The sequence below is a fragment of the Neolamprologus multifasciatus genome, chromosome 22 (genome assembly GCF_963576455.1).
Source record: "Neolamprologus multifasciatus chromosome 22, fNeoMul1.2, whole genome shotgun sequence".
Taxonomy (NCBI): domain Eukaryota; kingdom Metazoa; phylum Chordata; class Actinopteri; order Cichliformes; family Cichlidae; genus Neolamprologus; species Neolamprologus multifasciatus.
This window is the reverse complement of record NC_140459.1, coordinates 3,171,844-3,242,113: the sequence shown is the minus strand read 5'-3', so window position 1 is coordinate 3,242,113 and position 70,270 is coordinate 3,171,844. Positions and strand designations below refer to the sequence as shown.

The 70,270-nt window shown below is 42.4% G+C and overlaps 1 long non-coding RNA gene and 2 pseudogenes across 2 annotated transcripts; 2 read left to right on the top strand and 1 right to left on the bottom strand.

Annotated features, from left to right (window-relative positions):
• Window positions 1-18,604: 18,604 nt before the first annotated feature.
• On the top strand, window positions 18,605-20,099 carry LOC146492595 (Ig kappa-b4 chain C region pseudogene; annotated as a pseudogene). The gene is made up of 2 exons (XR_014872082.1): window positions 18,605-18,725; window positions 19,619-20,099. The product of XR_014872082.1 is annotated as an Ig kappa-b4 chain C region pseudogene (transcript).
• Window positions 20,100-28,580: 8,481 nt separating this feature from the next.
• On the bottom strand, window positions 28,581-53,483 carry LOC146492594 (uncharacterized). The gene is made up of 2 exons (XR_014872031.1): window positions 53,223-53,483; window positions 28,581-30,527 (listed from the first exon to the last, which is right to left on the bottom strand). It is a non-coding gene; the product is annotated as an uncharacterized LOC146492594 (long non-coding RNA).
• Window positions 53,484-59,141: 5,658 nt separating this feature from the next.
• Window positions 59,142-59,575, top strand: LOC146492593 (Ig kappa-b4 chain C region pseudogene; annotated as a pseudogene).
• Window positions 59,576-70,270: the final 10,695 nt, after the last annotated feature.

Genomic DNA, 70,270 nt, shown 5'->3' with positions numbered 1-70,270 from the left:
TTTTCCGAGGCTAAAACAATTAGCACTGAGTCTGCTGCACTTTATACGAGATGTTCTTTAAAGGTTTATGTCACATTACTGTGGTATTGATGTATAATGTATGGTTTTGTGCGAAGTTATTATGTTAGCACATGTTCACTTTTCTCATGGTGCTAATTATAGTTCTGCACAGTAAGTATTAGCAACGTGAAACTAAGTGCCTTCACCTGCACTTTACTTAGCTGAAACTTGATAAGTCTCAAGCCAATGTGTATTTTTAATGCACTGCTGAGCTATTTTGTATTATTTTAAATGTGTGTTTCCTATGCACTTTTTCCCTTTGAAATTAGAATAATTTGTTGTACAACATAGAATATTTTGAAAGAAATTTAGAAACACTACAAGCAACCAGTAGTAATAATAAGTTACAGACATGATAGCTTAAATGTTGAACTACTGTGTTCTGGCCTGGTCCCCAGGTCAGGTTTTTTCCCTTTGCTTATTTGGATTGGATTGGTTTTGAGGACTTGAGAAGAATCGAGGATCCCTTTTCCAGTACTGGATGGCGAGCCCAGCCCAAAGAGCCGGATGAACTGGTAGATTGTAACCCAACTGGTTACAAACACACTGAGTGACTAGTGAACATTGAAAGACTGAAATTGACTTTAAAAAAGACACAAAAGACAATATATCCTTGGGTCGACCATTTGTGGGGTTTATTTTATTTTGCTTTCAAAAAGCGCGCTCTACTTTTGTTAAATGTGCACAACTTTAATAATTGCTAATAAGTGCAATTGTGTTTTCTCCACCTACTGTGTACAAGTCCTCTGTTGTCATACACCCTTGGCTCCTAAGAATCTAGAACCTGTCTGATCTGGTCCATATTTCCCTTCTGTCCTCGTACTGTGGTTAAAGGTAACTATACTGCCTGTACTACAGGCAAAGAAGGCAAGAAGTAGCACTAACAGGTCTTACATGCCCATTACTAGTATTGCACCACCAGTGTTACATAAGTAAAAAAGTGGCGAGCCAGCCAGGAGCCTAGAGTGTTGTGTGACAACATTGGAATCCTGTTTGACCTTTGATCAGATGCTCACATACTGCGAAAATGGATTTTGTCGAGAAGTATGCCGTTAAAGTACCAAATACCATTATTGTTAGCGGTGTTACAGATAGAGAGAAAGACAAAGAGGTATTTGAGTTTCTGGAGCAGCATGGTACTATTCGTAGAGTACTCGCTGTCGATGATGACTCTTCTGCATTCCACAAAAGTCATATTGTAGAGTTCGAGTCCGGTGCAGCCGTTGAAATATTAGCACCTAAGCTGCCTTACCTCCTTACAGTCCACTGACAATCCAGATGTCAGTTACCGCATTCGAGCCTTAACTGACGTCTATACTAAGACCGTAGGGGGCAGTGTTACTGAGGCTTACATTAGCAACCTGAAGGGTTTAGCCAAGTTAAGTGGGAAGGATTTCAAAGAAGTGTTGCGGGAGGCCCTGTCCACAATAGGGAAGAACATCTGAAACATCTGAGATAAACCCCGAAAATGATACTGCTGATCAGACTTGCCCTGTGGTAGGATCCACACAACTTGGAATCTCACCTTCAGTCTCAACTGAACTGCCTCACCCTCCTGAACCCATTCAGGGCGCATTCCAACGCCCCATGAGACCAAACTTGACACCTCAAATATTGAACCCAACTGACCTCAACCCACCAGAGGTTCAGAAAGTAGTAGTCGAGCATGTTGTCAAGAGTGTTGAAAAGACATCACATGCTCACTCTACATTAAGACTCAGAGCTTTCTCTGGCAAGATCCCCAGACCTTACAGCGAAGCTGACTATGAAACATGGCGTCCTCATGTTGACTTGTTGATGGAAGATGCTTCATTGTCCAAGTTGGAAAAAACTCATAAGATTCTTGAAAGTCTCCTTGCTCCCGCTTCTGATGTCATCCGCCCTCTTGGGCCAGAAGCCACTCCTGCAGACTATCTTAAACTTCGGGATTCAGCTTTTGGCACCGTCGAAGATGGGGAGGAACTGTTTGTACACTTCATGAACACCCTCCAAGATCACGGTGAAAAGCCTTCTGCTTATCTGCTTTGTTTGCAGGTGGCAGTCAGTCACACCGTACGCAGAGGTGGGCTTGAACCACATGAAGTAAATAAGCAGCTTCTTAAACAGTTTTACAGAGGCTGCTGGGATGATAACTTGCTAACGGAGTTGCAATTGGAGCTAAAGCATAAGGAGCCACCCACTTATGCGGAGCTATTGCTTCTCCTGCGTACTGCAGAAAACCGACAAGAAGTTAAAAGCACGGAAATGAAGAAACACTTTAGCGCCACAAAACCAAAAGCAGTGTCTCATGAACAGACGGTCACTGAAACAAATGCAGATGTCCGTCAAGCAGAGTCAGATAGTCTAGAAGAGCTGAAAAAACAAGTTGCCGATCTAAAAATCCAATTAGCTGCCATCGTGAAGCCAAAGAAACAAGCAACACTGAAGACAGTTCGAACAAGGAAACCTGAAATAAAAAACCTGACCATGCCAAACCTGAAAACTCACCTCCACCCAGCCGCCCCAGTACTAGGCCCAAGCCCTGGTATTGCTTCTGCTGTGGGGAAGATGGACATATAGTAGCCACTTGTGAATCAGAGCCCAATCCTGCCCTTGTAGTTGCAAAACGAAAGGAACTAAGAGTGAGAAGGCAGATATGGGACAGGCAGAATGACCAGCTTTCTTTAAACTAAATTCTGCCTCCGTTGCGGGACAAATGGAGGCTGATGCTTTGTTAACCCGTCCCACCCAGGTTAAACAAAAAGGTTCACCTAAAAAGCATGCCAGCCTCAAGTCACACACAAGAACAGATTCCTTCGACTTTCCTAAAGGTCTAATTGGTACAAAGAGTACTGCACAAGTGAAAGTTAATGGTCACACAGTGTTTTGTTTGCTAGATACTGGTTCCCAGGTGACTACAGTCCCCGAGTCCTACTATCGTCAGCATTTGTCCTCTTATGAGATTAAGCCATTGTTTGAACTTTTAGAAGTTGAGGGTGCCAACGGTCAGTCTGTGCCTTACTTAGGCTACATTGAACTGCATGTCACTTTCCCAAAAGACTTCCTTGGCATTGAAGCTGAAGTGCCGACACTTGCCTTAGTTGTCCCCGATGTGCGCACAGCTTCTCAGTCCTTAGTGCTAATTGGGACAAACACATTAGATGTACTTTATGGGCTGTACTCTGACACATGCCAGGAACTGCAGCTGAACCTGCCATATGGCTATAGGGCAGTTCTAAAAGTTCTTGAGTCACGACACAAACAGTCCAAAGACAGTAGTCTTGGTTTAGTGACGATGCACAACAAAGAGCCACAGTTGATTCTAGCAGGCCAAACTGTTGTTCTAGATGGTGCTGTAGCTGTGTCAGCCGGTAACGGTGAAAAGTCTGTCTTGTTAGAGTATCCACGAATGTCAGCCTTACCTGGTGACATCCTTGTGAAACCTTGTCTCATAGACCTACCTGAACGAGCACCTTACCTTGTTCCAGTTATACTTACCAATGAATCCGAACATGATGTAACAATCCCTCTAAATTGTGTCATCGGAGAAGTCAGTGCATATCAAAGAGTTCTATCTCACGAACACTCAGTGAGAACTCCAAGATCCCGAACTGAGCCAAAGTCAAATGTAACATATAACTTTGACTCTTCCCCTATTAGCGCTGAATGGAAGGAGCGCATAACCGAAAAGCTAAGCCAAATGCCCGAAGTGTTTGCACAGAATGATCTTGACTTTGGAAAGACTGATCAAGTGAAACACACAATCAGATTGTCAGATGAAACACCGTTCAAGCATAGAGCGCGTCCCATACATCCGAACGACCTGGAGGCAGTCCATAAGCACCTCAAAGAACTGCAAGAAGCTGGCGTGATCAGGGAATCTACCTCCCCTTTCTCTTCACCCATTGTAGTCGTGCGGAAGAAAAATGGTGAAGTCCGCCTCTGTATCGACTACAGAAAGCTTAACGCGTAGACTATAAAAGATGCTTACGCTCTCCCCAATTTGGAGGAAACGTTTTCCACCTTGATCGGGTCGCAATGGTTCTCTGTCCTGGATTTAAAATCTGGGTACTACCAAATTGAGATGGAGGAGCTGGACAAACCAAAGACAGCGTTCGTATGTCCCATCGGCTTTTGGGAATTTAATAGAATGCCCCAAGGCATTACAAACGCCCCCAGCACATTCGAGCGGCTCATGGAGAAATGTATGGGCGACATGAACCTGCGCGAAGTGATCGTGTTTCTTGATGACATCATTGTATTCTCCAAGACACTTGAAGAACATGAGGCTCGCTTAATGAAAGTTCTTGATCGCCTGAAAGAATATGGGCTCAAACTCTCACCCAAATAATGCAAATTTTTCCAAACTTCTGTCAGATATCTTGGGCATATTGTGTCCAGCAAGGGAGTGGAGACTGACCCTGAAAAGGTGGAAGCCTTAAGTACCTGGCCTGTGCCCCGTGATTTTAAACAGCTCCGGTCATTTTTAAGCTTTTCAGGGTACTACAGGCGGTTCATTAAGAACTATTCGAGTATCGTTAAGCCCCTCACTGACTTAACATCAGGCTACCCTCCTTTGCGCAAAAGCACAAAGCCTAAAGCTAAGTTTGTCCAGTACCATGACCACAAGACACCTTTCGCCGAGCGATGGACTCACTCTTGTGACCTTGCTTTCAAAACCATCATTGAAAAGCTCAGTACTGCGCCTGTATTGGGTTTTGCTGACCCTAAACTGCCATATATGCTCCATACGGACGCCAGCACTACAGGGCTTGGCGCCGCGCTCTATCAAGAGCAGAATGGCCAGACCAGGGTGATAGCTTATGCAAGCCGTGGGTTGTCTAGGAGTGAATCTCGTTATCTGCCCATAAGTTAGAGTTCTTAGCCTTGAAGTGGGCAGTAACGGAAAAGTTTGCAGATTACTTATATGGAAATCAGTTTACTGTCGTAACAGACAATAATCCTCTGACGTACATATTAACTACATTAACTACTGCTAAGATGGATGCCATGAGTTACAGATGGCTAGCTGCCCTGTCAACGTTTAGCTTTAAACTCCAGTACAGAGCAGGCAAGCTTAACTCAGATGCAGATGGCCTTTCTAGACGGCCACATGGCGAGTTGCTTAACGACGCAGTGTCCAAAAAGAGCTCGACCGCATACAGCAGTTCACACAGACTCACCTGTCCCTACCTGACAGCAGTTTAAGTCCTGAAGTAGTGTCTGCTATTTGTGAGAAACACCTTGTATGCAGCTCTCAAAATGACACCATCCCTTTGGTTCACTCTCTAGCCATTTCTGCAGCTGCCATTCCAGGTGACTTTGTCAATGAAAATGACTGTGGTGATCTTCCTGTTATACCCCATATGTCCCCTGAACAGATCACAAATGAACAAAGAACAGATTCTTGTCTGAGGGAAGTTATTGCACAAATTGAAACTGGAGAAAAGGTCCCCCACCAACTGTGCGAGCTGAACTTCCTGACATCAACCTTCTACTCCGAGAGTTCAATCGATTGGAGATGCACAATAACATCCTGTACCGAACGCGCCAAGATGGAGGAGATGTTACTTACCAGCTTGTCTTACCTGAACAGCTCCGTGACTCAGTCTTCCAAAGCCTCCACTGTGACATGGGCCACTTAGGCCCTGAACGTACCTTAGATCTTGCCCGAACAAGGTTCTATTGGCCTCGCATGGCAGCATATATGGAACATAAGATCAAAACATGCAACCGCTGTGTAAGACGTAAAACTCCTCCAGAAAAAGCAGCTCCACTTGTGAATATCAAATCCACCAGACCCCTCGAATTAGTCTGCATGGACTTCCTGTCCATTCAGCCTGATCGAAGTAATGTAAAGGATGTGCTTGTATTAACCGATCATTTCACGAAATATTCATTAGCCATCCCTACCAGCAATCAGAAAGCTCAGACCGTTGCAAAAGCCCTTTGGGACAACTTCAGAGTCCACTACGGGATACCCGAACGATTGCATAGCGATCAAGGTCCCGACTTTGAGTCCCACATTATCCAAGAGCTTTGCAAGATCATGGGCATTCGCAAAATCCGGACAACACCCTATCACCCCAGAGGGAACCCGGTAGAACGTTTCAATAGAACGTTACTAAGTATGCTAGGTACTCTTGAGGAAAAGGACAAAACTCAGTGGCACAACTATGTCAAACCACTCGTTCATGCATACAATTGTACGAAAAACGATAGAACTGGTTTTGCCCCATATGAGTTAATGTTTGGCCGTCAGCCAAGATTGCCAGTCGATCTAGCATTTGGGCTGCCCTTTAACAACAAAAGTTTCAAGTCGCATTCTCAGTACATAACAAAACTAAATGCAACTCTACAAGAGACGTACAAACTAGCAACAGACCATGCTAACAAAATGGCAGAAAGAAACAAAACAAGATTCGATATGAGAGTGAAACCCTCAAAACTAGAGCCAGGTGACAGAGTTTTGGTGTGTGCAGTCAATCTCAGAGGCAAGCACAAGCTAGCCGACAAGTGGGAGACTGATATTCACGTTGTGGTGAACCAAGCAGGTGACTTGCCCGTCTACAATATAAAACCCCTAACAAAAGAGGGCCCAGTCCGCACAGTCCACCGCGATCTCTTGCTCCCTTGTGGTTTTCTTGCCCCTGTTGAGGAGAAACCTGTCCAACCAACTCATGTACACAAACCAAAAACAAGGCAATCACCTAAACGACATGAGGAATGTGATCATTCAGAACTGGAAGATGAGGATGTCTGTTGGTTCAGAGAGGAACCTCTTCAAGAGCCCATAAAGGTCACTCGAGTCTATGAGATTCCCCAGCCAAAGACACACCCTAGTGATCACGATCATGCTGAAACTCATTTGCCCGGGGGAGACAACTTACATGAACATGACAACTTGCCTGGAGGAGACAATTTAACCAGATGTGACAACTTACCTGAATGTGGAAATCCACTTGGATGTGGAAGCCTAGAGGAGAGTGAAACCATGGTGGAACACTCAAACACTGACAATGAAAGCGAGAGTGACGCTAACTTACCCGATGGATCTACCTGTGATGGGCCAGTGGAAGAAGACAACTTAAATGATAATCAAGCAAACTCAAGTCAGTCAAATACTGAGAGTGAAGCCACAGCGACTGTAAGGCGCTCAGAGAGAACAAGAACCCAACCGGAACGACTGCAATATAGTCAGTTGGGAAATCCTCTCATTTCCATTGCCCAGTCCCTGTTTCAAGGTCTAAGCCTGGCTTTTACCAGTGCCTTGACAGAACAAGATTCTGTGGTCATCCCCATGAATGCTGGTTCCCCTGTCATTACCGTTTAGCTATCCCATGCAAAGGGACTTGCATGATTCTAAGGGGGGATAGTGTAACGAGCTTACTGCTCCAGGCTGAGTACTGTCCTTTGGACTCTGAGGACACAGAGACAAAAACATAAAGCTTCATGGTTTTGTGGGCTTCATTTCAGAGGGACAGATGTTGATAGAGGAGAGGAGTTTGATTCTCTGGACTTTACCTGTGAAGCAGCAGCAGAGGAGAGTCCAGATGAGGACGCAGATCAAAGTCATGTTTTTGATGAGGATTTCTGTGGCTTCTGTTGTGATGAAGGACAGCTGTCAGTCATCCAGTGTTCAACTCTCAGGACTATAAACTCTCCCAGAGCACTGGAGCATGGTGCTGCTGATGCAAAGCGCCTCTCTATGGAAATCATCTGACTGTAAGACAGATTCAGTTGATCTTAAGAATCATTTATAAGTGGATCTATCAGTTTATCACAGTTATTTTTAGGAATTTTTCAAGCTTTTTTCTTTCCTTTCTTTTTTGTTTTGGTTTCATTTTTTTGGTGGGGGGGTATCTTAACCCAAGTAATCACCTTTCTATCACAGGAAAGAAGTTTAAAGAAGCTGCTGCAATTAAAATGTAATTAAATTAAAATTAAAATATGCTTTTATATTCTTTGGAAGACTACAGGGAGACTTCACTTCCACGTCATAAATACTGTGTTTTTCCAGTTTCTGTTTTATCGAGTATTATGCTAACCCGCAGTGAGGTAGTTTATTTTATTTAAGACATGACAGCAAAGCTTAGGAAAAATCATTGTGTGATTCTCATTATAGCTTTAACACTTATTGCTTTAACAGCAGGATGGTCCTGGGTTCATCCAGGCTGGGGACTTTCTTTGTGGAGGTTGCAGGTTCCTCCAGTGTTTCTGTGGCCTCTCTCCGGTTTCCTTCCACATCCAAAGACGTGCAGATACTGTGGTTAGGTTAACTGGTGACTCTAAATTGATCAAACGTGAAAATGTGAGTATGAATGGTTGTCCATCTCTTTATCTATCCTGGGTGTATCCTGTCTCTTTTCCCAATAGCATCTGAGAAAGGCTCCAGCATCCTCTTCACTTAGTCCTGAATCTGCATGGACCCACATGCTCCTGGTCCTAAATAACTCTGATATTTTAATAGAACAGAGCAGAACTTAACTAAACTTCATGCAAGAGGGAAAATGTCAGGATAAGACACATTACTTGACTCATGAAGTCAACTTTTGCATGAAATGAAACTTGAGAAAACGGATAATTAAAAGTCAAAGGCATCTTGAAGCAGCTCAAACTATAAACATTAATGTGATTCAGGCACTGTTGGAAATCTCTAAATCATAATTGTGTCATAATCCATCAGTATTTCAAAGTGTATGCTCTCCTGCTCCCTTTAAGTCACTGTAATCCACTTTTTCAACAAACTCATTAGTTCCTGGGTGTTTTCAAAATAAAAGCTTTCTACCATCTTACTGGTCAGAAACACTTTATTTCTACAGGTTTTCCTCGTGAAACAGTTGTGGGAACTAAAAAATATTCAGTTCAGTCCAATTCAGTTTTATTTATGTAACATCAACTTACAACAGTCACTATTGTAACATAAAAAAAGACTTACAAGAATACAGAACAACCCCAACAATCAGAGAACCCCCTATGAGCAAATATTTTCCAGGATGATTTTTGATGAGATACTAATAGCATGAGACGTCACATCATTTAAAATTCTAAATGTTTCATGCATTTCCAACAATGTCAGCTGTAAAAGTAATTCTGTGAATATGATCGTCCTTATCAATCATAATTATTCAAACACAGTAAAGTCCTCAATTTTAAATCACTACATTATTTTTAGAATTCACACTAAATATTTGAGCATATTATTCTCAATGAAGAATAAAAACCTCAATCTGCTCATTCTAGTGACATTTTTTATGACTTGTTATTTATTCACTTCCTGAATGTGACACTGCAGATAGTAAAGGTATGGATGGATGTTTTATTCTGAAAGCAGAAATATTTTAGCAATATACAATGTGTGTGTGTGTGTGTGTGTGTGTGTGTGTGTGTGTGTGTGTGTGTGTGTGTGTGTCCTCAGTGAACTGTATCAGTCTCTGCAGTATCTTCCAGCTGCAGCAGTCACTTCAGTTTCTGTTCAGTCTGACTGAGGGAGGTTTTTGTACGACTGTTTTTCACTGTGTGAACACATGTGGGCTGTGGTAACTCTGACAGTAATAAACTGCTGCATCTTCAGCCTGGACTCCACTGATGGTCAGAGTGAAGTCAGAGTTTGACCCACTGCCTGTAAAACGATCTGGAATCCCTGATTCTCGAGTGCTAGCAGCATAAATGAGACGTTTAGGAACTCCTCCATCTTTCTGTTGGTACCAGGCTAAAAGGTTGGAGCTATAAACATTCTGACTGGTCCTACACCTGATGCTCACAGATCTTCCCACAGCAGAGCTCACTGCTCCAGGCTGAGTCACTGTATATTGTCCTCTGGACTCTGAGGACACAGAGACAAAAACATAAAGCAGCTTCATGGTTTTGTGGGCTTCATTTCAGAGGGACAGATGTTGATAGAGGAGAGGAGTTTGATTCTCTGGACTTTACCTGTGAAGCAGCAGCAGAGGAGAGTCCAGATGAGGACGCAGATCAAAGTCATGTTTTTGATGAGGAGGATTTCTGTGGCTTCTGTTGTGATGAAGGACAGCTGTCAGTCATCCAGTGTTCAACTCTCAGGACTATAAACTCTCCCAGAGCACTGGAGCATGGTGCTGCTGATGCAAAGTGCCTCACTATGGAAATCATCTGACTGAATACAACAGCTACTTGGCTCAAATTGTTGATGCTGTTTATCAGTTAATCAGTTTTTCACAATGTCCACTGTAATTTATTTCAAAAGAACGATTTTTTTGGAAAGGACATTTCCTCACCCCAATCCAAGTGTTGGCCAATCAGGACTGTGCAGGGTGCCAGTTTAGCTCAGTGGGTCATGGGAGGGGGCAGCAGCCTGGATTTGAGTCTAACCTGTGGCCCTTTAATGTGTGTCTTTCCCACTTTCCTGTCTGTCTTCACTGTTTTACTATCCAATGATGGGAAAATGCTAAAAATGCCCAAAAAAACATGCTACCTATAAGACAGTGTTGCCTGAAGATAAAAGCACACACATTTGTCCTTGTAAGACACAATCTGATTTTGTTCACATAAAAAAAAGAAAAGAAATACTGTACTTATCTACTCACAAACACATGAACATAGTTTCTGAGAATCTTCACCCTGAAAGAAGTTAGAAAATGACCTGTCAACAAATTAAAGTCCTGTTCACATGTAAAAAATAGGCCAGAATAAATAGAAAAGTCAATGTTTTTCAAAGTACACCTGTGCATGTAAACATGGACTCAAAAGTGAAAGACACTTTAAAAAAATTAAAGAAAAGGAACAATTTGTAAAAGTTATTTTAGAGTTTTGAAAAACTCACTCAGTACAAAAAATCTTGCAGTGATTCACATTGATGCATGATGCTGACCACAGGTTGGAAAGTTAAACATGACCACAGCGCAGATATCACTTGTTAAAATGTTTTGTAGAATAACAGGACAACCTGTGAGACTGGAAAGACTCGACTTTCATGTCCTGAACATGTTATTTTCTATTTTGTGATGTAGTGTGTAATGCTCAGCAGTATTATCATTTTAACTGTTTCTGTGCATGATCTAAAGCAGTCTTTCTCAAACAGGCAGCCCAGGGAAATGGCGGGCTCATTTCCCTGGGCCTTAAAACTGCGGCACAGCGCTGTCACACTGATGGTAAAAACACAACCCTTTTCCATGACACTGCGATCCCAGCCACTATCGATGAGTTGGAGGCCCCCGGGAGAATCGGTGGGGGTGCGGGAGATGCCGTCGGTGAGTCGGGAATTGTCGTCTGGATGCCAAAGCTCCTGGTAGCCAAGAGAATGTGATCCACTTCTTCTGCAAGTGACTGGGAATCCTTCGCACCCAGCAGCGGGGAGTTGTCAAGGCCAGCTCAAGGAAGACGTGAGTGAAGAGGAATCCGCCGTCATCCGTTCCTAGCAAGGACAGCGTGCTCTCCATGAGTTCGAGAGCGGTACCATCACCCAGGCCAGAGAGGGAGAGGAGTTTCTCAGCCCGCTCTGCATCGGAGGGGGAGTAGTCCCGCAGCAGCAGCACCTTCAGAGCGGTGTATTTCCCTTTGATGGGGGGGATCCCGGAGGAGGGTCATCACAAAACAGTAGGCAAAACTGACGTAAATACAGTGCTTTATTTACAGTGCCTAGTTTAATTACAATGCAGGAACTATAAAGGCTACGAACTGTGAACTATGAAACATGAAACTCAGACAGTGTGCTATGACTAGATGCAAGATTTTAAGTACAGATCCTGGGGAGGGAAAAAGGGGCAGCGGCCTGGGTGGAGTCACTATAATGAGAAGAGACAGGGGGTAGGGACAGGCTTAGGGCGTCGGGGGATTCCCCAGGAGCATCTTCCTTGGGGGGCTCAACCCGGGGTAGCGGTCATGGCCAATTAGGGGCTCTGTTGGCTCTTAGGTGATGGTTTCCTCGTGGCTGCGTGCAGCGGGGCTAGGGGAGGGTCTGTGCTGACAGATGTGGGTTACTGATCTGGTAGCCTGGCTGCCCCTGGGTGGGTCCGGGATGGGCGTGAGGTTCTGGGGGCGCTCCGGCTCTGGCCTGGGGCCCTGGCCGGGCCTCGGGGGCTTGGGTCCTGGTTGGTGTGTTGCCGGGGTTGTGGGCGGGTGGGTGTATGGGCGCCCAGCCCTGGCGCAGGGTGCCGCCGGTGCGTCGAGCCACCTGGGGGGCTCTTCAACTGGTGGGGGAGGTTGTCACATCTTGCAGGAGCTTTCCTCTCTTCAGGAACTCTCTATGCAGGAGGGGGAGATACAGGAGAGGTGGAGGAAGATCTCAGCCTGGGCGTCTATTGTCTTATGTAGTCTGGAAGATGAGTGGATGATGGGGTGGGTGCAGTTTTCTCTGTGGTGGGGTTGGGTGGACTGTCCCGGGCTCTGTGGGGCCGGGCGGCGCTGCTGCACTGGGCCCCGGTTTGGATGGGCCTGGGACCCCTTTCCCTGGCGGGTCGCGGAGTATGGGGGTGCCTACTGGGGTCAGCGGGGGAGCTGGCCCAAGGGAGGGGTCACTTGCCCCTCCCTTCCTTCCCTCCCCATCTCCAGCTGCCTCCCTCTTCCCGCTCCACCACAACCACCCACACATGCAGGGCCTTGGAGTAGGGGTGTGTCACCAGGGTGCAGAGGAGGTAACCCCCCCCCCCCCCCCCCCCCGTCCCCTTCTGGCTGCCTCTGCCTTAATTTTATCCCACAACTTAGACATTCACATTACTCACACTCTCATTACACATACATATAGGATCTTGGGGGTGGGCACGCTACACGGAATCCAAATTACCATCAGGGTGTACACCTCACCCCTGGCGTTGTTGCCCACCTCTCAATTTTAAATACACGTAGACATTGATGGCTAGCAGGAGGGGCAATGCGCTTACCTGGTGCTCTCTGGCAGGTAGCTCCATGCCCTCCTGGGTTTTAAATGCACCTTAGAACACACATGGATCAACACTACAATGAGCGGGTGAAGGGATGTGCGTTCTGCTGGAGCGGGGGGACTAGGAGGAGGAGTTGGCCGTCCGACTGGGGTCTGGAATGTCGGGCCTCCCTGCTGCTGCGGAGTCGGGGCGGTCTGCTTCTCCCCACTGCAGGGAAAAGGGTAAAACCACCTGGGTCTGGGTGCAGTTCCCCCCCTCCAGGGGGGCAAGTGTACCTAGACCCGGTTCGTAGAGTACGCTTGGGGAGTGTGATTGTGTGTACAGTGTCTCTCTATGTCTGTCTCCACATTGGTTGAGTGTGGAGTAAGTGCATATGAGAGCATGAGGGTGGGAATGGATGTTTGTATCTGTGTGTGCCTGTATGTCTGTGTCTATATGTCAGGTTGGGTATCAGACGCCACCTCTCTGGGGACATCTCAGGTCAAGGTTTGGTCTGGTTCAGGGGGCCGGCCCGGAGGACGACAGCCCAAGAGTCCAGAAAACAGTTCAGGGGGCCGGGCAGGCGGGAGGCACCGGCGGCGACGGAGCAGGTCAGGAGGCCGGCCGTGCGGGAGGCACCAGCGGCGACGTAGTTCAGGGGGCCGTCCATGACGGCAATGACGTCCAGTCATCGGCCTGGAAAGAGGCCGAACAGGGCGTGCAGGATGAGCAGGCCGGACAGGACGAGCAGGCCGGACAGGCCGAGCAGGCCGTGCAGGCCGGACAGGACCAGATGGCATGGAGACCTCAGGCGCAGACGAAGCTAGACGGAGTGAGGCAGGACCAGGCGACGCCGAAGGCGAAGACTCGGAAGCCGGACCAGGCGACGCAGAGGCTGAGGCTGGACCAGGCGGAGCAGAAGACTCGGAGGCTGGACCAGATGAGGGAGGCGCTGCAGGCGACGACGCGGGAGACGTAGGTGGTGGCGCTGCAGCGGAGGCAGGTTGCTGGACGGGCCCCTCGGACCCTCCAGCGGAGGCAGGTTGCTGGACAGGCCCCTCGGACCCTCCAGCAGAGGCAGAAGGCTGGACGGGCCCCTCGGACCCTCCAGCAGAGGCAGAAGGCTGGACGGGCCCCTCGGACCCTCCAGCAGAGGCAGAAGGCTGGACGGGCCCCTCGGACCCTCCAGCGGAGACGAACAAAGGCTGGTGCGGTTCTCCAGAACCCCCAGCGGGAACAGGTGGCTGGACGGGCCCCTTGGACCCTCCAGCGGGAACAGGTGGCTGGACGGGCCCCTCGGACCCTCCAGCGGAGGCAGAAGGCTGGACGGGCCCCTCGGACCCTCCAGCGGAGACGAACAAAGGCTGGCAGTCGAGTGAATCACAGCCATTTGATTAAACTATGATGGTTATGGCTTATGCATTGCAGGGGCAGGCGTCGTGCAAGGAGGGTGTCTAGGGGGTCCGGGGGAGGCTGAATATACTTTCATGTTAAGGCTGCAGACCTATTGCACGCAATGGCAGCGCCATCTTACCCTCCGACCATACTTACATTACACAAAAACATCACATGGGGAAGACAGGTCAGAGAGGTATAACAATGGAAAATGCACCACATGAGGAAAGATAAGGAGAAAAAAATAAATCCCCCCAGACTGAGCTCCAACAGGGAGATCAGTTTGAGAACAGAAAAAAACACCTCTGCACATGAAAAACTCTTAATACACCAAAGAAACACATGACAAGCAACAGGGGTGGATAAACGGTGAGAGACAGCCAGTGTAGACAGTGCATCCGGGCCTGCAGAATAAGCGCTGGTCTCCTTGATCCACCGTCAGCATCGGAAGGGAATAAGCGTCGAAGACGTTTGGAGGGGGGATGAGTGTATGTCTGCATGTGTATATATGTCTGTGTGTGTGTGTCCAGAGTTCAGCTGAGACAGTGTCCTTCGCCCTGCTAGGCTAAGTAAACAGTCTTCCAGCCAACCCAGGTGGCCTTGCATAGAATGGGAAGAACAGTCTAAACACAGTTGTTATCAGGGTGTTGTTGTTCAGCTCCAGCCTTGAGGCCGCAGCTGGCGCCAAAGGGATAGCCGCATGAAGTGATGATGGTTTTTACTTTAGTGCGAACAACTCATATGAATTTCAAAGCTGTTCTAACAGTCCAACACTGGTCTCTCAATCTCCCGTTGGAGAGCAGTGAGCTTCTCCATGATGTTGTCATTCTTGTGCTCAAAGAACAGATTCTGAGAACTCACGACCACAGTGAGCTTCTCCAAGCTGTGATCCAGTTTGTGCACAGAGGTCTTATTCTGAGTATTCACAGCAGCTGTAAGCTTCTCCAAGATCTTATCCGTGTTGCACTCAATCAGCCCATTTTGAGAAACTCACGCCTCGTCCCATCATTTCAATCCCAGCGGGCAGCCTTGTGGGGATTTGAACAGCCGGCTCCGCTTTCTTAATTCTTCGATAAGTCAGGGCCAAGCCAGCTCCGATCAGCAAGGACCCTGTTATCATGGTTCTGAATAGGTCGATATCTTCAGCACTCAGGCTCACCCAAGCCCAAACTTCTCTTTGAGAAAAGGGTGTCAATTGCATTCAGGGACCAGTTGATCAAATCCATAATTCCTCTTTTAGATTTTAGAGAACAGACATGTTAAAAACACAACAGCCTTAAAAAATGCAGAATAGTTTGGATCCAGAAGCAGGGTTCATACGTCATGACTTAAAGATTGGATATCCCACCTGCTGTGCATGTTTTAATGCAGTACAGTTGTTATTATTATCATTTGTCACATCCTGTTTGTGACAGTTAAAATAAATAACATTCATATAAGAAATAAAATTGTCTCGTGTAAACTGTGTGGTGTTACAGTGGCTTTTCCACATTTTGTCACATTAGACCAACACAAAGTGGTGAACACGTGAGAAGTGGAACGAAAATCATACATGAATCCAAACATTTTTTACAAATACATAACTGCAAAGTGGGGTGTGCGTAATTATTCAGCCCCCTTTGGTCTGAGTGCAGTCAGTTGCCCATAGACATTGCCTGATGAGTGCTAATGACTAAATAGAGTGCACCTGTGTGTAATCTAATGTCAGTACAAATACAGCTGCTCTGTGACGGCCTCAGAGGTTGTCTAAGAGAATATTGGGAGCAACAACACCATGAAGTCCAAAGAACACACCAGACAGGTCAGGGATAACGTTATTGAGAAATCTAAAGCAGGCTTAGGCTACACAAAGATTTCTCAAACCTTGAACATCCCACGGAGCACTGTTCAAGCCATCATTCAGAAATGGAAGGAGTATGGCACAACTGTAAACCTACCAAGACAAGGCCGTCCACCTAAACTCACAGGCCGAACAAGGAGAGCGCTGATCAGAAATGCAGCCAAGAGGCCCATGGTGACTCTGGACAAGCTGCAGAGATCTACAGCTCAGGTGGGGGAATCTGTCCATAGGACAACTATTAGTCGTGCACTGCACAAAGTTGGCCTTTATGGAAGAGTGGCAAGAAGAAAGCCATTGTTAACAGAAAACCATAAGAAGTCCCGTTTGCAGTTTGCCACAAGCCATGTGGGGGACACAGCAAACATGTGGAAGAAGCTGCTCTGGTCAGATGAGACCAAAATGCAAAACGCTATGTGTGGCGGAAAACTAACACTGCACATCACTCTGAACACACCATCCCCACTGTCAAATATGGTGGTGGCAGCATCATGCTCTGGGGGTGCTTCTCTTCAGCAGGGACAGGGAAGCTGGTCAGAGTTGATGGGAAGATGGATGGAGCCAAATACAGGACAACCTTGGAAGAAAACCTCTTGGAGTCTGCAAAAGATTTGAGACTGGGGCGGAGGTTCACCTTCCAGCAGGACAACGACCCTAAACATAAAGCCAGGGGAACGATGGAACGGTTTAAAACAAAACATATCCATGTGTTAGAATGGCCCAGTCAAAGTCCAGATCTAAATCCAATCGAGAATCTGTGGCAAGATCTGAAAACTGCTGTTCACAAACGCTGTCCATCTAATCTGACTGAGCTGGAGCTGTTTTGCAAAGAAGAATGGGCAAAGATTTCAGTCTGTAGATGTGCAAAGCTGGTAGACAGACCCTAAAAGACTGGCAGCCGTAACTGCAGCAAAAGGTGGTTCTACAAAGTATTGACTAAGTGGGCTGAATAATTACACACACCCCACTTTGCAGTTATTTATTTGTAAAAAATGTTTGGAATCATGTATGATTTTCGTTCCACTTCTCACGTGTTCACCACTTTGTGTTGGTCTTTCACGTGGAATTCCAATAACATTGATTCATGTTTCTGGCTGTAATGTGACAAAATGTGGAAAAGTTCAAGGGGGCCGAATACTTTTGCAAGCCACTGTAAACAGGCCTATACTACTGTACTTTAATGTTGGTCATAAGGGTGGTACTTCAAGAGACATATTTTTTGAGGTGGTCCTCACTGTGAAAAGTTTGAGAACCACTGATCTAAAGACACCGAGTGTTTGTGAGAACACGTAAAACTGTTTTGATGTATTTGTGCAGTTTGAGGTTTTGTGAATGTAGATTGAAAATTCAATTTAATGTTTAGAGTTTTGAGAAAGAAGGTGGAAGTGTCGTGGTCCGGAGTCTGTGGACGCCATGTTTATGTTTTAGGTTAATTAATATTCTGTGGTTCTATGGTAATGTTTTCAGGTTACATCCTCCCAGTCTCGTCTAATTAGAATCAACTGTCTTCCTCCTTCCTGCCATTTCCTTGTTTCCTTGTGTGTGTATATTAGTGTGTGTTTGCTCTTTGTTGGAGCATCTGCGTCTCACTGGTGTTTCATCCGCATCTCGTTTCCTGCTGGCCATCCCCTGTGTTGTCTCAGTCGCCTCACGTTTCAGGTTTGGTTTGTAGTTTTGTTCACGCCATACCCGTTCCTGTTATGTGCTTCACTTACGCTAAATAAAACTCCCTCCCTGAATATGAGTCCGCGTTTGGGTCCTTCCAATAAAACCCGCAGCTGTGACAGGGAGCTTTTGTAGTGATGTTTCTTAACACCTATAAGATGTAAATTCTCAAATTATATTTTTGGAACTTTATTTTATTGTGTTTATTTTATTTTAATTTTAAAATTATACTATTAATATGTTATAAAGCTATGATAAAAACAATTCATATTGATGAGTTTGTTTGTCTCAGAGTCAGAGAGCCTGAGATTTCATGAATCAATTTTCATGAAGACACAAAGTTAGCTTCAGAATAAATGTTAAAATCGATATTAACAAATAATATAAAACATCAGAGTTGACTTGAGGATTATTGAGATATATATATGTCTGGTTAACTCTTGAGAGCTTTTGGTTTTAATTCAGTCTGTTAGAGTCAGAGAGCCGTGTCTCTCTACAGTCAGAGGTTTTTGTACGGCGCCTCAATGAGTTTGTATCACTGTGGTGGACTTTTGGTGGAGGAACCAGACTGCAAGTTGGAAGTAAGTCGAACTTAAACCTCTTTTGTTTTATCAGATTTCTTTCTTGTGGTTATCTTGACTTTTCTGTTCAGTGTGCCAGAAAACAAAAATCATTAAAATAGTTTTTAGATCAATTTTCATGAAGACACAAAGTTAGCTTCAGAATAAATGTTAAAATCGATATTAACAAATAATATAAAACATCAGAGTTGACTTGAGGATTATTGAGATATATATATGTCTGGTTAACTCTTGAGAGCTTTTGGTTTTAATTCAGTCTGTTAGAGTCAGAGAGCCGTGTCTCTCTACAGTCAGAGGTTTTTGTACGGCGCCTCAGTGAGTTTGTATCACTGTGGTGGACTTTTGGTGGAGGAACCAGACTGCAAGTTGGAAGTAAGATTATGTTTTTAAAGAAACTATATCTAGGTTTAAATGTTAGCTTTATAACAATGAAGTATTCATGTAGAGGTAATATTATAACCATTATACACTGGAGGCTGACTCCATCAGCTTTAATTCGATTTTATGTAGACATTTCTGACATAAAGACAATGCATCGTGTAAATAATATAAACTGTCATCAGCCTGTGATTATTTTCTAGTTTGAAATCACAGTCACTGTTTCTAAGATGAATTAAATGTAACTGTCCTCAAGTTAAACAGAGTGAAGATAAAGATTTCTGGTCTTTTACTTAGTCAGTAAAAATGTAGAATTTACTTAGAAATCATAAAAGCACTACAATAAATGACTGAAATTCACATGAGGTAAGTAGAAAACTTGTGTATTATACAGAACGGAGGTTTTTGAAGCTTAACATCTTGTATAATTGTTGCCATATCTGCTTATTTTATTTCCAGAAGTTAAAGATGGGCATTTGACAGTGTGCAGCATGTCTGGTGTTTCTGTTGTAGCAGATATCATTTCAAATGTCATTAAAATCATGTAAGCAGTAAAAACAATTAATCCACATCATTCAAGTAGTGCTATTAAGTTTCTTATCTCTAACAAGTGATGTGTTATAGATAACTGATGATTTTGAAGCTAAACTTGTTTTGTAAATGTTTCCACATCTGCTTCTTTTATTTCCAGTGTAGTTTGAACATATTTCAGCTCAAACTGTGTGATGATTCTCTCTGTGCTGATATGCTTGAGAGGTTTCTTAAAGGGAAGTGAAACAATGTGTGAGTTAATGACTGGTGGAGCAGAAAAAACACCTGACAGAAACTTCTTAACAGAGAAAATCAAATTGTGGTTCCTGTCCTCTAAGCTGATTGGTGTTTCCTAGGTGATACCCGCCCCACCCTGAAGGTGCTGGGTCCCTCCAGTGAGGAGCTGAAACAGGGGAAGGCCACGCTCATGTGTCTGGCCAACAAGGGCTTCCCCTCAGACTGGAGGCTGTCCTGGAAGGTGGATGGCAGTGGCAGCATCAGCTGGGAGGAGAGCAGAAGCCCCGTGGTGCAGGAGAACGACGGCCTCTACAGCTGGAGCAGCACCCTGAGGCTCCCTGCAGACCACTGGATGAAGGTGGGCTCTGTGACCTGTGAGGCCACCCAGGGCTCCCACACTCTGGTCTCAGAGCCACTCAGGAGAGACCAGTGTTCCCAGTCCTGAACTATATGTGACTTTTATGCTGGTCTTACTTTCACACTGCATTCTGTAGCTTTTTTTTTTTTTCCAATTTCTTCACTCATTTTTCATTGCTTTGTTTAAAGTTTAAAGTTTGTTTAAAGTTTTAAAGAATAAAAAAAATCTACATTAAATAAGAATCGAGTGTTTGTCTTACTTTTGTGGTGATGTCAATATTAAACTCTAAATAATGATTTCCAGGATTCTTATTGGAAACCAGTGTGCTATCTGTAGAAAGTCAATATGAGTCAGTAGAATTAAGTCACTTTGAATACATGAAGTTAAGTGAAGTTTATGTTAAAGAATAAGTGTGAAGGGGAATTGATAAGAACTTAGAGATTATGATTTTATTACCGAGAATATTGAGCGACACCGCCGTTATTCCTGCAAAGTCATTGCATGCTGTTTAATGAATGTTTCAGCATGTTGTAGCTTGTTATATAAAGCAGTTTGAGTTCTCAGGTGGAGTAGAAAAGCGCAATATAAGAATGAGTCAAAAGCTGTGATCAGTGTTGACGTAGGTATCTTAAAGTATTCTATTATGCAGAGTACTTTTTTAAAGTAATGCAGTACATTATTTTGGTGTTTTTCTGTAAAATCACCTGAAACACACCATCTCATAACTATCATTTAACAAGAAGAACTTATAGGCTACAGTCCTTCACGCCAATATAAATCCCTATCCTAGTGAGGACACACATACAGTGGCTTGCAAAAGTATTCGGCCCCCTTGAACTTGCCCACATTTTGTCACATTACAGCCACAAACATGAATCAATTTTATTGGAACTGCAAGACAAAGTTATCAGACTAGTATTGAACAGCAAAAAAGAAAAAAAATCTACAAACCTGAGAAAATTGGACTTAAAGTTTCTATTGGAAGTATTTATATAAGTTATGCAGACAATTGTGACTCACTGATTTTGGTGATTTACTTACTGTTTTTTTCTCTTTAAGAAATGTTTTCATAATGAGCAATATTCAGGAATTGGTTCACATGTATTTGAGCTGCTATGAAGCAGAGGTCAAAGGTCAAAATTTGATTGACTGAGATACAGATAGATTTCCAAATTCTTTTTTGTTTAGCAACAATAACATTTTCACTCTATCACTCTGTGTGTGTGTGTACTTGTTTTCATGACATCTTAGGACAATTTTATGATAACATACTCACAAAATGAGGACGCTCGGAAAAATGAGGACATTTTTGAGGTCCTCATTTTTCTGAGCCTTCTAAAGTGTTCTAGAGGCTCCCAACATGCTCCCAAACCAAAAATCTCGAATGGCCTGAAACATCACAATTTTATGAAAAAGTGTGTTTAAGTGTGTTTAGCGTTTTTGCTCACTTTCAGTTTTGCCACCTACTGGCCAGTTTTGGAACTTAACACACTTTAAACACACTTTCAGTGACGTCACTCTGCGAGTCCTCATATTGTAGGTGTGTCAGAAACAATAACCCATTTGACCCAGGTTATACCATTCTGGGGCTTAGCGGACACATGCGTGGACAGCACCTTTTAGCTCTTATGTCCACAGTCGTATTCAATGTTGAAATGGAGGTGAACTTTATTTGAATCATTCGTGGAATAATAACAGATAAGACTTGAGGCTTCTGAAAATTGTTCGTTCAAACCTTGCCAATTAAACAATCATTCTAACACACATCAAAAAAATTTCACATTTTTATACATATTAGGTTGAGCTATAAGCAAGGGTAACAACAGTTAAATCAGGCAAATCTTGACAAAAATGAAGGTCTTTAGATTCAGTTATCAGTGCCTGCACATCTTGGGGTTTTTTTTGTTGTTGACAAAATGTCTCAATTCAATTCAATTCAATTCAATTTTATTTATATACCGCCAAATCACAACAAATGTCGCCTCAAGGCGCTTCATAGATACAGAGAAAAGCCCAACAATCATATGACCCCCTATGAGCAAGCACTTTGGTGACAGTGGGAAGGAAAAACTCCCTTTTAACAGGAAGAAACCTCCGGCAGAACCAAGCTCAGGGAGGGGCGGCCATCTGCTGCGACCGGTTGGGGTGAGAGAAGGAAGACAGGATAAAAGACATGCTGTGGAAGAGAGACAGAGATTAATAACAGATATGATTCAATACAGAGAGATCTATTAACACATAGTGAGTGAGAAAGGTGACTGGAAAGGAAAAACTCAATGCATCATGGGAATCCCCCGGCAGCCTACATCTATTGCAGCATAACTAAGGGAGGATTCAGGGTCACCTGGTCCAGCCCTAACTATATGCTTTAGCAAAAAGGAAAGTTTTAAGCCTAATCTTGAAAGTAGAGATAGTGTCTGTCTCCCAAATCCAAACTGGAAGCTGGTTCCACAGAAGAGGGGCCTGAAAACTGAAGGCTCTCCCTCCCATTCTACTTTTAAATACTCTAGGAACAACAAGTAAGCCTGCAGTGCGAGAGCGAAGTGCTCTAATAGGGTGATATGGTACTACAAGGTCATTAAGATCAGATGGGGCCTGATTATTTAAGACCTTGTATGTGAGGAGCAGGATTTTGAATTCAATTCTGGATTTAACAGGAAGCCAATGAAGGGAAGCCAAAATAGGAGAAATATGCTCTTTCTTTCTAGTCCCTGTCAGTACTCTTGCTGCAGCATTTTGGATTAGCTGAAGGCTTTTCAGCGAGTTTTTAGGACATCCTAATAATAATGAATTACAGTAGTCCAGCCTGGAATTAATAAATGCATGAACTAGTTTTTCAGCATCACTAAGAGACAGGATATTTCTAACTTTAGAGATGTTGCGCAAATGGAAGAAAGCAGTCTTACATATTTGTTTAATATGTGCGTTGAAGGACATGTCCTGGTCAAAAATGTCTCCAGGGTTCCTCACAGTATTACTGGAGACCAAGGTAATGCCATCCAGAGTAATGTAAAGTAAATCATCAATCATCAAAGTAAATCACCCACAATAATTATTTTATCTGAGCTGAGCACTAAATCAGATAAAAAGTCTGAGAAATCAGAGAGAAACTCTGTGTAAGGCCCGGGTGGACAATATATGATAACAAATAATACTGGTTTCTAAATTTTTACAGCTGGGGTGGACAATGTTAAGCATCAGGATTTCAAATGAATTAAAAGTCTGTCTTGGTCTTTCGTTAATTAATAGGCTGGTGTGAAAAATTGCTGCCACACCACCCCCTCGGCCTGTGCTTCGAGGTTTCTGGTAGTTAGAATGACTCGGGGGTGTTGATTAATTTAAACTAACATAATCACCCGGCTGCAACCAGGTTTCTGTAAGGCAGAGTAAATCGATTTGTTGATCAATTATTAAGTCATGTACTAACAGATAGGGCTGGGCTATATCATACCATTCACGGTAATGCCGGTGTAATTTTGGGCAACGATAGGAAAATGAAATATCGCGATAGAATATGGGTAAAATGCGCATGCGCAGTGCATATGTTTACATACGCACATGGCAGCAACGCAGAATGAGAAGAGCGAAAGTGGATCGTTAAATGAAACGGATGAACCAGAATTGGTTTATAAAAATGCTGCAACTTCAGTGGTGTGGAACTGGTTTAGCTTTCGTCCGTCAGACACACAACAAAGCACTACTTTTGGTAGCGCATGCTAGCGGGCCGTCGTTATTACCGTGTTGTTTGGAAAATACGGCACACTTAAAATCAATCCTTTGATTTTTCTGAAAATTGACAGTGCTCCTTTAATCCCGTGTGCCTTATGTATGAACTCTGGTTGTGTTTACTGACCTCGAAACGATTTTATGTGGTACACGGCGCTCGAAAATCTGTCAAATGTTTCAATACGACTTTGCTAAGCTACGAAGCCGCACCGCTTGATAGATTGTCGGAGCATTACGGCTATCGTAGGCAGGAGCCTCGCGGAGTGATACGTAGTGTGCTTCAACATAATATTACCGTATTGTGTGTGTATAACCTCTTTTTAAGTTTTGTGGATATTATACATGGTTATGCTGAGGATATGTCGGCCAATTTCCACTGGAAATGCCTTTTGGTTAAACTGTCAGCAAGGAATTTGCACTGTTACATTTTTATATAACTTTAATGCACATAAAAAAAACAGCTGCTTGTTTAAGTGAAAATACTTTGATGGGGTTTTTTGCACTAATAAAGTTATGGAGTTGTAAAGTATTTTGTCTAGTGTCAATTATATCGTCAGTTATATCGTTATCGCAAATTTTCAAATGTACATCGTGATAAATATTTTTGGTCATATCGCCCTGCTCTACTAACAGAGACTTGGAGGAGAGAGACCTAATATTTAATAATTCACATTTCACTGTTTTACTCTTTGGTTAAGATGTGGATAGTGTATTGTTCTTTCTTTGTGATTTTTTAAGTTTGTTATTTATTGCTGGTTTTTAGTTTGTTTTTTGTCTGTTTGGGAGCTGACACAGTCTCAAAGGAGATGGGTCTTTTTTGGGGGGGGTGTAACAGGAGGAGAGAAGCTGCAGAGAGGCATGTAAGACTGCAACTCTGCTTCCTGGTCCCAACTCTGGATAGTCATATTTTGGGGGGTTTAATTAATTTGTCCATATTTCTAGAAATGAGAGCTGCTCCATCCAAAGTGGGATGGATGCCGTCTCTCCTAACAAGACCAGGTTTCCTCCAGAAGGTTTGCCTATTATCTATTAAGCCCACATCGTCTCTGGGACACCACTCAGACAGCCAGCAATTTAAGGAGAACATGCGGCTGGTCTGTCACTCCTGGTCTGATTGGGGAGGGGACCAGAGAAAACTACAGAGTCCGACATTGTTTTGGCAAAGTTACACACCGATTCGATATTGATTTTAGTGACCTCCGATTGGCTGAACCGGGTGTCATTACTGCCGACATGAATTATGATTTTACTGAATTTACGTTTACCCTTAGCCAGCAGTTTTAAATTTCCTTCAATGTTGCCTGCTCTGGCCCCTGGAAGACAATTGACTATGGTTGCCGGTGTCTCTAGGTTCACATGTCTGAGAACAGAATCACCAATTACCAGAGTTTGACCCCCGACGAGTGTGTCGCCGAGTGGGGAAAAACGGTTAGACACATGTATGAATTTGAGGAGTGGACCCAAAATGCAGACACAAAGGAACGTGAAAGAAAATTTGAATATTAACAGAAAGCAAGCCGTTTAATAAGGCTGGCAAAAGAGGCGGAACCAGCTTCCAGTTTGGATTCGGGAGACAGACACTGTCTCTACTTTTAAGATTAGGCTTAAAACTTTCCTTTTTGCTAAAGCATATAGTTAGGGCTGGATCAGGTGACCGTGGATCCTCCCTTAGTTGTGCTGCAGTAGACGTAGGCTGCCGGGGGATTCCCATGATGCACTGAGTTTTTTCCTTTCCAGTCACCCTTCTCACTCACTATGTGTTAATAGACCTCTGTGCACTGAATCATACTTGTTATTAATCCACAGCATGTCTTTATCCTGTCTTCCTTCTCTCACCCCAACTGGTCGCAGCAGATGCCCGCCCCTCCCTGAGCCTGGTTCTGCTGAAGGTTTCTTCCTGTTAAAAGGGACTTTTTCCTTCCCACTGTGGCCAAAGCGTTTGCTCATAGGTGGTCGTATGATTGTTGGGTTTTTCTCTCTATCTATTATTGTACGATCTACTGTACAATATAAAGCGCCTTGAGGCGATTGTTGTTGTGATTTGGCGCTATATAAATACAATTTAATTTAATTTAATTAAAAGATTACAAAACAAAAGGCAGAGGTGAAGCTAAACAATAACCTAACCTGGGGAAAATATTTTTTATTAAAAAACAAACAAACCATGAAACCTGACATGGATACAAAGATATCTGGAACATGGAAACGTGGCACCAAAGACAACATATGACCTGACACTGAACAAAGGAGGACAGGACTTACAGTGGCTTGCAAAAGTATTCGGCCCCCTTGAACTTTCCCACATTTTGTCACATTACAGCCACAAACAAGAATCAATGTTATTGGAATTCCACGTGAAAGACCAACACAAAGTGGTGTACACGTGAGAAGTGGAACGAAAATCATACATGATTCCAAACATTTTTTACAAATAAATAACTGAAAAGTGGGGTGTGCGTAATTATTCAGCCCCCTGAGTCAATACTTTGTAGAACCACCTTTTGCTGCAATTGGATTCCATTAAAATTGATTCATGTTTGTGGCATTAATGTGACAAAATGTGGAAAAGGGGGACAAATACTTTTGCAAGCCACTGTAAGTACACAGAGAGATAATGAGGGGATGAGGAACAGCTGGGACAAATCAGACCTAACAAGACAAGGGGAAACAAAACTAGACTCACTGCATATAGGACAAGGACTTTCACAATAAAACAGACATCACAAGGGTAATCTAATAAACAAATGAACTTAGCTAACCTAAAGAACTTATAAATAAACATCGACATCCAAACAAACTAAAACTTAAAACGCTGGGTCAACAGACCCAGGAAAGTGACAGTAGAATAATTTATTATACACATTATACTTATTTTCTTAAATTGCTTATCTATTATCTGTATTTTCACCTGGGGGTCTAGGGGTGCTGCTCTTCTTTTCATGACAAATTAGGAAATGTTTATGATAACACACTGACAATATCAGGACAATTTTGCATGAGAGCATGCCCTGTCATGCAAAATTGGAAAGGAAAAACTCAAAAAACTCAAAACGATGCATTGAGTTTTTCCTTTCCAGTCACCTTTATAACTCAGTATGTGTTAATAGACCTCTCTGCATTGAATCATATCTGTTATTAACCTCTGTCTCTCTTCCACAAACTAGACCAGCAAGCTAACCACATGTGTATTAAGTGTTACTTAAGAATAGGAACCAAACAAATTAACAGAACGAAATTAACTGTAACAGCAGCTTGCAAAACATTGTGACAGTTCTCAAGTGTTCCTACCTCAAATACAGTGTGTGTTGCTGTGTTTTTGTTGTTAAATGGACGAGCCCGTGCTGGTGAGAGGATGCAGCATTTCATCAGTGGAGCATAGAACGAAGTCTGTGATTGGTCAACAAGTGAGTAAAGATGCATCTGATTGTTCGAAAGCCTCAACCAAAGAGCTGCTGGTCACGGTAAGATACAAACTCGCTGGAGCTCTGAGTGAACGGCACATCCGGGACCTTCAGCACTCAGGAGAGATTTATCTTGACGTATGTATTTACCTTTGATATCCATGATTCAACGCACACTTCGCAAGGTAAAGTTGTATGTTTAACAAGCTAATTAACGTTAGTTAAACGGAATTAAAACAATACACAATCGATTTGAACAAACTGAAAGTGGTGAATGATGATAAATGTTAAAAAATTACTTAAGATTTATCTTCAACAATAGATATTAGAAGTTAAATTTAACTGTTTTTAAATTCCCACCGGAGTTAAAGGGACCGGCGGCCTTGCATGTGCTCTGCATCTTCAACTGCAGAGACAGTCAGCCTAAGCTCTTTTTAAGTGTAGCTAACTGCAACACACTTTTTTTTTTCAACACAAGATATGTTTGGGGGGATTTAAATGATAATATTAATGTTTTTGTATTTAGCACAAATCAATAGTATTATACTTATTCGCTCGCGGTCTGGGTCTCTGGCCCAGCGTTTCTTACGTTATTCTAAGGGTTTTGAGTTTCTTATGTTTGGTGGCGGGTTAGTTGAGTTTGGCTTAACGTTATTAACATCGTTTTAAGGAGTTTATGTTAGGGTTGTATATTACCACGTTTGTATTTTCATGCCATGTTTCCTGTTTTATTTTGAAAGAAATAAAGAAAATAAGAAAATAATCAACATTAGCATTACTTGTTTGTGAACATCTTAGGAGAAAGAAATTGGCGTACCATTTGTTAGTCCTAACTTTCCCTTTACAGCATCAGCTTGATCTTTTTTCCTACTAAATTTGATATTTTTGTGTTTTTGGTGTTACATTGTCCTCATATTGTTTTAAGCTGTGAAGGACATAAATTTGTTTTTGTAGCCTTTCTCAATTGGTAGAACCAACAACTCTAGTGTGTGTTACATTGAAACTGAACAGCAGGGACGGTTGTCATGCTGATAATAATACTCTATCCGATTTCAAACAATCACACTGTGATGAGTATTAGTAGATTATGTTCACATGTAAAATATTCATATCAAATGGTAAATGGCCTGTATTTGTATAGCGCTTTACTAGTCCCTAAGGACCCCAAAGTGCTTTACACATTCAGTCATTCACCCATTCACACACACATTTACACACTGGTGATGGCAAGCTACATTGTAGCCACAGCCACCCTGGGGCGCACTGACAGAGGCGAGACTGCCGGACACTGGCGCCACCGGGCCCTCTGACCACCACCAGTAGGCAACGGGTGAAGTGTCTTGCCCAAGGACACAACGACAGAGACTATCGGAGCCGGGGCTCAAACCGGCAACCTTACGATTACAACTCTTGAGCCACGATCGCCCCTTAGCCCCTTAATGTAGAATTACACACTGCCCAACGCTGAATTTGCCTACAATGCAGAGAAAAAAGCAAACAGACCTATTGCATGCATTGATTCTCATATTTCACTGTTACTTTTCAAAGGCTCAAGGACCAAGTATTCCGGGGGTTCCAAGCCACACGCTTTACTCAGCTGCCCTGGACAACATGAAGGGCACCTCTGCCTCAATCACCCTGGACAACAAAAACATTAGCAACACTTCACCAAGAAGGGGTAAAGGCAACCAAATACAAAATGTTTTAGGTGAATATACTTGTGATCAAAGGACAAGTTTATTGTTTTCAGACATGACACTGTTGAGAGCTTTTATCATAAATCATTTCATCTTATTTGATTCCCAGCAGAACACAGCACTTCAAATGGTTCATTCCAAGCATCCTTAGCAATAAGCAATATCTTTTCACTGCTAGGTGTGCTGTTTTGCACTGCCTGTAAACCAAACCAAAGTCTATGGCTGGAGATCAACACAGAGAGAGGGATTGTGACTTCATGCTGTACTCCAGATGTAATTACACCTCTAGTTCTTCACATAGCCATTATTAATTCCTTCAACCTAAGTATGATGAATTGTGCTTATTGCTCCTTTAAAGTGCTCCAGTAGAAAGCAAGGTTTAAGAACATTTTGTATTCACATTATAAACTAGAATATTTTCTATCTTTTCTTGCATTCACATTAAGATATTTTCTTTTGTTTCCATTTATGACAGCTGGGAAGGTGAGAAGCAAGTGGACAAATGAGGAAGTGAAGGTTGCTGAGCGGCACGTTTCACTTCATAACAAGCTGCAAAGTACCAGGTAAAAAGGAATGTGACTGCTGCCTCCAAGCAGAGCTGGCAGCTCTGAAAGGCAGAGACTGGGTTGTCACAAGGTACTACATCCACAACAGGATCATAGCATTAAAAGAAAGATGCAAGAAAAAAAGAAACAAGCAAGAGAGATACTTTGTTACTTCAACAGTTATGTCAGTATTGCAGTTTTCTGTATTGCATTGTTGTTACTCATAAATCTGTGGTTTATGCTGGGTGCTTTTTGCAATTAAATGATAAGAAAGGCAGATAATGTTCCACGTTTTTATTCACATGCATTTCACTACAAAATGAATTAATGCATTACAATATTAAGACTTAAAAAGTAGACTGACCACGTTTGACCTATGTCTTTTTTTAAGTCTCTACACAGCTCAGATTTACTGTTTTATTAACACATAAATGTCTGATATTTCTGTCAGAAGTTACCCGACTGGTGAGCATTACTATTGTGCATCCATGCCTATTATATTGTAATCTCAAATGGAGCCAAGCGGAAAATACAGAACCTACCCTTACCTGGTCCTTATAAGTCATGTATACTTGAAAATTATGTGTTTCCATGGGCTTCACAATTCACCTAAACATGAAATATCAGTGTGTGACCTTATGGTACTCATAAGTCACATAAACCTGACAGTGTCCTCACAAGTAGCATTAAATTCAGGTTTGACAAGAATTTTGCCCTAGCCAAAATCTCAAAAAATGGGCATGTTCCTGGAAGCATGGGTCAAACCTTTTGTGATTCCCATGCCTCTAGGACCTTCGGAAAGGCACGTTCTCATTTGTCACATTTTTGTCATACGTACTGATATATCACGAAAACACGTATGTGTGTGTGTGTGTGTGTGTCCTCAGTGAACTGTATCAGTCTCTGCAGTATCTTCCAGCTGCAGCAGTCACTTCAGTTTCTGTTCAGTCTGACTGAGGGAGGTTTTTGTACGACTGTTTTTCACTGTGTGAACACATACTGACTGTTAGGGTAGTGACCACTCTGACAGTAATAAACTGCTGCATCTTCAGCCTGGACTCCACTGATGGTCAGAGTGAAGTCAGAGTTTGATCCACTGCCTGTAAAACGATCTGGAATCCCTGATTGTCGATTGCTAATATAGTAAATGAGCAGTTTAGGAACTCCTCCATCTTTCTGTTGGTACCAGTATAACCAAGTACTATAAATATTCTGACTGGTCCTACACTTGATGCTCACAGTTCCTCCCACAGCAGAGCTCACTGCTCCAGGCTGAGTCACTGTATATTGTCCTCTGGACTCTGAGGACACAGAGACAAAAACATAAAGCAGCTTCATGGTTTTGTGGGCTTCATTTCAGAGGGACAGATGTTGATAGAGGAGAGGAGTTTGATTCTCTGGACTTTACCTGTGAAGCAGCAGCAGAGGAGAGTCCAGATGAGGACGCAGATCAAAGTCATGTTTTTGATGAGGAGGATTTCTGTGGCTTCTGTTGTGATGAAGGACAGCTGTCAGTCATCCAGTGTTCAACTCTCAGGACTATAAACTCTCCCAGAGCACTGGAGCATGGTGCTGCTGATGCAAAGTGCCTCTCTATGGAAATCATCTGACTGTAAGACAGATTCAGTTGATCTGAAGAATCATTTATAAGTGGATCTATCAGTTTATCACAGTTATTTTTAGGAATATTTCAAGCTTTTTTCTTTCCTTTCTTTTTTGTTTTGGTTTCATTTTTTTGGTGGGGGGTATCTTAACCCAAGTAATCACCTTTCTACCACAGGAAAGAAGTTTGAAGAAGCTGCTGCAATTAAAATGCAATTAAATTAAAATTAAAATATGCTTTTATATTCTTTGGAAGACTACAGGGAGACTTCACTTCCATGTCATAAATACTGTGTTTTTCCAGTTTGTGTTTTATCGAGTATTATGCTAACCCGCAGTGAGGTCGTTTATTTTATTTAAGACATGACAGCAAAGCTTAGGAAAAATCATTGTGTTATTCTCATTATAGCTTTAACACTTATTGCTTTAACAGCAGGATGGTCCTGGGTTCATCCAGGCTGGGGACTTTCTTTGTGGAGGTTGCAGGTTCCTCCAGTGTTTCTGTGGGCTCTCTCCGGTTTCCTTCCACATCCAAAGACATGCAGATACTGTGGTTAGGTTAACTGGTAATAATAATAATAATAATACATTTTATTTAAAAATAGCGCCTTTCAAAGCACCCAAGGACACTGTACAACAGATAAAAACACAAAAACTTGAAATATACACAATAATAAGAACAACAGATAAAAGTTAAGAGCATACAGAGGTTTAAACATAAGCAATTTTAAACAGATGAGCTTTGAGGGTGGACTTAAAAAGAGGGAATGAAGTAATGTTTCTGAGGTCAGAGCAACTAAAAGCCCTGCCCCCCTTTGTAATCAGAAGAGCAGAAGGAACAGAGAGAGAAAGAGAAGATGAAGATCTGAGACACCGGGAAGGGAAGTTCATCTGTACTAAATTGGAGAGGTATGGTGGAGAGAGAGAATGAATAACCTTAAATGTATAAATGATTATTTTAAAATGGATGCGAAATTTAACTGGGAGCCAGTGAAGCTGCTTCAGGATTGGGGAGATGTGGTGGGTAGAGGAAGTCCAAGTAATAATACGGGCAGCAGAGTTCTGGACACGTTGGAGCTTGTTAATGGATTTTTGTGTAAGGCCAGATAATAGTGAGTTACAGTAATCAATTCGAGAGATAACAAGATTATGGACGAGAATGGCAGTGGCATGAGGAGTGAGGATAGGGCGGAGGCGATTGATGTTACGGAGTTGAAAATATGCTGCACGTGTGACATTATTGATATGTGAATTAAAAGATAATGTGCTATTAAGAATGACACCCAAGCTTTTCACAGAGGGAGAGATAGGGACCAGCGAATTATTGATGGTGAGAGAGAAATTGTTAATTCTGGATAGCAACCGTTTAGTGCCAACCAGGAGAAGTTCTGATTTATTGCTGTTGAGTTTAAGAAAGTTGGATGAGAACCAGGAATTGAGTTCAGCTAAGCAGAGGGTAAGGGAGGGTGGAGGAAGAGTAGAATCGGGTTTGGTAGAGAGGTAAAGCTGGGTGTCATCGGCATAGCAGTGGAACTGAATATTATATTTACGAAAAATATGTCCGAGAGGAAGAAGGTAAATGATGAAAAGAAGGGGCCCGAGGACAGATCCCTGGGGCACCCCAGTAGATAGAAGAGAAGGCTGAGAAGTGAAGGATTTTAATTGAATGAACTGAGTGCGGTCAGAAAGGTATGACTGGTGACTCTAAATTGATCAAACGTGAAAATGTGAGTATGAATGGTTGTCCATCTCTTGATCTATCCTGGGTGTATCCTGTCTCTTTTCCCAATACCATCTGAGAGAGGCTCCAGCATCCTCTTCACTTAGTCCTGAATCTGCATGGACCCACACGCTCCTGGTCCTAAATAATTCTGATATTTTAATAGAACAGAGCAGAACTTAACTAAACTTCATGCAAGAGGGAAAATGTCAGGATAAAACACATTACTTGACTCATGAAGTCAACTTTTGCATGAAATGAAACTTGAGAAAACTGATAATTAAAAGTCAAAGGCATTTTGAAGCAGCTCAAACTATAAACATTAATGTGATTCAGGCACTGTTGGAAATCTCTAAATCATAATTGTGTCATAATCCATCAGTATTTCAAAGTGTATGCTCTCCTGCTCCCTTTAAGTCACTGTAATCCACTTTTTCAACAAACTCATTAGTTCCTGGGTGTTTTCAAAATAAAAGCTTTCTACCATCTTACTGGTCAGAAACACTTTATTTCTACAGGTTTTCTTCGTGAAACAGTTGTGGGAACTAAAAAATATTCAGTTCAGTCCAATTCAGTTTTATTTATGTAACATCAACTCACAACAGTCACTATTGTAACATAAAAAAAAGACTTACAAGAATACAGAACAATCCCAACAATCAGAGAGCCCCCTATGAGCAAATATTTTTCAGGATGATTTTTGATGACGATACTAATAGCATGAGACGTCACATCATTTAAAATTCTAAATGTTTCATGCATTTCCAACAATGTCAGCTGTAAAAGTAATTCTGTGAATATGATCGTCCTTATCAATCATAACTATTCAAACACAGTAAAGTCCTCAATTTTGAATCACTACATTATTTTTTAAAAGCAATGGTGTTTACAGAGTTCACACTAAATATTTGAGCATATTATTCTCAATGAAGAATAAAAGCCTCAATGTGCTCATTCTACTGACATTTTTTATGACTTGTTATTTATTCACTTCCTGAATGTGACACTGCAGATAGTAAAGGTATGAATGGATGTTTTCATGCTAATTTATTCTGAAAGCAGAAATATTTCAGCAATATAAAATGTGTGTGTGTGTGTGTGTGTGTGTGTGTGTGTGTGTGTGTGTGTGTGTGTGTGTGTCCTCAGTGAACTGTATCAGTCTGTGCAGTATCTTCCAGCTGCAGCAGTCACTTCAGTTTCTGTTCAGTCTGACTGAGGGAGGTTTTTGTATGACTGTTTTTCACTGTGTGAACACAGCTTGACTGTTGATAGCATGATAACTCTGACAGTAATAAACTGCTGCATCTTCAGCCTGGACTCCACTGATGGTCAGAGTGAAGTCAGAGTTTGATCCACTGCCTGTAAAACGAGCTGGAATCCCTGATTGTCGACTGCTAGCATAGGTAATGAGGAGTTTAAAGGTTTCTCCATCTTTCTGTTGGTACCAGGCTAAATAGTGCGTACTTCCAGAAGCATAAACATCCTGACTGGTCCGACACTTGATGCTCACAGTTCGTCCCACAGCAGAGCTCACTGCTCCAGGCTGAGTCACTGTGATCTGTCCTCTGGACTCTGAGGACACAGAGACAAAAACATAAAGCAGCTTCATGGTTTTGTGGGCTTCATTTCAGAGGGACAGATGTTGATAGAGGAGAGGAGTTTGATTCTCTGGACTTTACCTGTGAAGCAGCAGCAGAGGAGAGTCCAGATGAGGACGCAGATCAAAGTCATGTTTTTGATGAGGAGGATTTCTGTGGCTTCTGTTGTGATGAAGGACAGCTGTCAGTCATCCAGTGTTCAACTCTCAGGACTATAAACTCTCCCAGAGCACTGGAGCATGGTGCTGCTGATGCAAAGTGCCTCTCTATGGAAATCATCTGACTGAATACAACAGCTACTCGGTTCAAATAGTTGATGCTGTTTATCAGTTAATCAGTTTTTCACAATGTCCACTTTAGTTTACTTCAAAAGAACGATTTTTTGGAAAGGAGAGTTCCTCACCCCAATCCAAGTGTTGGCCAATCAGGACTGTGCAGGGTGCCAGTTTAGCTCAGTGGCTCATGGGAGGGGGCAGCAGCCTGGATTTGAGTCTAACCTGTGGCCCTTTAATGTGTGTCTTTCCCACTTTCCTGTCTGTCTTCACTGTTTTACTATCCAATGATGGGGAAAAATGCTGAAAATGCCAAAAAAACATGCTAACTATAAGACAGTGTTGCCTGAAGATAAAAGCACACACATTTGTCCTTGTAAGACACAATCTGACTTTGTTCACATAAAAAAAAGAAAAGAAATACTGTACTTATCTACTCACAAACACATGAACAGAGTTTCTGAGAATCTTCACCCTGAAAGAAGTTAGAAAATGACCTGTCAACAAATTAAAGTGCTCTTCACATGTAAAAAAAATAGTCCAGAATAAATAGAAAAGTCAATGTTTTTCAAACTACACCTGTGCATGTAAACATGGCCTCAAACGTGAAAGACATTTAAAAAAAATTGAAAGAAAAGGAACAATTTGTAAAAGTTATTTTATTTATTTTCAGCAGTATTATCATTTTAACTGGTTCTGTGCATGATCTAAAGCAGTCTTTCTCAAACGGTGGTACACATACCACAAGTGGTACTTGGGCTCTCTCTGGTGGTACGCGGGAACCTGCAACCTGATAGCAGAAACCCAGTGTCCAGACAGAGATGCATCTCTCCTGTTTGTAAAGCATGACAGCCAGGCAGGTACTAAGACAGGGAGAAAACACTGAGTAGAAATGCAGATGTTAAGGAAACTCTCAAGAGCTTGGCGGCCTAGCACTAACGTGGGTTAGCTGAAGATCTGGCAGAGGTCTGTTGTGAGTGCTGGTCTTAAATGCTGGTGACTTGATTGCAGTCAGGTTTGAAGGCTGATGGGAGTCTCCGCCTGAAGGTGGAGCCCAGCAGAGTGGAAAAACGAAAAACCCGGCACTCACCCGGACCATGACAGTTAAGTTAGCCAACCCAGGTGGCCTTGCATGGAATGGGAAGGAACAGACTAAACACAGTCGTTATCAGGGTGTTGTTGTTCAGCTCCAGCCTTGAGACCGCAGTTGGCGCCGAAGGGGTAGCCGCATGAAGTGATGATGGATTTTACTTTAGTGCGAACAGCTCATATGAATTTCAAAGCTATTCTAACAGTCCAACACTGGTCTCTCAATCTCCCGTTGGAGAGCCGCGAGCTTTTCCATGATGTTATCAACCTTACGCTCCGTGATGTTGTCATTCTTGTGCTCAAAGAGCAGATTCTGAGAACTCACGACCGCAGTGAGCTTCTCCAAGATGTGATCCAGTTTGTGCTCAGAACTTATTCTGAATGTTCACAGCAGCAGTAAGCTTCTCCAAGATCTTATCCGTGCTGCACTCAATGAGCCCATTTTGAGAAACTCACGCCTCGTCCCATCATTTCAATCCCAGCGGGCAGCCTTGTGGGGGTTTGAACAGCTGGTTCCGCTTTCTTAATTCTTCGATAAGTCAGGGCCAAGCCAGCTCCGATCAGCAAGAACCCTGTTATCATGGTTCTGAATAGGTAGATATCTTCAGCACTCAGGCTCACCCGAGCCCAAACTTCTCGTTGAGAAAAGGGTGTCAATTGCATTTAGGGACCAGTTGATCAAATCCATAATTCCTCTTTTAGGTTTTAGAGAACAGACATGTTAAAAACACAACAGCCTTAAAAAATGCAGAATAGTTTGGATCCAGAAGCAGGGTTCATACGTCATCACTTAAAGATTGGATATCCCACCTGCTGTGAATGTTTTAATGCAGTACAGTTGTTATTATTATCATTTGTCACATCCTGTTTGTGACAGTTAACATAAATAACATTCGTATAAGTAATAAAATTGTCTCGTGTAAACTGTGTGGTGTTACAGTGTCTTTTCCACATTTTGTCACATTATAGCCACAAACATGAATCAATTTTATTGGAATTCCACGTGAAAGACCAACACAAAGTGGTGCACACGTGAGAAGTGGAACGAAAATCATACATGATTCCAAACATTTTTTACAAATAAATAACTGCAAAGTGGGGTGTACGTAATTATTCAGCCCCCTTTGGTCTGAGTGCAGTCAGTTGCCCATAGACGTTGCCTGATGAGTGCTAATGATTAAATAGAGAGCACCTGTGTGTAATCTAATGTCAGTACAAATACAGCCGCTCTGTGACGGCCTCAGAGGTTGTCTGAGAGAATATTGGGAGCAACAACACCATGAACTCCAAAGAACACAGCAGACAGGTCAGGGATTAAGTTATTGAGAAATCTAAAGCAGGCTTAGGCTACAAAAAGCCTTGAACATCCCACGGAGCACTGTTCAAGCCATCATTCAGAAATGAAAGGAGTATGGCACAACTGTAAACCTACCAAGACAAGGCCGTCCACCTAAACTCACAGGCCGAACAAGGAGAGCGCTGATCAGAAATGCAACATGGGGACTCTGGACGAGCTGCAGAGATCTACAGCTCAGGTGGGGGAATCTGTCCATAGGACAACTATTAGTCGTGCACTGCACAAAGTTGGCCTTCATGGAAGAGTGGCAAGAAGAAAGCCATTGTTAACAGAAAACCATAAGAAGTCCCATTTGCCACAAGCCATGTGGGGACACAGCAAACATGTGGAAGAAGCTGCTCTGGTCAGATGAGACCAAAACGGAACTTATTGGCCAAAATGCAAAACGCTATGTGTGGAAAACTAACACTGCACATCACTCTGAACACACCATCCCCACTGTCAGATATGGTGGTGGCAGCATCATGCTCTGGGGGTGCTTCTCTTCAGCAGGGACAGGGAAGCTGGTCAGAGTTGATGGGAAGATGGATGGAGCCAAATACAGGACAATCTTGGAAGAAAACCTCTTGGGGTCTGCAAAAGACTTGAGGCTGGGGCGGAGGTTCACCTTCCAGCAACGACCCTAAACATAAAGCCAGGGCAACAATGGGATGGTTTAAAACAAAACCTATGTGTTAGAATGGCCCAGTCAAAGTCCAGATCTAAATCCAATCGAGAATCTGTGGCAAGATCTGAAAACTGCTGTTCACAAACGCTGTCCATCAAATCTGACTGAGCTGGAGCTGTTTTGCAAAGAAGAATGGGCAAAGATTTCAGTCTGTAGATGTGCAAAGCTGGTAGAGACAGACCCTAAAAGACTGGCAGCTGTAACTGCAGCAAAAGGTGGTTCAACAAAGTATTGACTCAGGGGGCTGAATAATTACGCACACCCCACTTTGCAGTTATTTATTTGTAAAAAATGTTTGGAATCATGTATGATTTTCGTTCCACTTCTCACGTGTTCACCACTTTGTGTTGGTCTTTCACGTGGAATACCAATAAAATTGATTCATGTTTGTGGCTGTAATGTGACAAAATGTGGAAAAGTCCAAGGGGGCCGAATACTTTTGCAAGCCACTGTAAACAGGCCTATACTACTGTACTTTAATGTCGGTCATAAGGGTGGTACTTCAAGAGACATATTTTATGAGGTGGTCCTCACTGTGAAAAGTTTGAGAACCACTGATCTAAAGACACCGAGTGTTTGTGAGAACACGTAAAACTGTTTTGATGTATTTGTGCAGTTTGAGGTTTTGTGAGTGTAGATTGAAAATTCAATTTAATGTTTAGAGTTTTGAGAAAGAAGGTGGAAGTGTCGTGGTCCGGAGTCTGTGGACGCCATGTTTATGTTTTAGGTTAATTAATGTTCTGTGGTTTTGTTTATTTTGGGTTATTTGAGATTGTTCAGAGTTTAATGTTCTCTGTTCCTCCCATTGCTTAGTATTTTTGGTTCTATGGTAATGTTTTCAGGTTACATCCTCCCAGTCTCGTCTAATTAGAATCAACTGTCTTCCTCCTGTCTGCCATTTCCTTGTTTCCTTGTGTGTGTATATTAGTGTGTGTTTGCTCTTTGTTGGAGCATCTGCGTCTCACTGGTGTTTCATCCGCATCTCGTTTCCTGCTGGCCATCCCCTGTGTTGTCTCAGTCTCCTCACGTTTCAGGTTTGGTTTGTAGTTTTGTTCACGCCATACCCGTTCCTGTTATGTGCTTCACTTAGATGGTAAATGGTAAATGGCCTGTATTTGTACAGCGCTTTTACTAGTCCCACCTAGGGACCCCAAAGCGCTTTTACACGTCCAGTCATCCACCCATTCACTCTCACATTCACACACTGGTGGAGGCAAGCTACAGTTGTAGCCACAGCTGCCCTGGGGCAGACTGACAGAAGCGAGGCTGCCATATCGCGCCATCGGCCCTTCTGGCCAACACCAGTAGGCGGTAGGTGAAGTGTCTTGCCCAAGGACACAACGACCGAGACTGTCCGAGCCGGGGCTCGAACCGGCAAACTTCCGATTACAAGGCGAACTCCCAACTCTTGAGCCACGATCGCCCTTGAGCCACGATCGCCTTAGGTTAAATAAAACTCACTCCCTGAATCTGAGTCCGCGTTTGGGTCCTTCCAATAAAACCCACAGCTGTGACAGGGAGCTTTTGTAGTGATGTTTCTTAACAACTATAAAATGTAAATTCTCAAATTATATTTTTGGAACTTTATTTTATTGTGTTTATTTTATTTTAATTTTAAAATTATACTATTAATATGTTGTAAAGCTATGATAAAAACAATTCATATTGATGAGTTTGTTTGTCTCAGAGTCAGAGAGCCGTGTCTCTCTACAGGCAGAGGTTTTTGTACGGCGCCTCAATGAGTTTGTATCACTGTGGTTGACTTTTGGTGGAGGAACCAGACTGGATGTTGGAAGTAAGTCGAACTTAAACCTCTTTTATTTTATCAGATTTCTTTCTTGTGATTATCTTGACTTTTCTGTTCAGTGGGCCAAAAAAAAAAACCTCATTAAAATAGTTTTTAGATCAATTTTCATGAAGACACAAAGTTAGCTTCAGAATAAATGTTAAAATCAATATTAACAAATAATATAAAACATCAGAGTGGACTTGAGGATTATTGAGATATATGTCTGGTTAACTCTTGAGAGCTTTTGGTTTTAATTCAGTCTGTTAGAGTCAGAGAGCCGTGTCTCTCTACAGTCAGAGGTTTTTGTACGGCGCCTCAATGAGTTTGTATCACTGTGGTGGACTTTTGGTGGAGGAACCAGACTGCAAGCTGGAAGTAAGATTATAATGTTTTTAAAGAAACTACATCAAGGTTTAAATGTTAGCTTTATAACAATGAAGTATTCATGTAGAGGTAATATTATAACCATTATACACTGGAGGCTGACTCCATCAGCTTTAATTTGATTTTATGTCGACATTTCTGACATAAAGACAGTGCATTGTGTAAATAATATAAACTGTCATCAGCCTGTGATTATTTTCTAGTTTGAAATCACAGTCACTGTTTCTAAGATGAATTAAATGTAACTGTCCTCAAGATAAACAGAGTGAAGATAAAGATTTCTGGTCTTTTACTTAGTCAGTAAAAATGTAGAATTTACTTAGAAATCATAAAAGCACTACAATAAATGACTGAAATTCACATGAGGTAAGTAGAAAACTTGTGTATTATACAGAACGGAGGTTTTTGAAGCTTAACATCTTGTATAATTGTTGCCATATCTGCTTATTTTATTTCCAGAAGTTAAAGATGGGCATTTGACAGTGTGCAGCACGTCTGGTGTTTCTGTTGTAGCAGATATCATTTCAAATGTCATTAAAATCATGTAAGCAGTAAAAACAATTAATCCAAGTCAAGTAGTGCTATTAAGTTTCTTATCTCTAACAAGTGATGTGTTATAGATGACTGATGATTTTGAAGCTAAACTTGTTTTGTAAATGTTTCCACATCTGCTTCTTTTATTTCCAGTGTAGTTTGAACATATTTCAGCTCAAACTGTGTGATGATTCTCTCTGTGCTGATATGCATGAGAGGTTTCTTAAAGGGAAGTGAAACAATGTGTGAGTTAATGACTGGTGGAGCAGAAAAAACACCTGACAGAAACTTCTTAACGGAGAAAATCAAATTGTGGTTCCTGTCCTCTAAGCTGATTGGTGTTTCCTAGGTGATACCCGCCCCACCCTGAAGGTGCTGGGTCCCTCCAGTGAGGAGCTGAAACAGGGGAAGGCCACGCTCATGTGTCTGGCCAACAAGGGCTTCCCCTCAGACTGGAGGCTGTCCTGGAAGGTGGATGGCAGTGGCAGCATCAGCTGGGAGGAGAGCAGGAGCCCCGTGGTGCAGGAGAACGACGGCCTCTACAGCTGGAGCAGCACCCTGAGGCTCCCTGCAGACCACTGGATGAAGGTGGGCTCTGTGACCTGTGAGGCCACCCAGGGCTCCCACACTCTGGTCTCAGAGCCACTCAGGAGAGACCAGTGTTCCCAATCCTGAACTATGTGTGACTTTTATGCTGGTCTTACTTTCACACTGCATTCTGTAGCTTTTTTTTTTCAATTTCTTCTCTCATTTTTCATTGCTTTGTTTAAAGTTTAAAGTTTGTTTAAAGTTTTAAAGAATAAAAAAAATCTACATTAAATAAGAATCGAGTGTTTGTCTTACTTTTGTGGTGATGTCAATATTAAACTCTAAATAATGATTTCCAGGATTCTTATTGGAAACCAGTGTGCTATCTGTAGAAAGTCAATATGAGTCAGTAGAATTAAGTCACTTTGAATACATGAAGTTAAGCGAAGTTTATGTTAAAGAATAAGTGCGAAGGGGAATTGATAAGAACTTAGAGATTATGATTTTATTACTGAGAATATTGAGCGACACCGCCGTTATTCATGCAAAGTCATTGCATGCTGTTTAATGAATGTTTCAGCATGTTGTAGCTTGTTATATAAAGCAATTTGAGTTCTCAGGTGGAGTAGAAAAGCGCAATATAAGAATGAGTCAAATGCTGTGATCAGTGTTGAGGTAGGTATCTTAAAGTATTCTATTATGCAGAGTACTTTTTTAAAGTAATGCAGTACATTATTTTGGTGTTTTTCTGTAAAATCACCTGAAACACACCATCTCATAACTATCATTTAAACAATAAGAACTTATAGGCTACAGTCCCTCACGCCAATATAAATCCCTATCCTAATGAGGACACACATACAGTGGCTTGCAAAAGTATTCGGCCCCCTTGAACTTTCCCACATTTTGTCACATTACAGCCACAAACATGAATCAATTTTATTGGAACTCCAAGACAAAGTTATCAGACTAGTATTGAACAGCAAAAAAGAAAAAAAATCTACAAACCTGAGAAAGGACTTAAAGTTTCTATTGGAAGTATTTAAATAACCCTCTACTGCATGACTTTTTAATTTTGGGGGAAAAAAATATTTCTCCCTATTTTGGGGGAGCTTTAGGGTCCCTAATAATATATCAATCATAAAATTTGACACCCTGCCCCCCCCAAACAGATATTGTTTTGTTGCTTCAAGGCAACACTGTGCAACAAGGGTAGTAAAATGCCAAGTTATTCTATAATAAGTTGTACTAGTACAACAAGGAATAAATAAACAACAAATAAACAATGTAAACATTTCACAAAACAATAAAACACCAAAATATATCCAACATTTGACGCTAACCCCATGCACATGCACGCGCACGCGCACACACACACACACACACACACGTTGTGTTTCCATCACTTTTGGGGACATTACATTAACTTACATTCATTTCCTGGAGACTTATCCTGACTCTACCCATCACAAGTCCCTGCCTGAACCTTACCCTAACCCTGACTCAAGCCTTGCAATTTGTCCCCATAAAGTAGGCGAGACTTCACAACATGAGTGTGTAAACAAATTTGTGTCCCCACAACAATAAGTACATTGACCACACACACTGACACCCACACAGCAATATTGGTATGGCAGGGATCAGGCCCACACAACGTGCTTACACATGGCCCACATACCGCAAAGAATGACGGCCCTTTGGTGGCCCAGACCTGGTTTGCCAGAGGTAGCCCACACATGGGTCAGCACAAGGCCAGTTTCAGACACCCTGGTCGTCCTGTGCGGGCCCATGTGTGGGCCACCTCTGGCAAACCTGATCTGGGCCACCAAAGGGCCGTTATTCATTGCGGTATGTGGGCCATCTGTAGGTGATGTGCAGCCACGGGCCAGTTGTAGACACACTGCTGGCCCTGTGCTGGCCCAGAACAGTTTCAGCTCTGGCCCCAGATGTCAGCATAATGTGTACCTTAATCAAGTCATGCAATAACAACATGTGCCGGAACATGCAAAACAGTGCAAAAGTAACATGCCGAAACTCTGTTCAGACAGTGAAGGACTGATTTTTATGTAGCGCTTTTCTACTCTCCCAGATTACTCAAAGTGCCGGCTTGATACCAGATCCTGGCCAGACCTGCTTGCTATGTGGGCACTAACAAACACACAGACACAGTTACTTTACCAACTGACCCCTGACCTCCTAAGTGTCCCTCAAACCTCACTCAGGGATCCACTCCTCTACTTCACTGTCACTCCCTGAAAGCTCACTGTCCTCACTTTCTGAGGACAGAAAGTGCACATTCCCTTGGTTTCCTTGCATAAAAGGTTTTTACATCTATGTCCTGTAATTATGAGTAGATTGTAAAGTAAAAACATTGACTATGATCATATAAATGCACACAAACACATCTCTACACACATATCCAAATGCATTATATTGCCTGAAAAAAATTGGGCTAACTGCGCAGTGTTGCCTTGAGGCAACGAATGAAAATGAACAGTTTTACAGTATAAATAAATTTTAAAAAGTAGAACAAACAATCAAATATGCTTCTTAGCATATTCATGCACATACAAGTATTTTTTAATATACATTTATTTCACTATAAACATGTAAAATAGTGATCTTTATTTTGCCTCCTAATGGAGATGTCTCTCATATAGTGCAGCTTGCAGAAAAGCCCCCCCCCCCCCCCCCCCCCCAAATGAAAGTCACACCACCTTAAACTCATCATTCTATTGGAAAGAGATGTGCCTGGTAGCATTGTTTGAAAAAAAAAAGTTTGGTTTTTTTTGAAGGGCCACCGTAAGGCATGAAAATGTGGTTTCTTGCCTCAGTGCAACGCTATGCAGTAGAGGGATATGTTATGCAGACAATTATGACTCACTGATTTTGGTGATTTACTTGTGTTTTTTTTTCTTTCTTTAATAAATGTTTTCATAATGAGCAATATTCAGGAATTGGTTCACATGTATTTGAGCTGCTATGAAGCAGAGGTCAAAGGTCAAAATTTGATTGACTGAGATACAGATTTCCAACTTCTTTTTTGTTTAGCAACAATAACATTTTCACTCTATCACTCTGTGTGTGCGTGTGTGTGTGCGTGTGTGTGTGTGTGTGTGTGTGTGTGTGTGTCCTCAGTGAACTGTATCAGTCTCTGCAGTATCTTCCAGCTGCAGCTGTCACTTCAGTTTCTGTTCAGTCTGACTGAGAGAGGTTTTTGTACGACTGTTTTTCACTGTGTGAACACACGCTGACTGTTGATAACATGAAAACTCTGACAGTAATAAACAGCTGCATCTTCAGTCTGGACTCCACTGATGGTCAGAGTGAAGTCAGAGTTTGATCCACTGCCTGTAAAACGAGCTGGAATCCCTGATTGTCGATAGCTAGCACGATAAATGAGCAGTTTAGAAACTCCTCCATCTTTCTGTTGGTACCAGGCTAAATAGTGGTTGCCATGAACATCCTGACTGGTCGTACACTTGATGCTCACAGTTGCTCCCACAGCAGAGCTCACTGCTCCAGGCTGAGTCACTGTGATCTGTCCTCTGGACTCTGAGGACACAGAGACAAAAACATAAAGCAGCTTCATGGTTTTGTGGGCTTCATTTCAGAGGGACAGATGTTGATAGAGGAGAGGAGTTTGATTCTCTGGACTTTACCTGTGAAGCAGCAGCAGAGGAGAGTCCAGATGAGGACGCAGATCAAAGTCATGTTTTTGATGAGGAGGATTTCTGTGGCTTCTGTTGTGATGAAGGACAGCTGTCAGTCATCCAGTGTTCAACTCTCAGGACTATAAACTCTCCCAGAGCACTGGAGCATGGTGCTGCTGATGCAAAGTGCCTCTCTATGGAAATCATCTGACTGACTCACACAGGGACTTGGATCTATCAGCTCACATGTTATTGAATATAAGTATTTTTTGAAGAATGGTTTGGGGTTGAACTTAACTTAACCTGGACAGATTTGTGTCCTTTGCACCATTTAATCACATTTAAATCGTCTGTCTGGACTAGTGATGTGCGAATCATGAACGAATCGTTCAATACTTGAGAATCACTTTACTGCCTCGTGAATCATGATTCACAACCCCAACTGACTCATTGACTCATCCCTGTTGCTGTTTGCAAACTAATTTCATTAGTAGAAATATATCCAGCTTATAATTAAAATTGTGGGGAAAAAACAACAGCCAGTTACTGTTTAGGGCCCGGATGGCTTTGGGATAGGAGCTCCTCTTGAGTCTCTCTGTCCTCACCCGGATGATGCAGAACCTTCTTCTAGATTGAAGAAGTTGGAACAGTTTGTTGCCAGGATGGGACGGGTCCTTCAGTATCTGCGCTGCTCTAGTCCGGCATCTCCTGGTGTAGGTGTCCTGAAGCGGGGGGAGAGCAACCCTGCAGCAGCGTTCTGCTGTATGGATCACTCTCTGAAGAGCTTTTTGGTCCTTAACACAGCTGTTCCCAAACCAGGATGTGATGTTCTGTGTGAGGATGCTCTCCATAGCTATTTGACACATTTGAGGAAAATACTAATAAAATAAAATAAAAAATAAATAAAATAAATGTTCCCTTTAGAAATCTTAAATTTGTTTGCTCTTTTTTGCTCTATAAAATAGTTGTTTTTCTTTTTCAGTCACTCATCTTAGCAGTAGGATTTACATGAAAAGAGAAACAAATTAAGTTTGAGTGAAAATGTAAATTTTTTGCACTCTCTGGGAAACTGACTCAGTGACTCCAAAAACCCGATTCATTTTGGTGAGTGACTCATTCAAACTCGATTCAGTAAAAAAGAATCAAATTTACCATCACTAGTCTGGACTCTTGGGGTAACTCTTGACTCTGCATTGATTTAGTTTCAAATCTCAAATCTCCCAGTTACAAAATCCAGGCCCAAACCTAAACCTTGCAAGGGTTGTCATAAGGAAGCCCCATTCAACCCGGTCAAAAGCCTTCTCGACATCAAGCCAGAAGGCCGCGACTGGGGCTAGCTTGAAATAATAATAGAAGTCTTCTAATGTTATCACCTGAAGACCTATTCTTAATAAAACCAACCTGATCACCACTGATGATATCTGGTAATATTTGATCTAAGTGGAAGGCCAAAACCTTTTGCAATCAACTCCTAAAAGGCTTACTGGCTGGTAATTTGCTGGGTCTGATACAAGGGCGTAGATTTGGCATGGACGGAGGGGACGTGTCCCCACCAATATCCAGCGATTATTGAATTGTCCCCACCAATAATTTGATCTCTTCGAGTAAAGAAAAACAAACCCGATAGAAAGAAAAAAAAACGATCTGTCAATGTCTCATTCACCCAGCAGTGCAGAAAGAGTTAAATTACGTTATCTACTGGAGTCATTGACTGTTTTCTACAGTCAATGGCTGGAGTCCTACCTCATGTGATAAATATGGCCAATGTGATTGGCTGTGCCTCTCAGGGAGCTCTGTTTAGTTTTAGCAGCGGCAAACATGCACTGCGAGGAGGAGAGGACGACGGCAGCAAAAAGGAAGAACCTGGATATAAGAAAGTATTTTTCAAAGAAACCTGTAAGTCACTTAAAGCCAAGCTCACTCATAAAATGTGTCCGTCATAATAACGTTACAGGCTATGCTAGGACATACATGCCAACACTCCCGATTTTTCCGGGAGAATCCCGAATTTCAGTGCCCCTCCCGAAAATCTCCCGGAGCCACCATTCTCCCCAGTTTCTCCCGATTTTCCACCCGGACAACAAAATTGAAAAACCATATCCCAGATTGGCCCAGCCAATTCCAGTTTCCAACAATGGCTACTTAGTTTAAATATTACTCTTATTACTATTTCTGGGTCGCAAAATAAACTTTTAACATATTTTCAGGCGAGAATGTAGCTGAGTAAACTTTATATATCTGTGCCGGCGTTGTGCCAAAAAGTGATTTCCAATGTTTGTGTGTGTTTTTTATGTGTAATGTTGTTACGTATGATGCTAAATAGACTTTGATGAACAGGTATTACAAAGGGTTATATATAAAATGAAAAAATTACCTGTTTCTCAAGTAGATTTGTAACCGTGTTATTGTACTTACATTATAATCAATCAGCTTCCTTTTGTCCACTTAAATTATGTTTACACAATTATTTTTGCATTTACTGCAATTTCACCTGTCCTCTTGGCCAGATTACTCTTAAAAGAGACCTTTTTAAAGTCAACAAGAACTTTTTTAACTCCATAAATAAAGGATACATAAAAGTCCCTGCCAAAAACTGAATGCAGCTTTTACCTTGTTACAGGAATGTTGTTTGTTGCTAAAGATGACTTGATATCATTCATGAGGGATACATGTGACATATGTTTCACATATTATAGACCAACAAGTTATTTATAGCAGTTTAAATACAAGCAATCAGTTTTTGGCAAATACCAGAAGTCAGTTTTTGGCAGACAGTTACTTCTAGACAAAACACTGGGTCCTCAGGTGGACGCAGTCTTTGAATTTGGACACCCCCGGCCTGTTTCCGGACAGACAGTAATAATGGTGACATTTAACTTTAACGAGAGGAGCAGGCATGTGTTTGGCTCCTTCACATAGTGGACATTGAGTTGTTTGAAGCGCCTTGAGGCGACATTTGTTGTGATTTGGCGCTATATAAATAAAATTGAATTGAATTGAATTGAAATTGAATTGAATTGTGTGGGGCACCAGTAGTCCATGTCTGTTGCTGTAACAGTAGTTCATGTTTAGAAAATCCCAGCTCACTGATTTGATCGGGGCAATTGTGCCTAAAACGTTGCATAATTTTGCTGAGAGATCTTTTACTTTGTGGTAATCTTAGATGAGTAGTTTTATGGACAAAAACCAGCAGGTCATTCAGTGTTCCCTTAGTGCTGTTGTGGAAGTTTTCCACTTAAATAAAGCCTGCAGACGAGCGGTGAGCGGTAGCTAACATTCTTTAATCCAAACACACAAAGAACTGACAACCAAGCTTGTGGAGAGCCTACATGACCGCGGGGCAGACGGTCTGCAGAGTCTCTCTGAGCCTAGCATGGCTCTCAGTTAAATACCTTCTTCAGGAACAAAAGGCAGTACACAGCTGTTTCACACCTTAAGGTTCACACTCTCTTGCTACCTCCCAGAGTCCTCAAAGAGACAAAAGACTCTTCCTGTGGAACTTCCTTACTAGACCCCCACCATTTGTCTTACTGTATGAGTGTGAGACTTGTTAAAATCCAGTGGCACCAAGGCATCATACAATAAAATAATGTGATTAATACATAAGTAAAAGAAATTCCTATACAGTGCTAATGTATAAGAGACGTTATTAAGTCCTTAAAGTCATATTCTTTTATTGTCATGACTGTATTTGAAGCTATTTTTATTTTTGTATGATACCTGATTTATATGGAATATGGCTGTAATAAAAAAAAGTCTAAAATACTTTTGTTTAATAGTAATTTAACATTATATAATTCACATATAAAACTATGAATTGTAATTTTAAATGGTTTAAAAGCATGTAGAATAGCATATGTAGACAAGTATATTTCTCCTTTTTTATGAAGAAGCAAAGACAAAAAGGAGAACAAAAAGAAATGGGGCAGAGTTCGGTGGTTGAATCATTCGTCCCCACCAATGCCAAAACCAAAACTCCACCCTTGGTCTGATATATCCCTATCCTTTTTAGGAATACGGGAGATTAGTGCATTATTAAATGTACTCGGCAAGGAGCTTATTTCTAGTATTTCTAGATACATCTATCCTGTCTCCCTTGGAATATTCCACACTGTTCTGTAGATACTGCTGCTTATGTGCTGTTCTTCTTTCACCTCTGCCTTTATCTTCAGTGAACTGTATCAGTCTCTGCAGTATCTTCCAGCTGCAGCTGCAGTTTCTGTTCAGTCTGACTGAGGGAGGTTTTTGTACGACTGTTTTTCACTGTGTGAACACATACTGACTGTTAGGATAGTGTTCACTCTGACAGTAATAAACTGCTGCATCTTCAGCCTGGACTCCACTGATGATCAGAGTGAAGTCAGAGTTTGATCCACTGCCTGTAAAACGAGCTGGAATCCCTGATTGTCGATTGCTAGTGTAGTAAATGAGTAGTTTAGGAACTCCTCCATCTTTCTGTTGGTACCAGTGTAAACGGTTGTTGCCATAAACATCCTGACTGGTCCTACACTTGATGCTCACAGTTCCTCCCACAGCAGAGCTCACTGCTCCAGGCTGAGTCACTGTGATCTGTCCTCTGGACTCTGAGGACACAGAGACAAAAACATAAAGCAGCTTCATGGTTTTGTGGGCTTCATTTCAGAGGGACAGATGTTGATAGAGGAGAGGAGTTTGATTCTCTGGACTTTACCTGTGAAGCAGCAGCAGAGGAGAGTCCAGATGAGGACGCAGATCAAAGTCATGTTTTTGATGAGGAGGATTTCTGTGGCTTCTGTTGTGATGAAGGACAGCTGTCAGTCATCCAGTGTTCAACTCTCAGGACTATAAACTCTCCCAGAGCCCTGGAGCATGGTGCTGCTGATGCAAAGTGCCTCTCTATGGAAATCATCTGACTGACACAATGAAATCCTTCGTGCTTTTTCTGTCTGAATTAATGAAAATAGCCATATGCTATGAGATGATAAATTAATGACGTTTGAAGCAAATGCTTAAATTTACAACACGTGTTCTTTGGTCAGAGTGGCAACCCAGATAACTGTTGGTATAACAATATATAAAGTATGGATATATTATAATGAGGTTGTTATTACACATTATGTTGAAAGCCGAAAAAAAACGGCGGAAGCGGAGCAGCCGAAGAGTAAACTTTCAGAAGTAAGTACTGAATATTGTGTCACTTATTTATGCGCAAATGTTTTTATAATGAAGAACATTAAAACATTACTGTTGGCCACATGTCGGGAAAGTTATGTGACATTAGCGATGTTTGTACTAACTTGGTTTTAAAGCCTTTACTTCAAAATATACGCCGTTCAATAGTTGACTTTAATCTTACAGAGAATGTGATGATTTCATGGATAATTAAAGTCAGTCATATATTCACAAACACAACAAGCTGAAAGTCAGTGATGCTGCTCGGTTTGCAGTCCTGAATATCACGGCACAAGCAGGATTCACTGCACTGTTAATGTTAGCTATGTTATATTGCTGCCAATGTTCGGTGGTGTCGAGCCAAACGGACTTCAACGTGTGTTTGAACGAGCTGACGGTTCACTCGTTAAGCTGAAAGAAAGATGCTTTAATCACAGGAGTCACACATGTGTCCACTGTACCATCTGTTTAGCACTCGTAATAACACAAACACTAAATCCTCCTTCTTTTGTGCTGTTTTGTAGCAGTGTATACACCTGAGACTGTCACCTGTCTGTCCTGCACTCTCTCTATTTTTCTTTCTCTCTGATTGTGGAATAAAAGTATGAACATTCATTTATAAGTTACACTTGTGTTTGAATCCTAAAGCTTATCACACATTTGATTTCCATGTGTGACGACATGTGTCCAGAGTGAGGACAGACTGAGGGACCCACTGCTGCACATCATCTGTGAGGCTTTACACCCCTGATGATCCACCAAGACAAACTCAGCAGTGTGTGAGGAAGAGGAGGAGGAAGAGCCAGCAGCAGCTGACAGATGGAGAGAATAGTTTCAGTTCTATGAAGCTTTGAGTATTTTGGATCAGTAGCACTGCTGTGTTTGTTGCATCATATTGCTGTAATTGTTTATATGCTTTACAGTGGGGCAAAAAAGTATTTAGTCAGCCACCGATTGTGCAAGTTCCCCCACTTAAAATGATGACAGAGGTCAGTAATTTGCACCAGAGGTACACTTCAACTGTGAGAGACAGAATGTGAAAAAAAAATCCATGAATTCACATGGTAGGATTTGTAAAGAATTTATTCGTAAATCAGGGTGGAAAATAAGTATTTGGTCACCTCAAACAAGGAAAATCCCTGGCTCTCACAGACCTGTAACGTCTTCTGTAAGAAGCTTTTCTGTCCCCCACTCGTTACCTGTATGAATGGCACCTGTTTGACCTCATCATCTGTATAAAAGACACCTGTCCACAGCCTCAACCAGTCAGACTCCAAACTCCGCCATGGCCAAGACCAAAGAGCTTTCTAAGGACACCAGGAAAAGAATTGTAGACCTGCACCAGACCGGGAAGAGTGAATCTACAATAGGCAAGCAGCTTGGTGTGAAAAAATCAACTGTGGGAGCAATCATCAGAAAATGGAAGACATACAAGACCACTGATAATCTCCCTCGATCTGGGGCTCCACGCAAGATCTCATCCCGTGGGGTCAAAATGATCATGAGAACGGTGAGCAAAGATCCCAGAACCACACGGGGGGACCTGGTGAATGACCTGCAGAGAGCTGGGACCAAAGTAACAAAGGTCACCATCAGTAACACACTACAACGGCAGGGAATCAAATCCCGCAGTGCCAGACGTGTTCCGCTGCTGAAGCCAGTGCATGTCCAGGCCCGTCTGAAGTTTGCCAGAGAGCACATGGATGATACAGCAGAGGATTGGGAGAATGTCATGTGGTCAGATGAAACCAAAGTAGAACTTTTTGGTATAAACTCAACTCGTCGTGTTTGGAGGAAGAAGAATACTGAGTTGCATCCCAAGAACACCATACCTACTGTGAAGCATGGGGGTGGAAACATCATGCTATGGGGCTGTTTTTCTGCCAAGGGGACAGGACGACTGATCCGTGTTAAAGACAGAATGAATGGGGCCAAGTATCGTGAGATTTTGAGCCAAAACCTCCTTCCATCAGTGAGAACTTTGAAGATGAAACGAGGCTGGGTCTTCCAACATGACAATGATCCAAAACACACCGCCCGGGCAACAAAGGAGTGGCTCCGTAAGAAGCATTTGAAAGTCCTGGAGTGGCCTAGCCAGTCTCCAGACCTCAACCCCATAGAAAATCTGTGGCGGGAGTCGAAAGTCTGTGTTGCTCGGCGACAGCCCCAAAACATCACTGCTCTTGAGAAGATCTGCATGGAGGAATGGGCCAAAATACCAGCTACTGTGTGTGCAAACCTGGTAAAGACCTATAGTAAACGTTTGACCTCTGTTATTGCCAACAAAGGTTATGTTACAAAGTATTGAGTTGTATTTTTGTTATTGATCAAATACTTATTTTCCACCCTGATTTACGAATAAATTTTTTACAAATCCTACCATGTGAATTCATGGATTTTTTTTATTTTTTATTTTTTTATTTTTTTCACATTCTGTCTCTCACAGTTGAAGTGTACCTCTGGTGCAAATTACTGACCTCTGTCATCATTTTAAGTGGGGGAACTTGCACAATCGGTGGCTGACTAAATACTTTTTTGCCCCACTGTATATATTCTGAGCTAAGTTGATCTATAGTGTTACATCATATTCTATAAGGATGTTATGTGTTTGTAGACTTTCTGCCCAGTTTGACCCATTTAGCAGAAGTCAGCCTGTTTAAGGCTCTGATATCTATTCTGTGTGACTTAAAGCAGTTATGACATGGTCTGATTTTCTCACCCAATAAAGGAATATTTCATATATCAGTCTACTCTTCATTCTATCAGAAACAGTTATCACAGCTCATACAATTTCTTTTTACACATGTATGTAAGCAATGAGCCAAATTTAGTAATGCCAACATACTGAAGGAACAATATTTGTCTCTTATATATGATACACCTATATATGCACTGTCAAAGATACTTGTCTTTGAGTGAAGATTTAAGGTGATAAGACATATAAATAACTGCAACTTGAATCTGTACTGAGGCTCAGTATTTGACACAGAGTTCATGTTCACTGCTGTAATAGCTAATAATGATTAATATAATAACTATAATATTGTGTGTGTGTGTGTGTGTGTGTGTGTGTGTGTGTGTGTGTGTGTGTGTGTGTGTGTGTGTGTGTGTGTCCTCAGTGAACTGTATCAGTCTCTGCAGTATCTTCCAGCTGCAGCAGTCACTTCAGTTTCTGTTCAGTCTGACTGAGGGAGGTTTTTGTACGACTGTTTTTCACTGTGTGAACACAGCTTGACTGTTGATATAATGCTGACCTACACAGTAATAAACTGCTGCATCTTCAGCCTGGACTCCACTGATGGTCAGAGTGAAGTCAGAGTTTGATCCACTGCCTGTAAAACGAGCTGGAATCCCTGATTGTCGCGTGCTAGCAGTATAAATGAGACGTTTGGGAGATTCCCCATCTTTCTGTTGGTACCAGGCTAAATAGTGCGTACTTCCAGAAGCATAAACATCCTGACTGGTCCTACACTTGATGCTCACAGTTCCTCCCACAGCAGAGCTCACTGCTCCAGGCTGAGTCACTGTGATCTGTCCTCTGGACTCTGAGGACACAGAGACAAAAACATAAAGCAGCTTCATGGTTTTGTGGGCTTCATTTCAGAGGGACAGATGTTGATAGAGGAGAGGAGTTTGATTCTCTGGACTTTACCTGTGAAGCAGCAGCAGAGGAGAGTCCAGATGAGGATGCAGATCAAAGTCATGTTTTTGATGAGGAGGATTTCTGTGGCTTCTGTTGTGATGAAGGACAGCTGTCAGTCATCCAGTGTTCAACTCTCAGGACTATAAACTCTCCCAGAGCACTGGAGCATGGTGCTGCTGATGCAAAGTGCCTCTCTATGGAAATCATCTGATTGAATACAACAGCTACTCTGCTCAAATAGTTGATGCTGTTTATCAGTTAATCAGTTTTTCACAATGTCCACTGTAATTTATTTCAAAAGAATGATTTTTTTGGAAAGGAGATTTCCTCACCCCAATCCAAGTGTTGGCCAATCAGGACTGTGCAGGGTGCCAGTTTAGCTCAGTGGGTCATGGGAGGGGGCAGCAGCCTGGATTTGAGTCTAACCTGTGGCCCTTTAATGTGTGTCTTTCCCACTTTCCTGTCTGTCTTCACTGTTTTACTATCCAATGATGGGAAAAATGCTGAAAATGCCACAAAAAAAACATGCTACCTATAAGACAGTGTTGCCTGAAGATAAAAGCACACACATTTGTCCTTGTAAGACACAATCTGATTTTGTTCACATAAAAAAAAAAAAGAAATACTGTACTTATCTACTCACAAACACATGAACAGAGTTTCTGAGAATCTTCACCCTGAAAGAAGTTAGAAAATGACCTGTCAACAAATTAAAGTACTGTTCACATGTAAAAAATAGGCCAGAATAAATAGAAAAGTCAATGTTTTTCAAACTACACCTGTGCATGTAAACATGGCCTCAAACGTGAAAGACATTTAAAAAAATTGAAAGAAAAGGAACAATTTGTAAAAGTTATTTTATTTATTTTCAGCAGTATTATCATTTTAACTGGTTCTGTGCATGATCTAAAGCAGTCTTTCTCAAACGGTGGTACACATACCACAAGTGGTACTTGGGCTCTCTCTGGTGGTACGCGGGAACCTGCAACCTGATAGCAGAAACCCAGTGTCCAGACAGAAATGCATCTCTCCTGTTTGTAAAGCATGACAGCCAGGCAGGTACTAAGACAGGGAGAAAACACTGAGTAGAAATGCAGATGTTAGGGAAACTCTCAAGAGCTTGGCGGCCTAGAACTAACGTGGGTTAGCTGAAGATCTGGCAGAGGTCTGTTGTGAGTGCTGGTCTTAAATGCTGGTGACTTTATTACAGTCAGGTTTGAAGGCTGATGGGAGTCTCCGCCTGAAGGTGGAGCCCAGCAGAGTGGAAAAACGAAAAACCCCGCACTCACCCGGACCATGACAGTTAAGTTAGCCAACCCAGGTGGCCTTGCATGGAATGGGAAGGAACAGACTAAACACAGTCGTTATCAGGGTGTTGTTGTTCAGCTCCAGCCTTGAGACCGCAGTTGGCGCCGAAGGGGTATCCACATGAAGTGATGATGGTTTTTACTTTAGTGCGAACAGCTCATATGAATTTCAAAGCTATTCTAACAGTCCGACACTGGTCTCTCAATCTCCCGTTGGAGAGCAGTGAGCTTCTCCATGATGTTATCAACCTTACGCTCCGTGATGTTGTCATTCTTGTGCTCAAAGAGCAGATTCTGAAAACTCACGACCGCAGTGAGCTTCTCCAAGATGTGATCCAGTTTGTGCTCAGAGATCTTATTCTGAGTATTCACGGCAGCCGTAAGCTTCTCCAAGATTTTATCCATGCTGCACTCAATGAGCCCATTTTGAGAAACTCACACCTCGTCCCATCGTTTCAATCCCAGCGGGCAGCCTTGTGGGGGTTTGAACAGCCGGTTCTTCTTTCTTAATTCTTCGAATAAGTCAGGGCCAAGCCAGGTCCGATCAGCAAGGACCCTGTTATCATGGTTCTGAATAGGTAGATATCTTCAGCACTCAGGCTCACCCGAGCCCAGACTTCTCGTTGAGAAAAGGGTGTCAATTGTATTCAGAGACCAGTTGATCAAATCCATAATTCCTCTTTTAGGTTTTAGAGAACAGACATGTTAAAAACACAACAGCCTTAAAAAATGCAGAATAGTTTGGATCCAGAAGCAGGGTTCATACGTCATCACTTAAAGATTGGATATCCCACCTGCTGTGAATGTTTTAATGCAGTACAGTTGTTATTATTATCATTTGTCACATCCTGTTTGTGACAGTTAAAATAAATAACATTCGTATAAGAAATAAAATTGTCTCGTGTAAACTGTGTGGTGTTACAGTGGCTTCTCCACATGTTGTCACATTACATCCACAAACATGAATCAATTTCATTGGAATTCCACGTGAAAGACCAACACAAAGTGGTGAACACGTGAGAAGTGGAACGAAAATCATTCATGATTCCAAACATTTTTTACAAATAAATAACTGCAAAGTGGGGTGTGCGTAATTATTCAGCCCCTTTGGTCTGAGTGCAGTCAGTTGCCCATAGACGTTGCCTGATGAGTGCTAATGACTAAATAGAGTGCACCTGTGTGTAATCTAATGTCAGTACAAATACAGCTGCTCTGTGACGGCCTCAGAGGTTGTCTAAGAGAATATTGGGAGCAACAACACCATGAAGTCCAAAGAACACACCAGACAGGTCAGGGACGAAGTTATTGAGAAATTTAAAGCAGGCTTAGGCTACAAAAAGATTTCCCAAGCCTTGAACATCCCACGGAGCTCTGTTCAAGCCATCATTCAGAAATGGAAGGAGTATGGCACAACTGTAAACCTACCAAGACAAGGCCGTCCACCTAAACTCACAGGCCGAACAAGGAGCTGATCAGAAATGCAGCCAAGAGGCCCATGGTGACTCTGGACGAGCTGCAGAGATCTACAGCTCAGGTGGGGAATCTGTCCATAGGACAACTGTTAGTCGTGCACTGCACAAAGTTGGCCTTTATGGAAGAGCGGCAAGAAGAAAGCCATTGTTAGCAGAAAACCATAAGAAGTCCCGTTTGCAGTTTGCCACAAGCCATGTGGGGGACACAGCAAACATGTGGAAGAAGGTGCTCTGGTCAGATGACACCAAAATGGCCAAAATACAAAACGCTATGTGGGGCAGAAAACTAACACTGCACATCACTCTGAACACACCATCCCCACTGTCAAATATGGTGGTGGCAGCATCATGCTCTGGGGGGGCTTCTCTTCAGTAGGGACAGGGAAGCTGGTCAGAGTTGATGGGAAGATGGATGGAGCCAAATACAGGGCCATCTTGGAAGAAAACCTCTTGGAGTCTGCAAAAGACTTGAGACTGGGGCGGAGGTTCACCTTCCAGCAGGACGACGACTCTAAACATAAAGCCAGGGCAACAATGGTTTAAAACAAAACATATCCATGTGTTAGAACGGCCCAGTCAAAGTCCAGATCTAAATCCAATCGAGAATCTGTGGCAAGATCTGAAAACTGCTGTTCACAAACGCTGTCCATCTAATCTGAATGAGCTGGAGCTGTTTTACAAAGAAGAATTTCAGTCTGTAGATGTGCAAAGCTGGTAGAGACAGACCCTAAAAGACTGCAGCTGTCATTGCAGCAAAAGGTGGTTCAACAAAGTATTGACTCAGGGGGCTGAATAATTACGCACACCCCACTTTGCAGTTATTTATTTGTAAAAAATGTTTGGATTCATGTATGATTTTCGTTCCACTTCTCACGTGTACACCACTTTGTGTTGGTCTTTCACGTGGAATTCCAATAAAATTGATCCATGTTTGTGGCTGTAATGTGACAAAATGTGGAAAAGTTCAAGGGGGCCGAATACTTTTGCAAGCCACTGTAAATAGGCCTATACTACTGTACTTTAATGTCGGTCATAAGGGTGTTACTTCAAGAGACATATTTTATGAGGTGGTCCTCACTGTGAAAAGTTTGAGAACCACTGATCTAAAGACACCGAGTGTTTGTGAGAACACGTAAAACTGTTTTGATGTATTTGTGCAGTTTGAGGTTTTGTGAATGTAGATTGAAAATTCAATTTAATGTTTAGAGTTTTGAGAAAGAAGGTGGAAGTGTCGTGGTCCGGAGTCTGTGGACGCCATGTTTATGTTTTAGGTTGATTAATATTCTGTGGTTTTGTTTATTTTGGGTTATTTGTGATTGTTCAGAGTTTAATGTTCTCTGTTCCTCCCATTGCTTAGTATTTTTGGTTCTATGGTAATGTTTTCAAGTTACATCTTCCCAGTATCGTCTAATTAGAATCAACTGTCTTTCTCCTGTCTGCCATTTCCTTGTTTCCTTGTGTGTGTATATTAGTGTGTGTTTGCTCTTTGTTGGAGCATCTGCGTCTCACTGGTGTTTCATCCACATCTCGTTTCCTGCTGGCCATCCCCTGTGTTGTCTCAGTCTCCTCACGTTTCAGGTTTGGGTTGTAGTTCTCCCCAAGTTTTGTTCACGCCATACCCGTTCCTGTTATGTGCTTCACTTACGTTAAATAAAACTCACTCCCTGAATCTGAGTCTGCGTTTGGGTCCTTCCAATAAAACCCGCAGCTGTGACAGGGAGCTTTTGTAGTGATGTATCTTAACAACTATAAGATGTAAATTCTCAAATTATATTTTTGGAACTTTATTTTATTGTGTTTATTTTATTTTTAACATTATACTATTAATATGTTATAAAGCTATGATAAAAACAATTCATATCGTTGAGTTTGTTTGTCTCAGAGTCAGAGAGCCGTGTCTCTCTACAGTCAGAGGTTTTTGTACGGCGCCTCAATGAGTTTGTATCACTGTGGTGGACTTTTGGTGGAGGAACCAGACTGGATGTTGGAAGTAAGTCGAACTTAAACCTCTTTTATTTTATCAGATTTCTTTCTTGTGGTTATCTTGACTGTTCTGTTCAGTGTGCCAGAAAACAAAAATCATAAAATAGTTTTTAGATCAATTTTCATGAAGACACAAAGTTAGCTTCAGAATAAATGTTAAAATCAATATTAACAAATAATATAAAACATCAGAGTTGACTTGAGGATTATTGAGATATATATACGTCTGGTTAACTCTTGAGAGCTTTTGGTTTTAATTCAGTCTGCTAGAGTCAGAGAGCCGTGTCTCTCTACAGTCAGAGGTTTTTGTACGGCGGCTCAGTGAGTTTGTATCACTGTGGTGGACTTTTGGTGGAGGAACCAGACTGGATGTTGGAAGTAAGATTATAATGTTTTTAAAGAAACTATATGTAGGTTTAAATGTTAGCTTTATAACAATGAAGTATTCATGTAGAGGTAATATTATAACCATTATACACTGGAGGCTGACTCCATCAGCTTTAATTAGATTTGATGTCAACATTTCTGACATAAAGACAATGCATCGTGTAAATAATATAAACTGTCATCAGCCTGTGATTATTTTCTAGTTTTAAATCACAGTCACTGTTTCTAAGATGAATTAAATGTAACTGTCCTCAAGTTAAACAGAGTGAAGATAAAGATTTCTGGTCTTTTACTTAGTCAGTAAAAATGTAGAATTTACTTAGAAATCATAAAAGCACTACAATAAATGACTGAAATTCACATGAGGTAAGTAGAAAACTTGTGTATTATACAGAACGGAGGTTTTTGAAGCTTAACATCTTGTATAATTGTTGCCATATCTGCTTATTTTATTTCCAGAAGTTAAAGATGGGCATTTGACAGTGTGCAGCACGTCTGGTGTTTCTGTTGTAGCAGATATCATTTCAAATGTCATTAAAATCATGTAAGCAGTAAAAAAAATTAATCCACATCATTCAAGTAGTGCTATTAAGTTTCTTATCTCTAACAAGTGATGTGTTATAGATAACTGATGATTTTGAAGCTAAACTTGTTTTGTAAATGTTTCCACATCTGCTTCTTTTATTTCCAGTGTAGTTTGAACATATTTCAGCTCAAACTGTGTGATGATTCTCTCTGTGCTGATATGCATGAGAGGTTTCTTAAAGGGAAGTGAAACAATGTGTGAGTTAATGACTGGTGGAGCAGAAAAAACACCTGACAGAAACTTCTTAACAGAGAAAATCAAATTGTGGTTCTTGTCCTCTAAGCTGATTGGTGTTTCCTAGGTGATACCCGCCCCGCCCTGAAGGTGCTGGGTCCCTCCAGTGAGGAGCTGAAACAGGGGAAGGCCACGCTCATGTGTGTGGCCAACAAGGGCTTCCCCTCAGACTGGAGTCTGTCCTGGAAGGTGGATGGCAGTGGCAGCATCAGCTGGGAGGAGAGCAGGAGCCCCGTGGTGCAGGAGAACGACGGCCTCTACAGCTGGAGCAGCACCCTGAGGCTCCCTGCAGACCACTGGATGAAGGTGGGCTCTGTGACCTGTGAGGCCACCCAGGGCTCCCACACTCTGGTCTCAGAGCCACTCAGGAGAGACCAGTGTTCCCAGTCCTGAACTATATGTGACTTTTATGCTGGTCTTACTTTCACACTGCATTCTGTAGCTTTTTTTTTTTTTCCAATTTCTTCTCTCATTTTTCATTGCTTTGTTTAAAGTTTAAAGTTTGTTTAAAGTTTTAAAGAATAAAAAAAAATCTACATTAAATAAGAATCGAGTGTTTGTCTTACTTTTGTGGTGATGTCAATATTAAACTCTAAATCAGACGTTCCCAAAGTGTGGGGCCCGCCCCCTAGGGGGGGCGCAGAGCCATTGCAGGGGGGGCGCTGCATGAAAAGGGGAAAAAAAAACAACAACGCTTGGACACTGCTAGCACGGGTGCCCACACAAACGCAAAGCAGGAGATGAAGCATCGCTGAATATGTTTCCAAACCAACTTCATTCTAAGCCAAAGACTAGAAAATATGGTGAAGCAAATCTTCCCTTTGGCTTCACCTGCACAAGTGCCGAGGTAGGTCTCCCTGCAGGATTAATTTTCCCTGTGTCGGGAGCAGCGCTGGGCTGTTTAAATCACAGACAAACAGGATCCCACATTCTTGATTTTTAGTTCACAAACACTTGTTGTAATGACTAACTACTCCTGACATTTTGGAGATGTTTGCTCTTTATACAGTAAAGTTACAGGATACAAATAACATCAGGCTGATCCTGACACGATTTGTTCCCCCTGTTCAAATCACGGACAAACAGCATCCAACAGTTGTTTATGTTTTTGAACCCATTTTGCAGAGGGATTTTTTGAAAAATGTATTGATAGCAATGTTGAATATTATTACACAGGAAAAAAAACAACAACTACATGTAAAATAATTACACCGTGACGCCTCTGCCTTTCTAAATGGAGGGACAGTAACTGCAGTATTTCGTCTCTATCTGCCATTCTGCAATTCATCTCATGTAAACAATAAAGTGCACACAGCGTGACGTGAAAAAAGGCACATACCTTTGACGTTGCACGACGAACACTGTATTCCTCCTCCAGTAAATGCAAAAAAGGAGTTTTAAAAACTCTCCGTTCTCGGTGATTCAAAACGCCGTTTACGTGTGGACGAAACAGCTGCGTTTTCACAAATACCCGTGTAGGTGTGGACATAGTGTAAAAGACTTAGTAGTTTATTTTCTTACTACCTGTAATTTATTGCAGATTACTTGTATTTGCTTAATTGTTTACTAAATGTTTGAGGTGTGAAATAAACCGCAATGGAGCAAAATATGGGTGTGTGTGGTTGGAGGATGTGTTCGCGCGCGCGCGAGGGGGGGGGGGGCGCGAACATTTTTCTTGTAAAACAAGAGGGGCCCAGCAAAAAAAGTTTGGGAACCACTGCTCTAAATAATGATTTCCAGGATTCTTATTAGAAACCAGTGTGCTATCTGTAGAAAGTCAATATGAGTCAGTAGAATTAAGTCACCTTGAATACATGAAGTTAAGTGAAGTTTATGTTAAAGAATAAGTGCGAAGGGGAATTGATAAGAACTTAGAGATTATGATTTTATTACTGAGAATATTGAGCGACACCGCCGTTATTCCTGCAAAGTCATTGCAGGCTGTTTAATGAATGTTTCAGCATGTTGTAGCTTGTTATATAAAGCAATTTGAGTTCTCAGGTGGAGTAGAAAAGTTCAATATAAGAATGAGTCAAATGCTGTGATCAGTGTTGAGGTAGGTATCTTAAAGTATTCTATTATGCAGAGTACTTTTTTAAAGTAATGCAGTACATTATTTTGGTGTTTTTCTGTAAAATCACCTGAAACACACCATCTCATAACTATCATTTAACAATAAGAACTTATAGGCTACAGTCCCTCACGCCAATATAAATCCCTATCCTAGTGAGGACACACATACAGTGGCATGCAAAAGTATTCGGCCCCCTTGAACTTTCCCACATTTTGTCACATTACAGCCACAAACATGAATCAATTTTATTGGAATTGCGAGACAAAGTTATCAGACTAGTATTGAACAGCAAAAAAGAAAAAAATCTACAAACCTGAGAAAATTGGACTTAAAGTTTCTATTTGAAGTATTTCTATAAGTTATGCAGACAATTGTGACTCACTGATTTTGGTGATTTACTTGTGTTTTTTTCTCTTTCTTTAAGAAATGTTTTCATAATGAGCAATATTCAGGAATTGGTTCACATGTATTTGAGCTGCTATGAAGCAGAGGTCAAAGGTCAAAATTTGATTGACTGAGATACAGACAGATTTCCAAATTATTTTTTCTTTAGCAACAATAACATTTTCACTCTATCACTGTGTGTGTGTGTGTGTGTGTGTGTGTGTGTGTGTGTGTGTGTGTGTGTGTGTGTGTGTGTGTGTGTGTGTGTCTCCTCAGTGAACTGTATCAGTCTCTGCAGTATCTTCCAGCTGCAGCAGTCACTTCAGTTTCTGTTCAGTCTGACTGAGGGAGGTTTTTGTACGACTGTTTTTCACTGTGTGAACACACGCTGACTGTTAATGTCATGAAAACTCTGACAGTAATAAACTGCTGCATCTTCAGCCTGGACTCCACTGATGGTCAGAGTGAAGTCAGAGTTTGATCCACTGCCTGTAAAACGAGCTGGAATCCCTGATTCTCGAGTGCTAACATAGTAAATGAGACGTTTAGGAACTCCTCCATCTTTCTGTTGGTACCAGTGTAAATAGCTGTTGCCATAAACATCCTGACTGGTCGTACACTTGATGTTCACAGTTCCTCCCACAGCAGAGCTCACTGCTCCAGGCTGAGTCACTGTGATCTGTCCTCTGGACTCTGAGGACACAGAGACAAAAACATAAAGCAGCTTCATGGTTTTGTGGGCTTCATTTCAGAGGGACAGATGTTGATAGAGGAGAGGAGTTTGATTCTCTGGACTTTACCTGTGAAGCAGCAGCAGAGGAGAGTCCAGATGAGGACGCAGATCAAAGTCATGTTTTTGATGAGGAGGATTTCTGTGGCTTCTGTTGTGATGAAGGACAGCTGTCAGTCATCCAGTGTTCAACTCTCAGGACTATAAACTCTCCCAGAGCACTGGAGCATGGTGCTGCTGATGCAAAGTGCCTCTCTATGGAAATCATCTGACTGTAAGACAGATTCAGTTGATCTGAAGAATCATTTATAAGTGGATCTATCAGTTTATCACAGTTATTTTTGGGAATTTTTCAAGCTTTTTTCTTTCCTTTCTTTTTTGTTTTGGTTTAATTTTTTTGGTGGGGGGTATCTTAACCCAAGTAATCACCTTTCTACCACAGGAAAGAAGTTTGAAGAAGCTGCTGCAATTAAAATGTAATTAAATTAAAATTAAAATATGCTTTTATATTCTTTGGAAGACTACAGGGAGACTTCACTTCCATGTCATAAATACTGTGTTTTTCCAGTTTGTGTTTTATCGAGTATTATGCTAACCTGCAGTGAGGTAGTTTATTTTATTTAAGACATGACAGCAAAGCTTAGGAAAAATCATTGTGTGATTCTCATTATAGCTTTAACACTTATTGCTTTAACAGCAGGATGGTCCTGGGTTCATCCAGGCTGGGGACTTTCTTTGTGGAGGTTGCAGGTTCCTCCAGTGTTTCTGTGGGCTCTCTCCGGTTTCCTTCCACATCCAAAGACATGCAGATACTGTGGTTAGGTTAACTGGTAATAATAATAATAATAATACATTTTATTTAAAAATAGCGCCTTTCAAAGCACCCAAGGACACTGTACAACATATAAAAACACAAAAACTTGAAATATACACAATAATAAAAATAACAGATAAAAGTTAAGAGCATACAGAGGTTTAAACATAAGCAATTTTAAACAGATGAGTTTTGAGGGTGGACTTAAAAAGAGGGAATTAAGTAATGTTTCTGAGGTCAGAGCAACTAAAAGCCCCGCCCCCCATTGTGATCAGACGAGCAGAAGGAACGGAGAAAGAAAGAGAAGATGAAGATCTGAGGCACCGGGATGGGAAGTTCATCTGTACTAAATCGGAGAGGTATGGTGGAGAGAGAGAATGAATAGCCTTAAATGTATAAAGGATTATTTTAAAATGGATGCGAAATTTAACTGGGAGCCAGTGAAGCTGCTTCAGGATTGGGGAGATGTAGTGGGTAGAGGAAGTCCAAGTAATAATACGGGCAGCAGAGTTCTGGACACGTTGGAGCTTGTTAATGGATTTTTGTGTAAGGCCAAATAATAGTGAGTTACAGTAATCAATTCGAGAGATAACAAGATTATGGACGAGAATGGCAGTGGCATGAGGAGTGAGGAAAGGGCGGAGGCGATTGATATTACGGAGTTGAAAATATGCTGCACGTGTGACATTATTGATATGTGAATTAAAAGATAATGTGCTATTAAGAATGACACCCAAGCTTTTCACAGAGGGAGAGATAGGGACCAGCGAATTATTGATGGTGAGAGAGAAATTGTTAATTCTGGATAGCAACCGTTTAGTGCCAACCAGGAGAAGTTCTGATTTATTGCTGTTGAGTTTAAGAAAGTTGGATGAGAACCAGGAATTGAGTTCAGCTAAGCAGAGGGTAAGGGAGGGTGGAGGAAGAGTAGAATCGGGTTTGGTAGAGAGGTAAAGCTGGGTGTCATCGGCATAGCAGTGGAACTGAATATTATATTTACGAAAAATATGTCCGAGAGGAAGAAGGTAAATGATGAAAAGAAGGGGCCCGAGGACAGATCCCTGGGGCACCCCAGTAGATAGAGGAGAAGGCTGAGAAGTGAAGGATTTTAATTGAATGAACTGAGTGCGGTCAGACAGGTATGACTGGTGACTTTAAAATGATCAAACATGAAAATGTGAGTATGAATGGTTGTCCATCTCTTGATCTATCCTGGGTGTATCCTGTCTCTTTTCCCAATAGCATCTGGGAGAGGCTCCAGCATCCTCTTCACTTAGTCCTGAATCTGCATGGACCCACATGCTCCTGGTCCTAAATAATTCTGATATTTTAATAGAACACAGCAGAACTTAACTAAACTTCATGCAAGAGGGAAAATGTCAGGATAAGACACATTACTTGACTCATGAAGTCAACTTTTGCATGAAATGAAACTTGAGAAAACTGATAATTAAAAGTCAAAGGCATTTTGAAGCAGCTCAAACTATAAACATTAATGTGATTCAGGCACTGTTGGAAATCTCTAAATCATAATTGTGTCATAATCCATCAGTATTTCAAAGTGTATGCTCTCCTGCTCCCTTTAAGTCACTGTAATCCACTTTTTCAACAAACTCATTAGTTCCTGGATGTTTTCAAAATAAAAGCTTTCTACCATCTTACTGGTCAGAAACACTTTATTTCTACAGGTTTTCCTCGTGAAACAGTTGTGGGAACTAAAAAATATTCAGTTCAGTTCAATTCAGTTTTATTTATGTAACATCAACTCACAACAGTCACTATTGTAACATAAAAAAGTCTTACAAGAATACAGAGCAACCCCAACAATCAGAGAGCCCCCTATGAGCAAATATTTTCCAGGATGATTTTTGATGACGATACTAATAGCATGAGACGTCACATCATTTAAAATTCTAAATGTTTCATGCATTTCCAACAATTTCAGCTGTAAAAGTAATTCTGTGAATATGATCGTCCTTATCAATCATAACTATTCAAACACAGTAAAGTCCTCAATTTTAAATCACTACATTATTTTTAGAGTTCACACTAAATATTTGAGCATATTATTCTCAATGAAGAATAAAAGCCTCAATGTGCTCATTCTACTGACATTTTTTATGACTTGTTATTTATTCACTTCCTGAATGTGACACTGCAGATAGTAAAGGTATGGATGGATGTTTTGATGCTAATTTATTCTTAAAGCAGAAATATTTCAGCAATATAAAATGTATGTGTGTGTGTGTGTGTGTGTGTGTGTGTGTGTGTGTGTGTCCTCAGTGAACTGTATCAGTCTCTGCAGTATCTTCCAGCTGCAGCAGTCACCTCACTTTCTGTTCAGTCTGACTGAGGGAGGTTTTTGTACGACTGTTTTTCACTGTGTGAACACATTCTGACTGTTAGGATAGTGATAACTCTGACAGTAATAAACTGCTGCATCTTCAGCCTGGACTCCACTGATGGTCAGAGTGAAGTCAGAGTTTGATCCACTGCCTGTAAAACGAGCTGGAATCCCTGATTCTCGACTGCTAGCAGCATAAATGAGACGTTTGGGAGATTCCCCATCTTTCTGTTGGTACCAGGCTAAATAGTGCGTACTTCCAGAAGCATAAACATCCTGACTGGTCCGACACTTGATGCTCACAGTTCCTCCCACAGCAGAGCTCACTGCTCCAGGCTGAGTCAATGTATATTGTCCTCTGGACTCTGAGGACACAGAGACAAAAACATAAAGCAGCTTCATGGTTTTGTGGGCTTCATTTCAGAGGGACAGATGTTGATAGAGGAGAGGAGTTTGATTCTCTGGACTTTACCTGTGAAGCAGCAGCAGAGGAGAGTCCAGATGAGGACGCAGATCAAAGTCATGTTTTTGATGAGGAGGATTTCTGTGGCTTCTGTTGTGATGAAGGACAGCTGTCAGTCATCCAGTGTTCAACTCTCAGGACTATAAACTCTCCCAGAGCACTGGAGCATGGTGCTGCTGATGCAAAGTGCCTCTCTATGGAAATCATCTGACTGAATACAACAGCTACTTGGCTCAAATTGTTGATGCTGTTTATCAGTTAATCAGTTTTTCACAATGTCCACTGTAGTTTATTTCAAAAGAACGATTTTTTTGGAAAGGAGATTTCCTCACCCCAATCCAAGTGTTGGCCACTCAGGACTGTGCAGGGTGCCAGTTTAGCTCAGTGGGTCATGGGAGGGGGCAGCAGCCTGGATTTGAGTCTAACCTGTGGCCCTTTAATGTGTGTCTTTCCCACTTTCCTGTCTGTCTTCACTGTTTTACTATCCAATGATGGGTAAAATGCTGAAAATGCCAAAAAAAAACATGCTAACTATAAGACAGTGTTGCCTGAAGATAAAAGCACACACATTTGTCCTTGTAAGACACAATCTGATTTTGTTCACATAAAAAAAGAAAAGAAATACTGTACTTATCTACTCACAAACACATGAACAGAGTTTCTGAGAATCTTCACCCTGAAAGAAGTTAGAAAATGACCTGTCAAAAAATTAAAGTGCTGTTTACATGTAAAAAAATAGGCCAGAATAAATAGAAAGGTCAATGTTTTTCAAACTACACCTGCGCATGTAAACATGGCCTCAAAAGTGAAAGACATTTCAAAAAAATTTAAAGAAAAGGAACAATTTGTAAAAGTTATTTTAGAGTTTTGAAAAACTCACTCAGTACAAAAAGCCTTGCAGTGATTCACATTGATGCATGATGCTGACCACAGGTTGGAAAAGTTAAACATGACCACAGCGCAGATATCACTTGTTAAAATGTTTTGTAGAATAACAGGACAACCTGTGAGACTGGAAAGACTCGACTTTCATGTCCTGAACATGTTATTTTCTGTTTTGTGATGTAGTGTGTAATGCTCAGCAGTATTATCATTTTAACTGGTTCTGTGCATGATCTAAAGCAGTCTTTCTCAAACGGTGGTACACATACCACAAGTGGTACTTGGGCTCTCTCTGGTGGTATGTGGGAAATCTCCATATTTTTTTTTAAAGATTAAATAATATACCATTGTGGAGGTATGCAAAGACGACACGAGCCTTCCCGAGGCTCTTCTGGGAGCCGGAGTCAACCAGAAAACGTCTCCCCGAGCATGAGTCCTCCATGAAGTGCAGCCTTTCCTTATCGCCAGCGGTCACGGCTGCTACAGAGCACAGGCGGGCTCATTTCCCTGGGCCTTAAAACTGCAAAGGCGGCACAGCGCTGTCACGCTGATGGTAAAAACACAACCCTTTTCCATGACACCGCGATCCTAGCCACTATCGATGAGTTGGAGGCCCCCGGGAGAATCGGTGGGGGCACAGGGGAGACAGGAATTATCATCTGGATGCCAAAGCTCCTGGTAGCCAGGAGAATGTGATCCACTTCTTCTGCAAGTGACTGGGAATCCTTCGCACCCAGCAGCGGGGAGTTGTCAAGGCCAGCTCAAGGAAGACGTGAGTGAAGAGGAATCCGCCGTCATCCGTTCCTAGCAAGGACAGCGTGCTCTCCATGAGCTCGAGAGTGGTACCATCACCCAGGCCAGAGAGAAAGAGGAGTTTCTCAGCCCGCTCTGCATCGGAGGGGGAGTAGCGCCGCAGCAGCACCTTCAGAACGGTGTATTTCCCTTTGATAGGGGGGGATCTCGGAGGAGGGTCATCACAAAACAGTAGGCAAAACTGACGTTAATACAGTGCTTTATTTACAGTGCCTAGTTTAATTACAATGCAGGAACTATAAAGGCTATGAACTGTGAACTATGAAACCTGAATCTCAGACAGTGTGCTATGACTAGATGCAAGAGTTTAAGTACAGATCCTGGGGAGAGAAAAAGGGGCAGCGGCCTGGGTGGAGTTACACAGAGTCACTATAATGAGAAGAGACAGGGGGTAGGGACAGGCTTAGGGCGTCGGGGGGTTCCCCAGGAGCATCTTCCTTGGGGGCTCAACCCGGGGTAGCAGTCATGGCCAATTAGGGGCTCTGTTGGCTCTTAGGTGATGGTTTCCTCGTGGCTGCGTGCAGCAGGGCTAGGGGAGGGTCTGTGCTGATGGATGTGGGTTACTGATCTGTTAGCCTGGCTGCCCCTGGGTGGGTCCGGGACAGGCATGAGGTTCTGGGGGCGCTCCGGCTCTGGCCTGGGGCCCTGGCCGGGCCTCGGGGGCTTGGGTCCTGGTTGGTGTGTTGCCGGGGTTGTGGGCGGGTGGGTGTATGGGCGCCCAGCCCTGGCGCAGGGTGCCAGGTGGATGAAGATCTCAGCCTGGGCGTCTATTGTCTTATGTAGTCTGGATGATGAGTGGATGATGGGATGGGTGCAGTTTTCTCTGTGGTGGGGTTGGGTGGACTGTCCCGGGCTCTGTGGGGCCGGGCGGCGCTGCTTCACTGGGCCCCGGTTTGGATGGGCCTGGGCCCCCTTTCCCTGGCGGGTCGCGAAGTATGGGGGTGCCTACTGGGGTCAGCGGGGGAGCTGGCCCCAGGGAGGGGTCACTTGCCCCTCCCTTCCTTCCCTCCCCATCTCCAGCTGCCTCCCTCTTCCCGCTCCACCACAACCACCCACACATGCAGGGCCTTGGAGTAGGGATGTGTCACCAGGGTGCAGAGGAGGTAACCCCCCCCCCACCCACCCCCGTCCCCTTCTGGCTGCCTCTGCCTCAATTTTATCTCACAACTTAGACATTCACATTACTCACACTCTCATTAGATTAGATTAGATAAAACTTTATTAATCCCTCGGGTGGGTTCCTCTGGGAAATTTGTTACATTACACATTACACATACATATAGGATCTTGGGGGTGGGCACACTACACGGAATCCAAATTACTATCAGGGTGTACACCTCACCCCTGGCGTCGTTGCCCACCTCTCAATTTTAAATACACGTAGACATTGAAGGCTATCAGGAGGGGCTATGCACTTACCTGCTGCTCTCTGGCAGGTAGCTCCATGCCCTCCTGGGTTTTAAATGCACCTTAGAACACACATGCATCAACACTACAATGAGCGGGTGGAGGGATGTGCGTTCTGCTGGAGCGGGGGGGCTAGGAGGAGGAGTTGGTCGTCCGACTGGGGTCTGGAATGTGGGGCCTCCCTGCTGCTGCGGAGTCGGGGCGGTCTGCTTCTCCCCACCGCAGGGAAAAGGGTAACACCACCTGGGTCTGGGTGCAGTTCCCCCCCTCCAGGGGCAAGGGTACCTAGACCCGGTTCGTAGAGTACGCTTGGGGAGTGTGATTGTGTGTACAGTGTCTCTCTATGTCTGTCTTCACGTTGGTTGAGTGTGGAGTAAGTGCATATGAGAGCATGAGGGTGGGAATGGATGTTTGTATCTGTGTGTGCCTGTATGTCTGTGTCTATATGTCAGGTTGGGTATCAGATGATGGGGACATCTCAGGCCCTCCAAGGTTTGGAGGCCTATCTCCCCCCACCACTTCCCCTGCCGGGGGCGGACTCCCTCAGACATCGGTGCGTTGGCTCTCGGCCGGGGGCTCGGTCACTCAGGAGCAGCTGGCTGCCGGCAGAGCTCACGGGCACGTCACTGCAAACCCCCCTGGCTTCTGCTCCGCAGCTGCTGAGTGACCCCTCATCTGGGACTCTCCTCAGCTCTTTCTGGGACAGTGGCACAGCTGCCCCTCTGTTGATCTTCCTTGGTCTCTTGTGTTCTGAGGGCCTCTGGATGTCTGGAGTTTTGATCTCCTCCATACCTGCTTCATGCCCTGGAGGACGGGGCTGTGGACCCCCACACCCTCTAGCAGATCATTACATGAAGGAACCTTTTAAAAAACAAGCGCGTCCATGGTCACAAGTATACACACGGGTGCTCACACACACAAACTACACCCTTTTTGGCTCCTACAGCAAAGCACACTGTCTGCTGTCGATCTTACGTGCTGCACAATAATGTTTAATATTTAGTATTTACTGTTATATTCCCATAGATCATCGTGATGTTGTTTATTATGTTACTCTCGTTTTCTTCTTCTTGTTTTCTTTTTTCTTTCTCAACAGGTGATCCAGTTGATCGATATATGTATTTTTTTTCTGCTTATTCTGTTGGTTTTTCTCCCCCGTCCCTCTTCTCAGCTGTTT